General features: G+C 36.4%; 1 protein-coding gene and 1 long non-coding RNA gene across 2 annotated transcripts; both read right to left on the bottom strand.

Annotated features, from left to right (window-relative positions):
* Positions 1–1317: 1317 nt before the first annotated feature.
* Positions 1318–23707, bottom strand: LOC140138642 (asparagine synthetase [glutamine-hydrolyzing]-like). Its single transcript, XM_072160384.1, has 10 exons — positions 23260–23707; positions 13762–13908; positions 12360–12450; positions 11013–11198; positions 7833–7925; positions 7126–7253; positions 6593–6719; positions 4902–5109; positions 4021–4258; positions 1318–1927 (listed from the first exon to the last, which is right to left on the bottom strand). The coding sequence occupies exons 1-10, from the start codon at positions 23506–23508 to the stop codon at positions 1766–1768; spliced, it is 1629 nt and encodes a 542-aa protein (XP_072016485.1). The 5' UTR covers positions 23509–23707; the 3' UTR covers positions 1318–1765.
* A 4476-nt stretch (positions 23708–28183) lies between these two features.
* On the bottom strand, positions 28184–34200 carry LOC140138641 (uncharacterized). Its single transcript, XR_011857031.1, has 3 exons — positions 33887–34200; positions 33017–33134; positions 28184–29822 (listed from the first exon to the last, which is right to left on the bottom strand). It is a non-coding gene; the product is annotated as an uncharacterized lncRNA (long non-coding RNA).
* Positions 34201–60948: the final 26748 nt, after the last annotated feature.

Genomic DNA, 60948 nt, shown 5'->3' with positions numbered 1-60948 from the left:
ACTGATTAAATCGGATCTTCTCTGGCTGTGCACATGTGACTGTTTTCATGTGCGATATCGCAATAAAGTTTGTATTAAAGCTTCAGTTGGGTAACCGATTATAAAGGAAACGAAAGGAAACAATGGTATGTGTACCATTGTTCACGAAATGAGACAATGGCGTGCTTTTTGTAAACCAGCATTCTTGAAAATGAGCAACATAATGATTGTTGACTTAACACGGTTTGGAAATAATTTCTTCATATTTTTGGTGTTATCTGTCGTTTACATATCCTTCCTAAAACACAAAAGTACGACCCTCTCCAAACACCTAAATTAGCTAAAAATTTAGGACATGTTACAAAACTATATTGTCTAGAATTTTAGAAGAGTACTTTTAATATTGGCCGGTTATTTTTCACACAGCGACGTTAACTAGGCAATGTACTATTACCTATAACATTAACTAAAACACCAAAGTACGAATATTTCCAAACATCTAAATTAGCTAAAATTTAGGACATGTTAAAAACTATATTTTCTAGAACTTTAGAAGAGTACTTTTAATATTGGCCGGTTATTTTTCACACAGCGACGTTAACTAGTCATATCCCCATACTGTTAACGTAGGGCTATTTGTAGGGTCACGCGTCAATGGGAAAGAGCACTGTGTATTGTGTATAGGAAAACGGACAGTAACTGCAGTATGCAGGGGTAAGCCGATATATCGATCACTGCACCGCTTTGCCGCGGCGGCAGCACCGCTGGGAGTTGAATTCAAATCAACTCGGAGCGGTGCCGCTCTGACGTATGAGAACAAAATGGAGTTTGGAGCGATGCTGAGCGGCAAGAGTGGCTTTCAGAGTCATGCCGCTGCCGCTCGACGTTGTGCCGCTCCACTTGCAGACAAGTGCAAGCGGCATGATGAAGCGGCACACAGTGTCAACACGCTATATTATAATTTTTTTTTTTTCATAAACCTTCATACTCCGTTGGTGATCAATATTCTATTGTTGACACAGATATAGAAAGTTTACATATACATTGTGATATACACGTGTGATCGAATTTTCTATATATTATACACGCACCTGGATCTAGCCCTGGACCCAGTGCCGTGACCAGTACCCGCTGGAAGTAGTCCTCTGAAGTGGCTCGGCCGCTTCGCGGCCTCGTAGTCCGAGGAACTGAGGCAGTTCTAACCTGGATCATAAATGTGTTCCTTTATATAGTTGTAATTCCCAAATTAAATATATCACAATTTTAACTTTCGATTTAAAAATCGTTACGCCAAAAATGCGGTAAAAATGTATCCAGAGCAAACAGTGATGGCCGCTAATTAGTGTATTTAATTTCAAGTTAGTGTATTTAAAACAAAACCTTGGTTTTACCTCAAAACAAATCGAATTTCCTTGTAATAGCAACACCATATGGAATACTAGAGCATGAGCAAATTGTAATAATGTGTAGAATAGAACTTGATGGTATCTCATATGATAGTCGTACTATGCTTAGCCTGAGTCGCTCGGTCTATCTCGAACAAAATCGCCATGCGTAGCTATTGAAAAACGAGAGGATTCGCCGTACTATCACGGCAATTTTGACACGGAGATATAGGGATGATGACGGTGTTCGGCACGCCGTTCAGCGGCAAGCGGCAGAAAGTATGAAACCAACATAGGAGTCAGTTAGAGTCTATACATCGGCAGGGAACCAGCTGAAGAATATTACAGAAGCATGTGCAGGTGGTGTCTCCGCTGCTCTTCTATTTCAGTAAAAATAAGGATCATTGGTCGTTATTCCATTTTGACATCCAGAAGTGTGGGATCCACCTAGACTGCCCCGGGTAATATGTTTCGAAGATCTGGCGATAATAGTAGCCTTCCTTTGTTGTGGGTGTGTTAAATGGAAAACGATATGGAGCTTCTTGCATCATATTCTCTGTTACCTGAATTTCGACGAAAAACGAAAAAAAAAGCTGTTGATCTACATTTGAAGAGCTGAGTTGCAAAAGAGCTTACCTCCACTTTTTTGAGAAAAACAGTTTTTTTTAATTGTGCAATTATTACTTGTTCGATTTGATTCATATTGGTTTGGATAAAGTGTTGATGGATATAGAAACTAAAAGAATAGGTTCAGTACAATTTTCAAGCCTTTCTATCTGTATATTTTATTATTTATTTTATATCACGCCTATTGTGGATGCAAGCCCTTTTGCAGCACAATTAATGTAGCTGTTTTCTAGAATTCGCCTTTGCAATCTATGTTATGCAACTTGACTACTTGCTTTTAAAATCAAAAAGAAAAATTTAAATATTATGAATTTTTAATTAAATTCGGCAAAATGCCATTTTCGGCCATTTTTTGAGTATTTCCGAAGATACACTTTTTGTTAATTAAGATTAATTTTTTCAAGTGACCCAAAAACAGTTCATTTTGGTTTTAAAACTTAAAGACCATTCAAGGCTACTATATAACATCAACAAATTAAATTAAAACTATTTTCCTAAAATGTTATATTAATTTTAAGTTCAAATTTCCGGAAATTCCGAAGATTTCCCGAAGGAAAATATACCATATCTCCGGAAGGGAAGGTGGTACGAAGGTCAAACCACCACCAAAATGTGTACTTTTACCCAGACTATCATGTTATACCAATAACTCAATTTCGACCAGGGGTGGACGTAAGCCCTTTTGCATCTCAGCTCTTCATTTGAAGACCTGAGCGCAAGAAGACCGTAAGTCCACTTGGCCCCTCAACATGTATAAACTAAAGTTGCGTAGAGTTTCGTAGAGTTTGGTAATGTTTTATACATTTTCAGGGGCCAAAATTAATCTTTCACAACCTTTCATGATGTTTTCACCCTGGAACATGTATTAAACATTACTAAACCCTAAGAAACTATACGTAACTTTAGTGTATACATGTTGAGGGGCCAAGTGGACTTGCGGTCTTCTTGCGCTCAGGTCTTCATTTATTAGGATCAAGAAAGTTTGTATCAGGCATGCACGAAGAATTATTTGGAGAGCTTAATTTGCATGGTTTCATTTTGGTGTAAAAGCAAACGTTAATTAAAGTATGTAATTGAATTGAAGAGTGCGTATGGAACGTGACCATGCATAGATTCCTAGCCTGAAAGTAAGACGGAGTACCCAATTTCTGATGATGGTTTAATTAAATCTACCTCTGAAGGAAGCGGGACGGTTGGGATCCCTTAAAACCGGTTTAACCCACCAGAGGCTGGTTCTAAGTCCAGAGACCTCAGATAATTGTTTGATACCTACCCAAGACAAGGCGGAGATATGCAGCCCAAGAAATTCTTCCCGAGACACCTTCAAAGAGGCATCATAATGGGGGAGGGGGGGGGTGCTCATATCTGTATAAGGGTGAAACAAGGCTCCAAAGCTGACTGCTCTACCAATGAATTACTTCCAGCGTAAAGACTGATTATTAATGGTATTTTCTACCGATATGGACACCTATCAACGAGGGGCGTAGCCAGCTTTCTTGGGGGGGCAAAAAAATTTTCAGGGGTCAAATTGTTTGTCTAGAAAAAGATAGGTTTTCATTATCTGTGATGTATATAGTTACTTGGGTAGAAAATGATAAACTGATTTTACAGGACAATTGCCATTAGAACCTATAGAGCTAGAACTTTTTGCCACTTTTAAGATATTAAAATATCTTTTCTAACAGCCTGAAGCTAAACAGACAAGTTGGTACAAGTTTCATGAAAATCGGAGCAACTTTTAAATTACTTTTTGACCCCTGTATATCTTGAAAATTGACCTTCGACCCTTTTTGGCACATAACTCCGCAACCAAAATTTATATATTTGTAATTCTAACGACCAGGCGGATAATTTGCTATGCTAATAATGGGGTCATTTTGAGAGACTCAAAATAACGCTTTCTCACTGCCTTTTTGGATGCAGCAGGTCCAAATTAAGATACCTAGGTTATCAACTTTTACTAACAAAAAGTGCCTTACGAAAGTTGAATTATTGAAATTTTGTCTAGCATGTCTTGTCTATAACATACCTTTAATTCAATGGATTCCTTAAGTACATCATACCATGATGTCTTTGCTGAAGCTATACCATCACTGAAAATATCTTTCGGCCTCCAAAGAACCTCATCAGGAATCAAATTCTTCTCATCAAATGACTTGCGAATGAGGTACTTCTCAATTCCATTCTGTGGCGCTCTTAGTTCAGCTGGTAGCGACAAATAGTATGAGGTAAAATAGTGGTCCAGGAACGGCATACGTAATTCCAATCTATGGTAAAAAATGTGAATGCAAATCAGCGAATGCTTGCATTAAAGTCATAAGTGATTGCTCCACAGCGACGCCCTCAATTTTTTCTCAAATTTCTACTTTTTGCATGATTGTAATGCCCAATGGTGTATAAAATTTTACGTGAAAGATTAAGCCTGAAGTGCTTTAAGTAATTTTTTTTATTAAATCCGGAGATCTCCGGTTTTATTCCGAGTTCACCTATCTAGTGATGGCGAACACATTTGGTAAACGTGTTATCATTGAATCCACTTTGCATTGAATGCGTCGACAATGTGATCAGTGAAAACCAAACATTTAAATAGAAATCTATTCTTTATGCAAATCACATATTATTATTATGAATCTTTTTGTGTTTCTGACCAAATTTACATTATATTTTGCCATTTTAACCTAAAAAGTGCCAATTTTTGTTATTTACTTTCTGTATCATATTTCACCAGTTTAGCTTCAATATGGCAAAAATTTTCGCGCATTTGTAACAAACTGATTTTGTCGCCAAAAGGTGCCCCCTTAAAATTTGTCTTGCCCCCCCCCCCCTTGCCTCCCCCTCTGAACAAGTGCTGGCTACGCCACTAAAGGGGGATGTGTGGATTTCATTAACAATAGCCCAATTTCCCCTTACCCATGTGCCGATGTTGATCTATCGGCTCTCACGACATCAAAGAATGATATACTTTTCAGCAGTCTTCGGGAATCTGCGTCTCCTTCTTGAGGGCTAGGTGCTTTGTGAAAGTAGCTGTAGCCTTGAGCCAACTCATCGCTACCTTCCCCAGCGAATAATACGACAGTGTCTGTTCTCTCCTTAATGTATCGGGATAACAGATATAAAGCTAGACAAAAAAGTTGGAATTATGCATGTAAATAATGTCTATGTATCAAAATTAGAACAGGGATCTGTGACATTTTTAACAACAAAAAGTTAAAAATATAAAACCGCTAACAATAATGTTATGTTGTGCTACTATAACAGAAAGATCATGTGAATTTTATGATCTGACAATCTGAAGCCAATTCGCCTTAGAAGTAGTGATGTAGTTTTACTGGGTTTACACTATTTTTGCATGTATTGCCCAGTACTATAAGCATAATGCACCATGGACATCAATAATACCTAGATCGCCAAAGGACCAATCACGTAGATGACCTAGCTGGAGGAATGACGGCGATATGTAAATTAGGTTTATGTTCGTGGCGTCATTTTTTGTCAAAATCATTATAATTGTTATATTGTGAAAAACCATTTTTTACTCGCAAGGGTGACAGTTCTTGACGTAATTTCGCCATTTTAATTTTTACAGACGACTCGACCTTTTGAGGTCATTTAGTAGACTTTTTCAACAGTCGGGTTGTTTTCGTAACAACGGTTCGCCCTTTCAAAAATTAACTTCGACGTATACGTGGTACGATTCTTGCTACAAGCCGCCAAATGTCAAATATCTCATGCAGAGGCCAAGATTTCAAAATGCACCTTTTTAATCAATCAAATGACTCCTCTCGACAAACGAAATAGGAAAACAATGTGTTTGAGAAATGTATAACATCGGAATCGGATGCAATCATGGGTCAAAGGTTATACATGTGCATAATTCTATTGGACTTTGGCTGCGTTAACTCTGAAGGGGGCATGACAATATAAATTGCGCCACAATTATGAATCATAATTCATAATTTTAAAAGTATATAATGTTTGATATTTCTTATGTTAAGGGGAGTAATCTGACACTAGTTTCGATGAAATCGGACTATTCTTAAAGTTTGACCTCTGTGTATGGAAGTTTTGACATTTGATTCCTGAACTAACCATCTAGATATCTAAAGTTTTATACCCTGTGATAAGAGGAACAATTTGAGATACTTTATACCACATGATTGGCCTATTTTTAAGTTTAGGATCCATTGTGACCTTCGACCCCTCGTGGGAACCACAGGGGGCAAAGAAAAAAATAGAATCAATCAATTTGTTTTATCCTTTCAGGAAATTTCATTGTTTCCACTAAATGTAGCAAAAGAAAATCCCAAACCCATAGCGCCATGTACTTCAGTGCTCTCAATCAATATCTCAAAGTATGTAATATGTGAACTGAATGTGTTATCTTCATGACCTAAAATTCGTAGACAATAATTATTAAAATAAAATGAGCCTAAACTGGGACATAACGTAATGAAAAAATCTGCAAAATTGACAAATTGTCAATTTGTATTAGTATGTAAACAATAACAGCAGAGAATATTGATACATTGACGTAGTGACGAGACTCTCTTGTCAGCTCTTGTCGGATGGATGGAAGCGAATTAATTGGTATTGACACTTACCCACTGATCCATGTATGGTGGCAGTATCATATGTTTCCAAACATTTGATGACATCGTCCAAGACCGCAAGACCTTCTTCAGGAGAGAAGAGGACCTCGTGGTGTTCGGTTCCGAGATGTTCTGCAACCTGTTGATGTTTACAGATTATTTATATCATACGACTATTATATTATATTATATTATATTATATTATATTATATTATATTATATTATATTGTATTATATTATATTATATTATATTATATTATATTATATTGTATTATATTATATTATATTATAGAATGAAGGTAATTTTTATTGTCATGCATCTATTATCTCATATGTGATGCGATCAAGCAAAATCAGTCGGAACTCGAAAATATTGATTTTGAGATAATACACAAACAAAGGAAGTATTTCCTTTTGTTTCCTCTTGTTTTGGAAACAACAACAACTGGTCCTTTTGTTAATTTTATTAATGGGAGGTGTTGGGGTCGATTCCCCACTGGCTACGGGCCTGATTATGATGATTCGAAGACACAGCATAGACGTACCTTTTTCGCAGCCATAGCATCTGGACTGTCTTCCATGCCTATTGTGAATGTCTGGATTGGATATTTTATCCCTGTTTCACGAGCCAAACTTACAACAAGTGCTGCTGTAAGACTGGAATCAAGACCACCTGTAATAAGCAGTTGTATGTAAGAAGAAAGACTGGAATCAAGACCACCTGTGGTATTTGTACTATAAAGCAGTTGAAACAAAAACGGAATATATTATCTTTATTTACATTAACACTGTTTGGTTAAAAACTATAATTTAAAAAGCTTTGATGTTACTTTTGCAAACAAGGTTATTTCCTCTTGAAGATGATAGGGCTTGAAAAATGACGAACATTAATGTATACAAAATGAACACAAAATGCGTTAGACAATGGGCTTTTACAGTTGAAATCCACACTACCCCTGTGGAAGATTTTGGAAATGCCTTCCACAGGGGGAGCAAATTTTTCAAATATAATTGGTCAGGGTTAATCATTTTGAAACCCATACACCCTCTGTATTATGACTTTACCTTTATCTTCCACAACTGGAGTGAGTATTTCAAAAGGAAGATACCTAATTTATCTATTCTAATCAAAAATCATACTCCCTCTGTGGAAGACTTCAGCTAAATCTTCCACAGGGGTAATGTGGATTTTAAATGGAATAGCCCAACTGATAAAAGCTCGATATGAACGCATGTATTTTTTAAAACCTACCTGAAAGTAAGCAACCCATTCGACGGTTAGCCAACAATCTCTTTCTTACTGCTTCAGTAAACAGGAGCCGAATATTTGAATACACTTCATCATCTGAGGAAAATGAAGAGAGATTCAATAACAGCAGGAAAAACCTGTACTTGTGGCCCTTGAACATGTTTAAACACAAAATGTGGTTACATATGAGGTTTTGCTTTAAGCATGTTCAGGGGCCAATGACGATACATTCGTTGTGGTTTTTGTCATAATGCCGAATAAGATAAGAATATTATTCAATTGTCAGCCAGAGGGCAGCATAATTAAAAAGAATGTAACATACAGTTTTTAAAACGTTATAAACGTGTTATATACCGGTTTTGGTTTTATTAAAAAAAATTTATGATATTAAATGTCGGGTTATATAAAGGTCATGAAAACGTTTTTTAAAACGTTTTACATGAAAAACCACGACAACAATACTTTAATAATGTAGTCAAAATTTTATTGTAAAACATTTTTTTGCAAAATATTGTGTCAATTCTTTAATAACACTATGTTAAAAATTTTTGCATCTAGTTTTCAAAAACGTTTTTAGAACGTTATTAAAACGTTTTATACCCTTTATATAGCCCGACAATAAAATGTTTGCTGTAAAGCGTTTTGTGTTTAATTGACGAGCATTGTAGTTTTTTTTTTGTTTTGTTTCTTGTTTGTTTGTTTGTTGTTTTTAATTTTTATTATTTGCTGTTGAATTTTCTGTTTGGTAACTTTTCTGTTAAAGGGGATGGCTACCTCTGGCCTTACTGGCCTTTCGGCCATCTCCTCCATGATTCTTTGATGGTATTTTAATGCGTATTTTGTATTTCTATGTGAATTGTGGAAATAAATAAATGAATGAATGAATGAATGAATGAATGAATTTAGATACATCAAATTGTTCATCTCAATATGGGCGCTCCAAAATATATACTTTTAACTTATATTCTATCTTATATACTGGGGGCTCCAGAGGGAATACAACATAATACAACAACAAAAATAAAAATAAACAATAACAGTTGGTTGTGGAATCGATCTAGTGACCCACACCTGAAATTCCGTTATCCTTCAGAGGCTGGTCGTGTGCAGATCCGTCGGAACACGCTTTTCAATACGGATTAAATGCAAACCTCATCGTGACATCATCAAAGCAGTAAAGTTCATTTCCCATTGAAAAGGCGTTATCCGACGGATCTGCAGTCGACCATTCTGTCCTCCAGCATGACTGCCATTTTAATTGTTATTGATAGTATCTAATGTACTTAGTGGGATAAAAAATATATTCAAAAGGATTTGTAACGGCGCTCGTTTTGAAATGAAAAAAAAAAGAACTTTTATCATTCAAATTGAAGAGTCTTAAGTGGATCTAGAATGATAGTTTATTGCGTTTCGACAGCATATTTTGTGGGACATGAGAGCACCTCAGACCTATTGAATTGCATTCTGAATACGAAGCATGTCTTTCTGATATCAAATAATTTTCATTTTTTGACAATCACAATATAATACAAATTTTGTATCATCACTGTACCCAGGCTCTACTCCCAGGGCTTATGTTATATAGTTACTAGCCATGTACAGTGGTGTAGCATGAGATATCCTGGGGGTGGGGGGGGGGGGGGGGGCACAGACCACTATAATGGGGGGGGGGGAGGGAGCATCACCGGGCCCTAGGGGCACCCAATCACCTTTTCTGCAATTTTCCTCAGGGATTTTCAAAATTTTATATCGATTGACAGGGGACATGATGCCCTACCCCCCCCCCCCCCCCCCTTCAACCACCACCCCCACCCCACCCCACCGCTATGATGTTACACCACTGGCCATGTATTTTCTCCTCATTTACTTTTGCAATTTGCTTATCTTCATGTTTGCTTGCTCTTATTTAGTGAGATTAAAATGGGAAATCATGAAATTAGAATTTTTGTCATTGCTATCAGCAGTAGATAGCAAAATATTCTAAAAATAGTACCATGTCAATTAGCTGATTTGCATAGTAAAAACCCCTTCAAACTGACAGAAACCAGTCTAATTAAGTTTACCAATGTCCAAATTTATGATTTATTAAATAAACATAAAAACATAAAAATTCTTTAGAGTGCACACCAGTAAATAAAAGTCTCCTACACCCTGGGAGAAAAAAATCAGTGTTTCAAACGAGGAAACGTGCAATACGACTGAACTAAATCCATTAGAAAAGGCTTAAAACCCAAAAATATTAGGCCCTGATTCATATTTAATCCTCATTTAGGCCTGGGAAATAGATTGTCTGTGAAAAATGAGCAGGATCTGACTTTTTATTACAATTTGGCCAACTTTCAAAATGTGTTACATTTCAGAAACACCAAGCTATTCGTAAGGTGGCGTGCGCTGTATGAGCTATAGGGTGATCTAGTCGGCATTTTTCTGGAAAAAAATGCTGGACTCCGTATATAATTTCTACAATAGATGACTTCATCTGACCTTCGACTTGCAGAAAGGGTAAGTTTTGAAGACCTGAGTCGCTCTGGAGTCAAGAAAATGACGTTTTCCTAGACCCTGTTTGTACAGAAAGTCAATGGGAGCTATTTACTGGTGTGCACCCTTATGACACCACATTGAATCCAATGTGACTTCAAGAAGTAAAGTTACAAGCATATGATTAGACGAAGGTCCAGTTTCAAAAGTGACAAACTGGCCTGTTCAAAACTCCACAGACTACAAATCTGGTTTGAGAGTGGTGAATGGCTAATTTAAGCGTTTGGCTTTAATTTAAAACAAAAAGGAACAAAAGAAAACTGAGACAAAAGAACTGACAAATAAAATGAAGTTATGAAAAGTACAGAGAAGTAAAAATTGAAATAAAAACTGCTTTAAATAACGCTTCATTGAAGAAACTGTGTTGTGTCTTTTTATTGCGCTTGTTGGAATCTTTTCAGTTTTAAAACTGGACCTTCGTCTACTCAATTGCTTGTAACTTTACTTCTTGAGGTCACATTGGATTCAATGTGGTGTCATAATGTGCAGGATTAGATAGAGCATCTATTAAAAAAACAAATTTACCCCAATATTGTTCAGTTTTAAAATTGTGATTATTTTTCCAAGTGTAAGGATACTTCATTGGCGCAGTATATAAGATGTAACGGTTGATATGCTTCACAGTCATCTACACGTTAATCATACCTTTGTTAGGGTGGCAGTTCTGGACAATGTTCCGCCACATGGGTAAATTTTCGAGAGAGTGAAACTGGCGATGTAAAACCTGTGTAACCTTTCCAGTCTTGGCTATATCATATTCCTCGTAATATCCAGGGAGACATGGTTCAACATGTTCAATAGAACCGTTGTTTTGAAGCAATCCCACCAAGCCTATGTTGGAAACAATATTATTCAAAGCTGTTATATATAATACGGTACATGGTAGAAGGTGGACGCATGTAAAATGGGTTCTGTTGCATGGGCGAATTCTTAATTTGACTGGGCTACCATACTTACATCTGACTACGCCACACAAGCTGAATTTATTGCTGAGTGACGAGCGATTTTTGTATAAAAACAAATCGCTATTGCTCGGCGATGTAGTATAAATTCAGGTATAGGTACACCACCCACCATGTGCTTTATTCTGTATGTATGTATGTTCTTATTTTTTCCTTTCTCTATGTCAAGCATATTTAGGCAGCTGAAATCTAGGAGATAATGCACAAGTGACCTGGTGAAGGGGGTCGCCATAAATAACTGATCAGAGCATTTTTAGAGGAGACAAGTGTAGTCAACAATCGGGCTTATTATCCTGATCGGAACCGACTGTAACGAGATCTTTTATCATCTATGCCTGATGAGCCACGGGGAAAGCGGAATTAGATTAGAATTTAATTTTTGGGTCCTGCGGGGAATTGAACCCGGGAACATGATCTCGCACCAAAGGCAAATACCGGAACCATTGGGTCACGGTCTTTGCCTTTGGCAATGGGTCAAAGACCGTAACCAAACGGCATGTGCCCCCCCCCCCCCCTGATTGAAGGCACAAGCCATTTTTTGGCAATTTTCCTATGGGATTTTCTAAATTTTGCAATCGCTGGGGGCGGCACATGCTCCCCCTTCGTACCCCTATGACGCTGCTAAGGTTCTCAAAATAACCAGATTCCAAAATGTTACACCTAAATATCAAAATATGTTTCAGGCGCTAAAATTGATAATTAAGCTTTTCATTTATTCTTTTTGAGAGCACGGTGGCTGAGCGGAACGGGCTCCGACTCACAATCGGAAGGTTGCGTGTTCGAGCCCCGGCGACGCCATCGTGTTGTGCCCTTGAGTAAGGCACTTTATCTCGATTACTCCTCTCCACCCAGGTGTATGAATGGATCCTGGCATTCTTAAATGCTGGGAAGGTAACAGACTCGCTGTGGTGAAGTCTGGCCCAATCGCCAATGAAAGAGAGATGGGCACTCCGATCACTGTTTATACAGGATCGTTTCATTTACCTTACCTTATTCTTTTTATCGGATTTAAAGTGATAATAAGACATACCCTTTCCTTCGGAGCAAACGGCCAAGAAGCCATCTTTCTTGAGTAAACGAAACACGGGTTTAACGCCATAGGTATCCCTAGAAATGAAAACCTGAGAAAAAATAAACGAGATGGTCATTGACAGAAAACGCTATGATATCTTGCGCTTTAAATAAAATTGAAATACTGTGAAAAAATGTTGGTTACTTTTATTGCTTAGATTAATGGTGGTGCCGGCAATGATAAGCTGATATAGGTAGCTGCAAAAAAGCTGACGTAAACAAATATATTACAATGTCAGTCGTTCCAGAAGGCTTAAGTTTTATTGTCGGTTTATTGGCGAATATTATTCGGTTTTTTTTTTTTTTTCTTCACAATCGCGCCATCAACTATGGGGAGAAAATTGTGGATATTCGGGTCCTTGTCGATGACGGTGCGCGGAGACGAACGAAAACAGTTCTGCGTCTCATCTTTAGCATCAATGTAATTGATAACCGTCTATTTTGAACGGGCTTTCTGCCTAGTAATTTCGTCAGTTTCGTACGTCACGTGACGCGTGTCCTGTACCGCCTGGTAACAGCGGCTGTGGCTGCATGTCATCACGTGATGGTTGTAGAGAATGCTTTATTTGTCTCGGTCCCAGCCGGTTTGTGTTCCTCCGTCACTAAACAAACCGTCTGGCGACAACCCCAAAATGACGATCGCTGATTGGTTAATGAATTTCCAAATAAAAAAGGTTTTCAATTGGCTATGGAATCCATATGGCTGATGAATTAGGGCGTGCCTTGTGTAAGTGACACAAACATCGTACTTGGTAGATACCCGGTGTAGATACCGCAAACGCGAAATGTACGCTAGCTTGCAGCCACTTAAGCACCAATCGTCTGATATCGCCTTTCATGTCAGCGACTCGCAGCGCGTACTCACATACACTGTGTTGAGTTTACGGGGATTTATATCACCGCATGGCTATCCATCCACTTGCCTTATTTGGCAACCCAATATTTTACCGAGTCAATTCAGCCAATCAGGAAAGACGTACTATGAGGTTGTCGCAAGACGGTTTTTAGTGACGGAGGGGCACAAATCGGCTGGGACCGAGACTTATTGCTCGGCGATGTAGTATAAATTCTGCTTTCAGGCAGCAAAGTCCCTGATTTGTTGTTTAATGGTTTATGGAATGATGTGGGGCCGTAGTGGTCAGCGACAACCTTTAAAGTGTGCTGAGGCTTGTGGATCAACGTATAGGCGTTGTGCCTGTGCGTAGCGCACTATAAATCACTGCGCTTTTTTTTTTTTTTTTACACCACCCACCCTGTGCTTTACTATATACATGTATGTTCTTTATTTTTTCCTTTCTTTATGTCAAGCAAGGACCGGGGCTTTATTACATTATGAGAATTGTTCTTTACTCGCTCTTTACCTTTCCCGCTTTGAGGTCAAGAAGACAGCACGCGAAGACACCGTCCAACATGGCCGCAGCATGGGCCATTCCAAATTTGTTATACAGATGAATGATGGCTTCTCCGTCACTTTCTGTTTGATACTCAAAACCGTATTCCTCCTGCACCTGCGGATACAAAACATAATTCATGACAGTTTTATATTAGAAAAAGTTAGAGGACGTTATCCCATTTACCCGTGTGTGGTGAATTGACTACGTAATAATCACATGCACACACTCAAGGGTATAGGCCAATTGCATGTATCCACTCCTTTCGAAACCGTATCTTGCTAAACAAAATAATTAGGCAAAAATATCACAATTAATATTGATTTGAATAATTATGTTATCTTCATGATCTTAGAGCCAAAAAAGTTTTTAAAAACTTAAAAAAACCGACACAGGTATCTGATGTAATTTCAGCCAAGCATTTCACTGTTTCGTAGTGAATGTGGATGACGGCGTGCTGCCATTCATACTACAGTTTAAGTCATAGAAATAACAAACTCACTCGATAGTATCGACCATAAGGTATATTCTAGCCAAATTTGGACACCATCCGGTGTTGGTCATAATGCCCATATTTGGCATTTGAAAAATATACGAATAGTATACACAGAAATATATATAAATTCCAACACACACGGAAAACAGCTAGCGCCTCTTTTGATGTTTACTGAGGTATGGCAAGCGTGGCCTTCAGCACGTAAAATTGGGAAAGCTATTTAGCATACCAAAAGGCTAGTTCCCGATACACTGTGGAGGAAGGAAAGTGGTTATTTGCGTAGTAAATACACTGTTAAATCACGGCGAGATGTAAATTAGGTGATGATGCCAGAGCTCATTAAAGTGTGTCACTAGGTGTATTGCAACTTGTTGTAATGATCAGCACAAATGCAAAAAAAAAAAAAAAAAAAAAAAAAGCTTGAAGACTCATCCATAAGGCCCAAAATGAAATTTACCCGTTATACTCCCGATCCCGGTCAGAAATTGACCGTGATCGTCAGTCCCTCCCCTTATACACAACGTTGCCATAACGTCATATAACGTTGTCACTGCGTTTTAAAGTTGTAGGCGTTGCTACAACGTTTATGACGGGTGGGGAGAAGGGGCAGAGTGCTCTTTGACCAAAAATAAATGAGAAAATCGGAAAATCGGAAAAGCAGAGGAAAAGAAAAGGGCAAAGGAGTCCGCATCGCAACACAAAAAGCATCCCGATCATGATTGGGCTAAAATAGTGTAAAATGCCGAATTTTTGGAAACTCGAATTAAGGCTTTACACGTGCAGTTTCTCTGAAAACACCCGTATATGTGTAACATCGGTTAGTTCATGAAAAAGAAGAAGTGAAATTTAGCAAAACGCGACGAGGTTTATTTGCCCGTAAAGAGCTCTATTGTTCCGCTATTGTATCCGCTATTGTATCCACTATTGTATTATATTCATAAAAGCTACTGCAAGAATCGCGGTAATCTCTGATATCGCTGGTGTCTACCGCCGGCGTTTCGCATTTATTAACATTCAAAATGATCCGATACTCTTACATTTATAGACTTATTCGTGCTTTTTATATAATATTCAGAAATTGCAATTATGAAAACTACAAACTTTGAAAGTGAAAATATAGTTCCATCGAAAATATATCATACTTACCATTTATTTTCTAAATTTTTGTAATCGCGCCCAAATACTCCCCGCAAATATCTTATACACGATTTTATTGATTCATTTTGGGCTTACCAAAAGTTACCGGAGAAGATGTGAGGAAAAGGAGATAGATCCACCTATCCTCAAACAAAAATATGTGTGCTGCCGCTCATTTAAAAGTAATCACGCTATTCAGGGTTAACAATAAAATACAACAAAGGGATTCGAACCCATGATGGGTGTGATACACAAGTCGCTGCTTACTAGTTTTAGGGAAAGGTCGGTGTCTGTATATCATCATACTATGCATACCATGCATGCAGACCCTAAAATCCAGTTATATTTCAAATAAAATATGACCGAAGTTCCATGACAAAATAATTATAATTTCTGACGCTTGTTGACTCTTTCAACCTCTATGATTTATGATACAGACTATTTTCAATTATCAAAATATCTTTATTAGGTTTGCAGAAAATGACAGGAAAATACATAAAACAATAAAATAAACATGATCAACAATCACCCTTTTCTAACAAAATCCTAAAACACTCTCCCTAAATAATTAAAATAATGTTCCAAAATGGGCGGATTTTGTTGGAATTTTTACAAAACTACATTTCTTTCTTGTAGTATCCACGTGTGGTATCCCATCAGAGCAACAGCTACTTAACACACACGTGTCATATTTTCAAGGAATTCTCTATAGAAACATTGGAAATATTTCCAATTCTGGAGTGAAAATTAATCAACCGTGGTCGGCAGCACACATCACATCAACATGATCAAAGGCTACTTTCAAGTAGATGTGTATACTACTTGAGAATAAAGGACTATGAATAGGTGCGACAGGATTACCTACGAGATTATCTCAAGGATGTAAAGGCCGGCTTACACGATGCAATTTTCCATGCAATTGCCTGTTGCACAGACCTTGGAAAAAGATTGCTCCGTGTATTTGGGATTTGCAAGGAATTAATCCCCCATGCATCAGGCAAATTAATCCCCCGAGCAACAGGCAAAACAGTAGCGACATGCTCTACTTTCAAGGTTGTTGCATGCAATCTAACCTCATCCAGCCAATCAGCTGAGTGAACACCGACTGGTCACTGCATTCATTTGGGAATGTGTAGGGACCAGCTTGATTCACCATCCACAACATGATAATGTGCGCACATGCTACAGTATACACTTGTAGGCCTATGTTGTTGTTGGTGGTGGTGTTTAGCCCGTTTGATCTTAGTTTTCCTTAGCCTTTTCTTTATGGAAAATTGTATGGATATACAGGTGAGGATGGCAATATTTTGCTTTCAGGACAACACATTTGGATATTATTACGAAAATCATTAACCACTACTTATGTTTTGAGTATATCCCAAACATATGGCCACGCTCAAGGAATTGCAAGGCCGAACATTGCTTCGTCTATTTTGATCAATTGCACAGCTTCATGGTCAGTGAGCACATAATCTCACCCACTAAGTAATGGGCCTTGCAATGAAAATTTCATCGTGTAAGCCCACCTTAATTCTGTTCTCCCTCCTCTTCTTACATCTTCTCTGGTACTACAGACCTTTTTTAGGCCACGCACACAGAATATTATGTTACTCCCCGACGTAAGTATCACAAATGCGGGCCTGTATCAAACACCATTATGTGAATTCGAAATAATAACACCTATTCATTTATTCATTACAAACCTCTTGCAAACTGGAATGTGTATGTGGTGAATTTTAATTTTAATAACCGATATATGCTAAGGAAACAAACAGGTACTGATAATAATATTATTCAAAATCAAGAATAATATCAAACAAATCCTCCTACTCGAACAGTACACTTAATTTAGGCCCGGATTTAGGCCTGCATTATGATTATAGACCTAAGGTAAAAATACTTGAAGAGATAACAAGAAACCTTTCGTGCTTTGCTGATCCTTGCTGGATGAAGGTCATATTGATCTATTACGTGAGTGAAATCAAATAGAGGCCCTGCATGAAATTATCGATTGGCTCCAAACAAAGGATTTGAGCCGGTGTCCTTCACCGTAGTTATGGCGGAGTGCAGTCCATTCAATCAAATGTTGTCATCAACCTATTTGATCGCAGGGTTATGTGTGTGAGACGAACTGTCACGGTAGATTGCAATCATGCTTTTGTTGAATGCATTTGAGTAGTCCGCCATATTTACGGGATGATACGTCACATGCAAGGGCTCTATATGTCGTTTCCAGTCCCTGGCCGAACTATTCGCTGTCGTAGTGCACGTTAGTAACCATTGGTTACTGCTCCAAGCCTGGGCTCATACACCTGTTCCGAATTTTGATATGCCATAGGCTTTGTGTTGTGATCATTTCGATCAGTGGTTCGTAACAAAGAAAGCGTGATCCAGTTGGCCTAGCAACGGTTATATTGTAACGTGCACTACGACAGGGAATTGGGTTCAGCTATTAATTTTTTAAATAATTCTTTTACCCCATGCAGCTGATTGGGGTGGTTACGGGTCGTTAAAACCACTAACCGCGAAATGAGGATGTCGAACTAGTTAAAAACTGCTAACCGCGAAATATGGATATCGAACTAGTTTGCCCTCGCAGCTTTAAAAACCACTCATCGCGAAATATGGATATTCAACTATTTTGCCCCGCAGGGCTACAAAGAACCACACACCGCGAAATATGGATATCCAACTAGTTTGCCCCGAATGATCTACAAAGAACCATTAACCGCAAAATATGGATATCCAACTAGTTCGCCTCGTATGGTTTCAAAGAACCACTTACCGCGCAATATTTATAAAAAAAAAAAAAGAATTAATATCTACCAAAAAAGTTTCAAAACGTAAAAGGTGCCAAGTTTAAAAATCTTTCCTGTGTGGCTTTTCACCCTTTTTAAAACTTGGTCCCATTTATGAAAGTTTCTAAAGACCCATACGAAGTCATCTTTAGGCTCCTTGTTTGTTTTCTTAGTTGTCAGTGTTCATTTTGTAGAGTAAATTAATTAATGTTTGTGCTTGATTGAAGTTTTTCCGTAAAAACGTTATAATGTATTTTGATTTAAGCAAAAGTAGCAAATACTCACTTTGTTAAATTCTTCATCGTCTTGTGCGATTCTGCGCCTTATGTACAGATGTAGGACCTATAATGTAGCAGGTTGACAGACAGTCAATTTGCTAAGTATATATAATACTCTACTACTCTTTATGAACACGATTATATTGAAACATAGGCCTAAACCTTCAAATGTTTTTGATAATACATAGCCTACGTCATATTGCACCGCTTTCGAACAGTCTTAAACCTAATTGTTGCATGTAGAAATTATGACTCATTCTTCATGTTATTACGGTACTACTTTACTGAATGGGACCAAGTTTTAAAAACGGTGAAAAGCCACACAGGAAAGATTTTTTAAACTTGGCCCCTTTTAACGTTTTGAAACGTTTTTTGGTAGATTATATCTAACCGATAATACCCGATCAAAATGATGCAACCGGGGAAGTTCTTTTTCGTCTTTGCCCCGATATGTTTGTAAGTAGGCTTAGCTCCTCCCCAACCACGAGAGAGCTGGTTACGCTCCTTCCCGTGTCTGTAATGTGTCACGGCGGCCCTGCGAATAAGTAGATATTTCGGAAAGTGTTTCTTCATTTGCGATGTCAAGTTGCCAACCGGGATATTTAATCACTAAGTTTAAGCCCATCAGGGCGAAGTTTAACATTTATCCCTTAGATGACCTTTGACTTCGGATGACCTTGATTTAGTTTTGCCATGTTCCCCTCATGTAGGATTCCACCCAAAAGTTTTGAGCCCCCAAAAACCAAAGTTAAAAATTTAGCAACGGATGACCTTTGACCTCGGATGATCTCGATTTTACTTTTTTCATATGAAGGATTCCACCCACAAAGTTTGAAATTTAGCCCCAATGTGACCTTTGATCTCAGTTGATCTTAATTTCATTTGGCACATATGGTTCCCTCGTATCAAGGATTCAGTCCACCCACCGAGTTTGAGCCCGATTGAACCTCAAATTTGGTGACCTATATGACCTTTGAAACTCCCCCTTCAACAGCGCACGCCCGGTACCTATAGACCTTTTTCCCTCTTTCCCATCATGCACTATTCCAGGGGGGTATGAGTGTCGCAAAATACATCATCTCCCTGGGGGAGTACATAGTCATGTTCATTACATTCTGGAATACGGACATTTCGGCTGGTGCCTTCATCACAAAAAAGGAATCTCCGATAATGATGATAATGGCGCCACATTCACTAATACCTTTCGGGGGCAAAAAACAACATTTCTATGCCTTATGGACATGGTGTCGTCGCCAAAAAAAGTTTCCTGTTATTGATACCTAACTTTGTATACATTTTATAGACCTAATGGTGAAAAACTTATGACGGGACACGCAGTGATATTTTACCGGCGTCCGTTTCACTTTTTTTTCGGGGTTGAAAATAAAACGAAAACAAAATCTCTTATACAGATGTTCTGCATCGCTCCGTAACTGCATCACTCGTGTATTCAATAATTGCATACTTAATAACATCGATGGCCTTTACGATAATCCGCATATATATGTACACGATCTATGAGGTTGATGAACTACGTCATACCCCCTGGAATAGTGCATTGTGGGATAGATGGAAAAAGGTCAATCCATGTCCGAAATATCGGATCGATGCGTAGAATCGCGGCGAAACGCATAGCCGGATAGACACACCGCGCTCATTATTTTTAGTATAGGCCTATAAGAAATATATTCGATCCTATACCATCATGACCTGGACTTTTTTTACTACCCAAAGTGTTCAAAAAATCCAAAAATCTCTTCTTCAGTGGTTGGTTTAAAGAAACGTATGTAAAACTGTTTGTATTTTTTAAATATAATAAAAAAATCGCTACCAGTGTGACTTATACTTTGTGCTAGTTTGGTTCAATAAAATTCTCATTGAACTTATCAGCAATTATCTTAGGATTTGGTATTGTATCCCACTTACTTACACATTTTTGAGACATGTTACGCCTTTTACTTCTCAATATATTGTTGAGAATCGTCCAAGTATTTCTCATAATGTACCTTTTCGCCAGCCGATAGGCTGGCTATGTGTTTCGTAGTTCGGCGTTGTAGACACAAATTATTATAGCCTATTAGTATTGGTATGAATTATTTTATTTTTTATGGTGAAAATGTTTTAAAGTGTTGATATTCGATTTGTTAGGAAAAGAATGTATGTTTTGCCGTTTCAACGAACGAAAACGAATGAGTATTGCCGAAGTTACGACTTTACAAGTTATAGGTTAGGCCTACATGTAACAATAATTATAGTTCTATATCAACGTGATTAACGAAAGAAAATTATATCACCTATGACGTCATATCAGTGGCATTTGACCACTGAGACCACTGAGCACAGCATGATATGTTTGGTTGCGTGTGAGTGCATTGGTCATGTTGATAACAGATCTAATGTTGTTAATGTTTATCATCAAAGTAATTATCTATCCTATCCTGTATCAGTGTTATGAATAAAAATGACAGAAAATATTATTGATAATTGCTATCTTAAACATCAGTTTGGTCTTTTCAACGGGAAAAAATCTGATGCAAAATAAAGTTGTTAGGGCCTAGTTATAATATGCCCCCATAATTTATCCATGTAGGCCTATAGTATTGAACAATGCACCCCGTTTTACATGCACTTATAGATAAATATATAATTGTCTTACTTTATTAATTTAATAACCTACATATTGATTATAAATAAAATGACACACAACTAAAATTAATCTTTTTTGATTCATAAAATTACAATCATGCAACAAAATTATTGAAGAGAAAACACACAATGCAGATTATAGAATGGAGTAGGTAAGATGCCACGTCCACAGCTTCGCAGGAGTTTCGGACTAACAATCAACACATTCAGAAAAATACAGTTTAAAAGTGAAGATTGCAGTAAATAATCAGTCCTTTTGATTAAATACATTTATAATGTGCTTGTCATTATCTATATACTATAGTAAACGATTGCGAATTAATATATAATTATAGCCAATTAACTAAAAACTGTAGTGTATTTCCTAATATTAATAATAAGCATGTGTAAAAGGCAGACAACACAAAAAGACAGAACAATTTGGAGTAATGAATTAAAGAGTTGACAGGAGTTATACGGTCGTAGGAATTGATATTTTTGCTCTTTCAGTGTGCATGTTCTCATCATTGATGGTTTGGTGGACTGTCATAAAACATGATGGATATAATCGTGATCCTAAAAAAATGCCTTTCATGGTGACCCAAACTTACTTCGATACGATTTATATTTAGAAGTGTTTTCCTCAGTTGGTTTTGATTATAATTTAGGGTTTTGATTATGATTTCTTGTACAATGTACTCTCTTAAATGTGAAGATTGGGATGAGGAAAAGTCCCAATTTAGATTGAGAAATCAGTCTTTTGAGAAATTCGATTTTCAATCTAATTTTAGACTTTCCCCTCAACACAGTCTTTAAGATTGATTTTTCAATCTTTCGTTTTAAGGGGGGTCGATCTTTTGTGCGTAATTATAGCGGGCCAGGGGATTCACTCTATCATTAAAAAAAATATTTGAAGAAGTCAAAGAGCCCTGGGAATAAAAACTGTAGTGTAATTCACGCCAGATACAATTTCTTTATATATACGACAAAATTAATTTTTGTAATCGATCAAAAACAAACGTTTTATATCAATTTTAAATTTAGCCTGAATCCGTAAATATGGTACCTCTCGCCCTTTTTTAGGTCAAGGCTATTTTTACCCAGGGCTGTCAACTCTCACGCATTGGCCGTGAGTCTCACGCATTGGGTCACTTTCTCACGGTCTCCCGCCAAGGTAGTATAATATCACGCCTAGGTAATAAATCTCACGCCAAAGCTTGAAAATGAGTAAAATCTCACGCATCGTCATGAATAATGTGTTGCTTTGTTGTTTTTTGACAGGAAAACAAAAATGGGATCTTTGGGTAAAAGGAAGTTTAGTAAAACAAACAAGGGGGTTGTGGGTGAGAAGGAGTTGAAAAATGGGTGCCAATGTGGCCGCACATCCCCGTCACCCATCCCCCGGTGACAAACTGTCGGAGTATTCGTTAGTAACATCTCTTAATTTAGTATCAGTATAGCATGTATAGTCACCGTCAATATCAAAATATTTATACAAATTTTCATCAATGTACTCTCTAAATTCCAAAGAGTGAAAAAATCAATCCTCCTCGGAGTGACTCTTCGGGTCAATCGAAAAGATTGACATTTCAATCTACCAAGAGTGAAAATCACATATTTGTCTCCATACGAGTAAAATTTTCACTCTGCAAAGAGTGAAATTTCAATCTTTTATAGTGAAATTTTAATTATTTTCACAGAGTGTTCCCTCAACACAATCTCTCTCGATTGAAGTTTTTTTATGTTTATTAAATTTAAACACACTAGATTGAAATGTCAATCTTTTCGAGTGACCGAAGAGTCACTCCGAGGAGGATTGACTTTTTCACTCTTTGGAATTTAGAGAGTAGTGGTTAAATGGTAAATTCATTGTATCATTGCAGTTACACAAAAACCAATAATGATTGTTATTTTTCTACTCAGAATCAAATTGGTACATGATTTATGCACAAAACATTTACAAGTATTACATAATGAGTGTTCTGTGAATTTTCTTAACACGTTGTTGGCATACAGAATAAGGGCTACATTCATAATATCAAAACAATATAAAATGTACAGAAAACAAAAGCTCAATTTCAAAACAATTAAAAAACAAAAACAAATTATTTGCACTCAAATAATGTCTACGTACTTTTTTATAATTGTAAATTTCTCCGTTGTAAAGCATCCTTATATGAGGAAGAGACGCGATCTTCATCGGTTGCATGCCAGAGACCTCGTCCATAATGGCCAGATGGTGGAAGGCAATGCAACAATTCCGAAAATGATGAATGTTTTCCACGCGAAATGCATCGGGGCCTCGATGAGCGATAGTGAAAGCACAGCGAACCTGCTTGGTGACATCTTCGTCACTACCAAAGATTGCCCAAATTCCACACATGATGATTTGATTTTGATCAGTTTTATAGTAACCTACTCGGGAACCTACTAGTTCCGGACTGTAGCAAGTTTGACAAGTTTTACAAAATGATACACGCAACTCCGAACTCGGCACCCACTTTTTTGGATAAATGTATTGGTAATGTCACTGGCTTTAAACTTTGGTAGACAATAGAATAACCATTGATTGACAAAGTTACCCCTGCGTCCCTGCGTATTGACAGGCACATACCGTCACTTCCGATGTTGAGTGCCCCCCGGGCAGAAAACACTTGATAAGAGTATGGGCGGCCATGAGGGCCAAAAGGGTCTCAAAACCACACAAGGGTCTCAAAAGTACAATAAGGTCTCAAAAACACACAAAGGTCTCAGAAATAAATACGCAACAAGGTCTCAAAAGTATAATAAGGTCTCAAAAACACAGAAAGCTCTCAGAAACAAACACACAGTAATGTCTCAATAGCACAATACGGTCTCAAAAACAGAGAAAGGTCTTAGAAACAAACACACAACAATGTCTCAATAGTATATAAAGGTCTATAAAAAAAACAAAAACAGAGAAAGGTCTCAAATACAGAGAAAGGTCTCAAAAACAGAGAAAGGTCTCAAAAACAGAGAAAGCTCTCAAAAACAGAGAAAGCTCTCAAAAACAGAGAAAGGTCTCAAAAACAGAGAAAGGTCTCAAAAACAGAGAAAGGTCTCAAACACAGAGAAAGGTCTCAAAAACAGAGAAAGGTCTCAAAAAACAGGTAAAGTCAAAAACAGAGAAAGGTCTCAAAAACAGAGAAAGGTCTCAAATACAGAGAAAGGTCTCAAAACAGAGAAAGGTCTCAAAAACAGAGGAAGGTCTCAAATACAGAGAAAGGTCTCAAATACAGAGAAAGGTCTCAAAACAGAGAAAGGTCTCAAAAACAGAGAAAGGTCTCAAACACAGAGAAAGGTCTCAGAAACACGTTATGGTCTCAAAAACACGTTATGGTCTCAAAAACATGTTATGGTCTCAAAAACACGTTATGGTCTCAAAAACACGTTATGGTCTCAAAAACACATTATGGTCTCAAAAACATGTTATGGTCTCAAAAACACGTTATGGTCTCAAAAACATGTTATGGTCTCAAAAACACGTTATGGTCTCAAAAACACGTTATGGTCTCAAAAACACGTTATGGTCTCAAAAACATGTTATGGTCTCAAAAACACGTTATGGTCTCAAAAACACGTTATGGTCTCAAAAACACGTTATGGTCTCAAAAACATGTTATGGTCTCAAAAACACGTTATGGTCTCAAAAACATGTTATGGTCTCAAAAACACGGTATGGTCTCAAAAACATGTTATGGTCTCAAAAACACGTTATGGTCTCAAAAACACGTTATGGTCTCAAAAACACGTTATGGTCTCAAAAACATGTTATGGTCTCAAAAACATGTTATGGTCTCAAAAACACGTTATGGTCTCAAAAACACGTTATGGTCTCAAAAACACGTTATGGTCTCAAAAACACGTTATGGTCTCAAAAACACGTCAAGGTCTCAAACCAGGTATTACAACCGACCGTTATATGTGCAGCACCGCATGCAGTATTGCACACATCCGCTTGCAGTTCCGCATGAGAAACTGCACATTCCGTCACGCACATCCGCATGCGGAACTACACATCCCAAATTGCATTTCCACATGCGGTGATGCACACCGGGATCCCCCCTTTCAAAGAAACGAATGCCCCTAAAGTAGGCACTCGGATTGTAAAATAGGCCTATGGATGGGTCATTGTTTTCAAAATTTTCTTAATTCCTTTTGGAAAATAGATCAACTTTGCATTACTGTAGCCAAAATGTTTGAAATTTCTCAAAAATGCTTGGTTGTAAGTTGTAAAAACTAAGACAATTAATTTGTGTTAGATTTGGCCAAAACTTTTGGTATATCAATGGGTCCAAATTTCTTACAAAATTACGAGTTGGACTTAAAAAGTTCAAATTCTAACATTTAACTGTGTAGTACCGAAGACAAAGCCCAAATGTCACGCCCCGTGGCGCCACCACTGCATGATGTGTCCGTTCCTGAGGGTGGTGCAATAATTATGTACCCCAGGATGGTGAATTCTCAAAATGGTCTGCCAAAATGGCTTGCCCCTCCCCCACCTTTGGCCTTACCAAAAATCTTTGCCCCCCTTTTTTTTTTGACGTACCAAAAGATTTTTGGGAACCTGAATGTAAAACCTTGTCTTATCATATAGTGCGATCGCAGCGAGCAAGAAATTTTGCATATTTGAACGTGTTCCTAACGTTTTCCTACACCTTTTTAGGGTGTAATATAGAAATGGTGCCCAAAATATCTGTGCCAAAATTGCATGCCCCCCACCCCACCGACCTGCCGAAAATTGCTTGACCCGCCCTTTCGACCTGCCAAAAAAATGCTTCCCCCCTTTGGCCTGCCAAAAAATCTTTGCCCCCCCCCCCTATAATTCACCACCCCGCCGGGGGTACACATAATTATTGCACCACCCCTGATAAGTTCAGGCGTCTGGAGGTGTAATGAATTGAATAGAAATGTAGTATGAAATGGGTCTATTGAGAAGATGTACATCAGTGCCTTTATCAATTTTGTCCAGGTATTTGGAACATGGGATCACTCAGGGTCCACCCCATATCCATGTTGGTATATCACTGTGGAGGATGAATCTTATTCAAAAATTGAGTTTTATTGGAATTCGATCAGCAGGCATTGCATTCACGGATTTGGACATTTCAAAACAACTTGCACCTCCCTCATCAAAACAAAACTTTTGGCAAAATTGCAGTTTTACACCAATGCCTTTTTAAAAAAAAAAAAAAAAATCTCCTTTGTGCAAGGGGTGAATGTGAAAGATAAAAAGCATCACAAAGAGAATATTTTGAGGCAATTTATTAATTCAATTGTTTTCAGCTCAAAAACATTAACATATTGTGCTTAAAATTGTTTTCCTGATAAATTTTGGCGGTTTTTTTTCTTTCTTGTTTCACCCATTGCCATTAAGGGGGTACTACACCCCTGCCCAATTTTGTGCCTATTTTTGCATTTTTCTCAAAAATTATAGCGCATTGGGGACAAGTAAGATATTTATATTATAGGGGCAAAGGACTACAATTTCTCCCCTTTATATTTTATTTTATCACAGACAACAGTTGTTGAGTTACAGTCAAAAATGAGGAAAACCAATATTTGATCAATAAATCAATAACTACTTGCTTTGAGTTGCTGAATTTTCAGTACAGTAGTTCTTGCCCCTATACTATACATATCTTACTTGTCACCAATGTGCTATAATTTTTGAGAAAAATGTAAAAATAGGCAAAAAATTGGCCAGGGGTGTAGTACCCCCTTAAATAAGCTCAACAATTAACTTGTCTAATATTGATCAGCCCTTACACAAGTCACCATGAAAACAAACACATAAATACATGTTAAATTGTATTCTTATTTATTGTCATTTTATTTTTCTAAACACACACAAAGTATTCCAACATGTGGTCAGTATACATGTATTATGCAAACAAAAATACACAAAGTTGTAAAACCTAAAACAAGTGTTACATTTTTATAATATTAATACAATTGTTATTTAAAATTATCAAATTTTACTGGCAGTGTCTGTATTATTTTGAATATGCATACTTAACATTAGATCCACTGTCAACATGCCCTCTTTTAAGAGCCAGCTCTCTGAGTGGTACAAGAACAAACTAGAGGAGAGTTATGATCCTTACAACACATGCTCTTGGGTTACATGTTGCCAGTGTTCTGGTTGTAGGCTTGTGTAGGTTTTTTTTCAAATTTTTGGGAGGGGGAGGGGTGTCCTCAATGTTTTGATCCATGGTGGGACTGTCCTAGAGGTGCTGTTAGTCCTTGCCTTTCACTGGTGTAAAATGTTATCTATACTTCCTTTTTTTTTTTGTATGTACTTTTGAATATTCATGTGCAATATATTTTGATGTTATATTATAATTATTGTATATACATGTACCAGTGATAAAGTGTAATAAATAAATAAATAAACAAATAAATAAAAGATGGGTTGTTTGTCTGTCAATTTTTAATTGATTTAAGGAGTATCAATAGCGAATTACAAGAATCATAACAAAGCAGCCAGCATTGTGGAAATGGCAAAATTCAAAGACTTTCAAATGTACATTTCACATTCTTACAATTCAGCAGAAGTAGTAGAATAACATATTCATAACAATTTTAGGAAATGTAAATTCCAAACAAAATATATAATCTTTAAGCCCTAATATTTCACAGGGTCAATGAGAAAAAATATGGACTTTCCACTGATACCAAAATCACCATTTTGATGGAGAAAAGTGGAGCTGGAGATGAGATGGTTGATAATACCATCCTCCTTTAATTCCCAGGGCTAGAAGAAGAAATGAGGATTTTTAAAACAATTGAAACCATTTAAATTTTTTTGACCACTATACAAAGGTGATAAGCAGGGCCTACTTTTACCCCTTCCTATTATTTAGTTAAAACCCTATATTTATATTGAAAAGTGTGTTCTTAATTTCTAATTAATATAAATTTTGATTTCATATATTCACAATCTACAATTCTGAACACATTTTCAGGAAATTGCTCAACACTGTGCTGATTTACCAATATTTAACACTGTCCAGTCCACAGGTACACATGACCAACCAACAGCACTTCCATCTTTGCTAGAGCTATAATAAAGTTATAATTAGAGTATGTAATATGTGCATACTTCTAGGTTAATAAATGCATATCACCAAGTCTTGTTGGGAGTGAAATTGTACAAAACAATGCACACATACTAAGGTGTTGATGCGTCTAAATGCACAAGCCCCGCAGGGGAACTGCATTAGCTCAGTACAAGTGCATTATTTTGTACAATTTCTCAAGCAACAAGTGATACACATTTATTAACCTATTTCATACAAAAGAAAAAAATCCAATGATTTCCGCGATGTTATAAGGCCCGCCGATTACGAGCTGATCAAACTGCATCACAAAAGCATTTCAATAGAAGATATTTTATTGTTATGTTAACTCACTTTTCACATTCAAACAACACGAGTGATCCTTGACCTCTGGGTCCTATTTTATGAAACTTTGGAAATTCTTAGTTCTTTGGTGACTGACTTCATATTTTGTCTTAACTTCTTGTCCACCATGCACATTATTTTCTAAACTTAAGGTGTGTGGTACGATCGATAATGGGACCCTGTCCCCACACTGACCTCAAAGATGTCAAAAAGTTTTGATACTTTTATAGATAGCCCCTACTTGTCTCTTGCTCCTCCTAGTCCTATAAAGATTTTACACCCAAAATCCTTGTACTTTTAAAAAGTGTGAGAAAAGCTGTCAAAGATATATGCATTTTCTTTAATGGTTTTCTCACAATTTTTTCAAATTAATGTACAATGACTTTTGAGCATAAAAATTAGGAGCTCGAGAAAAATAGGGGCTCTATGATTAGTGCCAAAAGTTTTTAATGTGTGTCTCTTGTGTGAATAGACCTGGAAGTGTATCAGAATTCAGAATGGGGAAGGGCACTTTTTACAGGTGAAATGATCTGGAATCACAGACATCTGCTTGTGAATTGAAATGCTGAATCGAAATCAAAGCTGAATTTCATTTCGATTCCACTTCATTCTTCATCACTCAACATGATTTCAATTCCAATCCAATTTAATTTTTCGTTGCGAACAATGATTTCAATTCCAATCCAATTCAATTCATGCCCAAGCCCACTCATTTTTATTCGAATTCAATTCCAATGCATTGAAATGAAAATCGCCCAAAATTCATTTCAATTCGATTTCAATGTAATTGAATTAACATTAGGACTCACTTCCACAACTTCCACTGTTGTAAAATCCAGGGGGGGTTCTTCCTGCATACATTTTCAGTGAGTTTGGTATATCGGCGGTGGTTTTCAATGGAGACAAATGTGCCCAATCGAGGTATATTTGAGTGATTTTTGTGAAAAATTGGGTTGCAAAACAAAAATTAGGTATAGAGAAAGTCAGCATTCATAAGTCTGTATGGCAGTGGCACATCCCTGTACAAAATATTTTGAAGAATCCCCACCAGGGTAAAGATATGAAATGAACATCAGGTTATGTCTACTAGTGATCCAAGCCTAAATGATAGGTAGGCCTACATGTAGACCCTATCTGTCATGGTGTTGACAAGTTGTCTTTTTATGTCAATTGTTTTTTTCCCATCATCATCACTATCACTATCTCGATCTATATCTTGCTTTAGCTTGTTGCTACAGGTGGTTCCTTCCAGTTCCAGTTCAAATTTCATCTGTAAAATAAACCAAAAGTAACAATTAAAAATATTTAAATTTAATACATTTTTCTTATCAAGATTAAGGGAAGGGGTATGAACGTTTGGACAGTATTTATTGTGGGACATTAGAGCACATCAGACATATCGAATTGCATTCTGAATACGAAGAATGTCTTTCTGATATCAAATAATTTTGATTTTTTGAAATTCGCAATGTAATACACATTTTATGGCAAATCATTAAAAATTGATATTTTGATATTTAACAGTACTTGAAGTAAATTTTATAAATCTGATGATTTATACTTAAAGTGTATGTAGGTGGGATGAAAAGCCGACGATCAATTGAAAATTTTGACCTTTCGTATTGAAGATATGGATTTTTTCCCCAAAACACCAACAAAAAATAGGTCTTTTTGGGAAAAAAATCCATATCTTCAATATAAAAGTAAAAGGTCAAAATTTTCAATTGATCGTCAGCTTTTCCTCCCAGCTACATACACTTTAAGAATATATCATTAGATTTATACGTCTGAGGTGCTCTCATTGTCCCACAAAAATACTGTCGAAACGCCATAAACGCTCATTCTAGATCCCTTAAATTGAAGAAAGTGGCATGGAAAGAAAAAAAATATCTTGGGGCCCAATTTAGTAGCTTGGGCCCCGTTGGGGTCCTGAGATAATAAGTTACTATCTCGGGGTCCCAAGTTACTAGGAATAAATACCAGACTCATCTCAAGTGGAGAGGTCACTGATGGTTTAGGAATAGGCCTACTGCGAACATTCCTAAACCATGTATGGTAACTTGGGAATGATTTGAAGTGACCTACACTTGAGATAAGTCTGGCATTTATTCCTTGCTACTGTGTAAAAGAAGACACATATGGCTCAAAATAAGCTAAGGTGTCATAAAAGTGTAACACACAATTATTTTTCCAGCTCTTTTCTTTTGGTCTCCAACCAGGTTTAAATTATAGTATGCACATATATCGTTCATAATACTCTAAAAGAAAGATAAGTTATAGACCATTTACTTCACAAATTTAATTTTCTAGCCCTTGCGTACGTTATATTTGACAGACACAATTTTGATGATTTTCTGCAATCAAATAAAAATTTATAAAGTATTACATAAGGTATTTTGTGGTTATTTAGGTGTAGGACCTACAGCAACTGATTGTGGAAAAAAATGTGTCCAAATATTACAATAAGGAGGATAAATTGTTATAAATAAAATATGTGTGTCTGTCAAGCCATAACATACGCAAGATGTCTGTCAAATGTAACATACAGAATAATAATTTGGCAAAAACAGTAGTTCAAGATGGGAAATTGAATAAAGATCACATGCAGTTTATAAATCACATGTTTTAAAACACTTTTATAAACTCTAAACTATCATCATAATGTGAACATCAAGTGATTTTTAATTTTTGTAAACGTATTGCGTATGTTACTTTTGACAGACACATACAAATCTTGCGTATGTTACTTGCGTACAAATGTTTGACAGACAACACTTAACAATGGATTGTGTCATCAAAACAGCTTCTCCTCACAAAGTGATAGTGCCACAAAGCTAGGTGGAGCTAAATGCTATGTCATGTAGCATAATTAGCTGTATCACCCTAGTTTAGCAGGAATTACAGCACCGTCTTGCATATGTTTACTATTTGACAGACATTTCAAGAAAAAATTTAAAATTGTTATATGTTCAAAAAAGATGGCAGCCACTTACAAATTGATTATAATATGGAGAAATGAAGTTATTTACAATAGATTTACCCTTTAGTTTATGCTTCAAGTCTTTGTTTATAAAAAACTGAGGGACTTCAAAATCAATCAAAAGTTTGACAGACAATAGTAACATCATAAGGCAAACTTTTAAATCCTTTTTTGATCTGTTAACTTATAATTCATAATGCCTCTTTCTGTTTTTTTGATTGGTTTACTGCACCATTTTGGGAAACAGTTCACGTGAATTTCTATAAGGATCAATAAAAAAAATTAAAAGCTGTTGAAAAATGGCGTCTCTTGGCATGTTACAAATAAAAGTGTAAAAATAGGCATTTTACAGCTATTTTTATTTTTTTATTATTTAGAGTGAAAGGATTTTACTTAAATTGTGTATGCTATGTCTTTACTACCTAAACTTGCCACTAAACTAGCAAATATTCCATTTCTATAATTATTATTTTTAAAAAAAGATGTCAAAATATATGGCTATAATATGACACCTTAGCATATTTTGAGCCATATAGCAAGTGCCTCATTTTGATATGGATGTACACATATCAGGGCCCTTTGTTTCTATCTCCAGGCCCCAAAATTACTAAGTCAGGGCCCCGTGGTGTTACTATGTCAGGACCTGAAGCTACTAAGTCAGGGCCCTGAGTCTCCTGAGATTATTTTTTTTCTTTCCAACATTCTGGGGCTCCGTATTGAACCCGAGATATTGCAGTGGTAAAAAGAATAATTACATGAAATTTGAATACTCTCATTTGATTTTGATTTATGCAAACCACTACATGTTGAAATTGACACATTTTATGCATATAATTATACAGAGAGTAAGTACAAATCAGCTGCTAGTAGGTACTTGCTGCAAGTGCAAGTTGTAAAACCTAGACTGGGATCCATGACTAAGTATTCTGGGCCTTCAATCATTCTGGACCATTTTGAGGTACCCCGGCACACATTCATTTGCATTGGACCTTATTGCCTTTTATAGAATCCTTTAAATTAACCAATAAAAAAGTTACTAAACTCATTTACGGCAGGCATTTTCGGGTAATTTTGTACCCGGGTACCTGATGTTTTGTGCGGGTAATCGCATGATTTCGCATCAGGTACGGTACCATACCCGAAATTGCAACAAATTTTTTAAAAAAACTTTTTTCTCAGTTTTGGAGTGTCCCTGGCTTTAATGATTTCAAAATGCATTGAATTTGTATCAATTTTGCAATCATTGGTAGAGTATGACATATGAACACAAATTATCACTTTGCATATTAAAATAAAAATTGGTCAACCATGAATGATCCTATCATTGAGCTCTAGGTCCATGGACACTCCAAATCAAAACAAAAACAAAAAACGGTAACCCGATGCTGGCTCTCTTTCCCGGGTAGCGAAATCTCGGTCGGGTACCCAAAAAGTTAAACCCAACCGAAAATGCCTGCCTTAAACTCATTGTACATTGTACATACCAGATTTTTGATGGTTCACGGTTGAGTTCGCTATACACCATGATTTGAAGTCACAATGAACATCTGAAAGTAGTTTGTAACCGTACAGTTCACTTCAAGTTGACATCACTGATATAACCTAGTTGTGAAAATTCAAAAATAAGGTCTTAAAATGGAGCTTTTACAAGAGTCAAGAACAGCAAGAAAATAACAAGCAAACTGCATTACGCACCGAATCCTATCCGGTTGACTCCTTTTAAATAAAAGGGGTGTTGGACATTATCCAGAAGAAGAAGTTTTCCTCCAGGTTTCTGAAATTGGGCTTCTCCATGGTGCACTTACATATGTAAGCTAGCACCAAAGTTACATGTGAGGCCTGTAGTCTGATCAGTACCAAATTCAAAATGCATTCAAGTCATTGTTTGGCTATTTATTTGCATGCAAAAGTAAACTGCGCACCCTTTGGACCCTAAGTGCCGCAAATTACTTGATCAAATATTCATAGGAGGGGCAAAAACTTCTGTTTAATTTACAGTGTGCTATATTTATGCGAAGTAAAATATTATGACCCCCCCCCCCCAATCTGGCCATCAAAGGGTACAATTACCGAATAGGGTGCAACTTGCTAGACTTGAGTGCAGTCCTCGTTTACGGAGTTTAGGGTTAGGGTTTAGGGTTGGGGTAGGGCAGTCTTGTAATAAGACTAGTAGAGTTGCACCCTATTCGCAATCGCTCCCATCAAAGTCGAAAGTGCTTATATTATAATATTCTTGTGGCCCCTCTTAAAAATTCCTTCACAACATTTTGACCCCCCCTCTTCCAGAAAATGACAGCCCCTAAATTTTGGAGAAATGGAATAGAACATATTAAGCTTATTAATAGTGTACTTACGTTCACATGTATTTTGAATCGTGTTCCAGATTCATGCACTAGCCATGCTACTATTACTAACTAGTGCACTTGCTGTGCATCACAACGACAATCGAGTGAATCTAATCTAACAATGTCCACTACTTTGGCGGGTAGTTTTCCCCAGGGTTTTCCCGAATCACAATGGCTCTTTATAGGTTTCTGTCCTGCATCTTGAAATCTTCTACCTCCAATCCTGTGTCTATACCTCTGGTTAAATGGCACTGAACCTCTCAATTTGAGAAAACCCTTCACAAAATTAACCAACTGTCGAGGCCGAACGCCCGAACTGTCATGATTCGTCTTGCTTATTCACAGCCCGTGGTAATACAGGAACAATTATTTGTGACCTTGATGTGTCGTTAAGTCATATCATGCGATGACACTGTCGCAATGTACACCAGCACCAACCCTCTTAATGAATGGAACTACATGTCTTTGGCCAGTTTCTCTTGAACATCCATGTTTTTTTCTGTGAAAATAGAGCAAATAAACGAAAATTAAAATTAAAAGATTAACTTGATACTTAAGCTGAAATTACAGCTAGGTTTAGGTGACAAAAACCCCTGTTCTACAGGCCCATCTGACCTAGATTTTGTGTCTTGGGTGTTTTTTTAGAAAAAAACTATGAATGGAGCAAGTTAAAAAAATGGCAAAAATTTTATCTATCTTAGTAATTTTACAGGTATTTTAAGGTCATTTGCACAAGAAAAATGCTCAACTGACCACACCTACACAGGTTTATTTCCATCGTATTTGAGTGTACAAATTGAAGAATCGTGGAGGAAAAGTGAACAAAATGACAGACCGTACTGGCAAAAGCAGCCTGCCTATTCCCAATTTCAACAACACAATATTGATGTCCATCATTTCTATTAAAAAGCAACGAGCATCATCTGTGTTTTTGTGTGCACCAACCAACTGTTTTTTGAGTGAGTTTCGAGTACTTTCCTAACCACCTTTCCCGCGGAATGTGGGAAAATGACAGCACTTGTAATTTTTGGTTAAATGTTAAAGTCAATTTAGTTAATTAAGTGCAATTTTAGCAACAGTTTTGATGCGATCACCCCGTCGTAATCGGCTATGTTTATTTCCGAACTTCCCTTGCTATTACGGTGTCATGCTTCATCAATTTCTGCTAGATTTTGATAGCTCAGGTCTCTAGCCTCAAAAGCTATTGGTGAGCAAATTCGAAGCTAGACTACCAGAGTACCAGGGTGCATTCTTAGTACCATTGCCAATCCCTGGGTTGTACAAAATGTATAGGGTTGGAAATGTTCCAACATGCTACACATTCCACCCCTAGAGCACACCAACAGTTTAATTCCTATGTAAACCCAGCTTACAGCCCCACATTTTCTGGGATTTTGGGGCGAAGTAGGCCTACTTGAAATGAATTGCATAATTATCATGATTACGCATGTCGCACACATAACACATTTGATCGAGAAGTCGATCCTTAATCCATTCCAGGCCACTGATATTATACATGTAGAAACCGACGATTGATTATTATGGACTGAGCTTTGGAGTTACATGTATCTCAAATCATGTCAGAATCAGTCAAGCATAACACCACGTTTAAAGCAATGGAAATTTGGTAGTATTAAACAACAACGCAGATCACGATGGGTATACAGCACCCCGAAAAAGTTGCTCAAATGACACATATCATCAGCGAATTGTTAGCATGGTTAATCTCATAAAATAAAAATGAGCAAACTCTGAAGATACAGATAAGTCATCAAAATAAATTTCGGTACCCTGGTAATATATATAAACTTTTAAAATAAAGAATTTTTTAAGGGGTACTACACCCCTGGCCAATTTTGAGCCAATTTTGCATTTTTCTCAAAATTATAGCGCATTGGTGACAAGTAAGATATGTATATTATAGGGCAAGGACTACAATGGTTACAACTACTGCACTGAAAATTCAGCAACTCAAGGCTAGTAGTTACTGATTTATTGATCAAATATTGGTTTTCCCTCATTTTTGACTGTAACTCCACAACTGTTGCCTGTGCTGAAATAAAATTTCCAGTGCAGTAGTTGTAGTCCTTGCCCTATAATATATCTTACTTGTCACCAATGCGCTATAATTTTGAGAAAAATGCAAAAATAGGCACAAAATTAGGCAGGGGTGTAGTACCAGGGCTGTCAACTTTTTGGAATTGCTTGGCGTGAGACAGAGACGTACTGGGATTTGCCGACTCCAATGTTCATTTTGTACCATGATTATTTGAGCCACGGCGCTCGAGAATGTGAAAAGCGGGGGGGGGGGGGGGTAGGAGCAACAAATTATTCATGACGATGCGTGAGATTTTACTCATTTTCCAGCTTTTTGCGTGAGCTTTACTACCTTGGCGTGAGATTATACTACTACCTTGGCGTGAGACCGTGAGAAAGTGACCCAATGCGTGAGAGTTGACAGCCCTGTGTAGTACCCCCTTAATGTGTTTGAAAATTGGCGATGATTAAGCGACTGAAGTAGTTTATAGTTCCATGCTCTATCTCTGTCCAGTGTTCACACTGTGTCATCGTGGATAGTAGACGATTTCTAGATCAAATGACAAACAGACAGTAAGCTTACTTCAACCCAACAGAAGCCAGCTGCTCGGTCTAATATTTATTCATAACCTCATTTTATACGTGAAGCCTGTAATCCAATCAAAAGAAATTGATTGCCTGACCGCGCACTAATTGCATTAATAATAACTCACAATGACTCCGGACGCGCAACAATGACTTCTGCGCGCGCGTGAGTGTATAAGCTACATGTTATGGCAACGCACACACCTACGCGATGCCGTCGCGCTTCTGTGATTGGTGGCTCTTGTTGTCGGCGCGAATGTTATATTCGCCTGGTTGATTTTTTTGTAGGGTAGGTTACAACAATGATTAAAACTGGTTATATTTAACAGTGTTTTATGGTATAAAATAACATAAAATGCCATTTTGATTTGTTCAAAATATTAGATACGACGGTAATGAATGACAATAATAACTGCACCATCTATTTTGAGGTCATTGTGTGAAATTGTTGCGTTTTGTTTTGGGCCTCGGTATTTTTCCTCGGTTGGAAAAATACCTCAGCCCAAAACAATTTCACCTAATTCACCTTTTCAGTAAATCCATAAGCCTTTGCGAGTACACCTGAGAATTTGTCATTTGATGTCACGCTGACTAGCAATGCGCAGTAACCATGTTCGATAAACAATGTGCGCATCGGCGCAGATTGGCGTGACGTCAAATGACGAGGTCTCAGGTGTAGGCCTACTCGCAAAGGGTTATGGGATTTACCGAAAAGGTGAATGACCTCAAAATAGATGGTGTGCAGTTATTATTGTCTAAATATTGCACATCTCTGACTGTGCAATGGTATTTCCAGCATGCCAGGTAGTAGGTACATCCACGGCCTTGGCCCTTGCTAACGTACCGGTACATGTTTATATACCCATTTACATAGTTCCAGTAACTGAGTGTAACCATAGTCATTATGTTTATGATAAAGACTGAAGTCTTGCTGGCAAGACTACCTATTTACATGGCATGTACATGTAGCACTCAGACATACATGCATGCTGGATGCTGTACATGTATATAATCATGTATACCGCCTTTAATACCGGTAGCGGCCATGCATGATATTGAAATCGTTTACTTTATATTATTAAAAAAAACAAGTACATTTTTTAACCTTGGGCCATTCATTAATTGACAGCGTTTTTATTCACTTGCATACAAGATCAGATATAAAATTAGAAGGTGTACCAAGTGCCCAAAATCATAGGAAAAGTTCAAAAAGATTTGAAAATCCTACCGCTGCTACTGCCTTGTTGCAGCACGGCACGGTGAATCACTTATGCAGTGCCAGAGCTCCGGAAACAAGTACAGAATTTGGGTCCCCGGGATTTGGGTGCAAAGTAATGTACAATTTCAGGAAATATTTATCGCTGATGATGAAACCGAATTCATTTTAAGAATATTTTAGATCAAATAATTACCTTCGATTCGAAAGTGTAGTTACTCTTGCAATATGAACACCTTTTTCAGCATTTTTATTCCATCACGGCTATGCATGTATGGCTTACGTGCACACCGCCAGCATCCATCTTTAATGTGTCGAGCAGGGTGTCGAGGTCAATTAGTCGCAAAATAAACAGCGGTCTTGTGCAGTACCGCATGCGGTCCGCTTGCCCTTTCGCATGTTATTGTAGTCTCGCTGCGGAAACTAATTAAATTAATGTCGCACTGACCGGGATGTCGCATGTAGGCCTAATTTATATTAATGATTAAGGGGCTGTACAATAATGAGCCCCCCGGGGGAGGAGGGGGGTAAAATTTCCAAACGGCTCGCCAAAAATCGCTTGTCCCCTCTCGGCCCGCCAAAAATCGCTTGCCCTCCCCCTCCCAGCCCGCCAAAAAAATCTTTGCCCCCACATGCGAAATTTTTGAGATCCCAATTTGCAAACTTTAAATGGTCTATATACCTGTTAGTGTTACGAGCGCAGCGAGCAGGAAAATGTGCATATTTAAGCGTTTCTGTACGGTTTTCCTAAGCCTTGTTTAGAGCGTTTTATTTAAAAGGCGCCCCACCCCCCTCCCCAATTTTTCCCTCCCCCAGGGCTCATAATTATTGCACAGCCCCTAATGTGGCATGTCCGAATGTATTCAATTCAATATCAGGCCTACTATCGTTTTACTTTTTGTTTCAATTGTAGCTCTTGATCAGAGCCCTCGCAGTAGGCGCTAGGCCTACCTTTAAGATCAAGATCCAGCAATCCCCTAGACTATGCCATAGTCGATTTTTGATAAATAAAAATGTTATTAAACATGATGAACGCATTCAGTTGAACTCGAAATTATACTGATATTTAGTACATCAAAATACTAGGCCTAGTATAAAATGGTTATGAAAAAGTTTAGGCTATATAATTATATTTGTGACAGTAAAAATAAAGTATAGGCCCTACGTAGGCTTATATTATTGAATGCAACATATCATAATGGCATAATTATAATGACACTTCAATACTGAACAATTCTAATTTTAGAATCTGCCATCCGAAGCTAACAAACAGAGGGCGTACGGTGACTGAAAAGATCAGTTGTGAAAATCTATCAATTGTGCACTCATTAATTAAATCAGAGTTTTAAGCTTAAATGTAATAGCCAGAGTAGTGCACAATTGGCAAGTGGACTACGGAGAAGTCTATGCCCCTTCAGATCCTTAATTCGAGGGCTGGAACTGCACTCACCCCCCCTCACTGAAGACGAGATGTACGGTACGCGGGAAGAGTAATCTCGCTGCGGAGAATAATTAAATTAATGTTGCATTGCAGATTATGAATTTATTCAATTCAATATTAGGCCTACTAGCGTTTTACATTTTGTTTCATTTTGTTGCAATTAAAAGAAAGTCTTGGGAAATTCTTGTCTGAAAGGACGGCATAGTATAGAGTAGAGGCCTACAATAATTATAGTATTGAATGATATAAATGTTATTACAAATTTCACACGCCTCTTTAATAATGATGACTATATAATATTAAATATACCGGGGTAATCAACTTGACATTGTGACCATATTCTATTATAGTTCCTAGCGCTTGCTAGGAAACCAAACATATTGCAGTTCCCCATGCGAAATGCACCAAAAATATTGCAGTTCCCCATGCGGAAATACACCAAAAATATTGCAGTTCCCCATACGGAAATACACCAAAATATTGCAGTTCCCCATACGGAAATACACCAAAAATATTGCAGTTTCCCATGGGGAAGTGCGTGACGGAATGTGCAGTTTTGCATGCGGAACTGCAAGCGGATATTGCAGTACTGTATGCGGTACTGCACATTTAACGGTCGGTTGTAATACCTGATTTGAGACCTAGACGTGTTTTTGAGACATGAACGTGTTTTTGACACCCTTTTTGGCACACACGGCCGCCCAGACGTGTATTCCTCGGCGTAGACCCTTTTGGCACTCACGGCGCGGCCGCCGGGGTCAAAAGGGTCAACGCCAAGGAATACTATGGGCGGCCGTGAGTGCCAAAAAGGGTCTCAAAGCACATCTTGGTCTCAAAAACACATCTTGGTCTCAAAAACACGTCTAGGTCTCAAATCAGGTATTACAAAGTCAACCGACCGTTATATGTACAGTCTATGTCTCTGAGGTATATGTCTTTGAGACCTTTCTCTTATTTTTGAGACCTTTCTCTGTTTTTGAGACCTTTCTCTGTGTTTGAGACCTTTCTCTGTATTTGAGACCTTTCCCTGTATTTGAGACCTTTCCCTGTTTTTGAGACCTTTCTCTGTTTTTGAGACCTTTCTCTGTATTTGAGACCTTTATCTGTTTTTGAGATCTTTCTCTGTATTTGAGACCTTTCTCTGTTTTTGAGACCTTTCTCTGTTTTTGAGACCTTTCTCTGTTTTTGAGACCTTCCTCTGTTTTTGAGACCATAACGTGTTTTTGAGACCATAATGTGTTTTTGAGGCCATAACGTGTTTTTGAGACCATAACGTGTTTTTGAGACCATAACGTGTTTTTGAGACCATAACATGTTTTTGAGACCATAACGTGTTTTTGAGACCATAACATGTTTTTGAGACCATAATGTGTTTTTGAGACCATAACGTGTTTTTGAGACCATAACGTGTTTTTGAGACCATAACATGTTTTTGAGACCATAACTTGTTTTTGAGACCATAACGTGTTTCTGAGACCATAACGTGTTTTTGAGACATTTCTGTTTTTGAGACCTTTCTCTGTTTTTGAGACCTTTCTCTGTTTTGAGACCTTTCTCTGTATTTGAGACCTTTCTCTGTATTTGAGACCTTCCTCTGTTTTTGAGACCTTTCTCTGTTTTGAGACCTTTCTCTGTATTTGAGACCTTTCTCTTTTTGAGACCTTTCTCTCTTTTTGAGACCTTTCTCTCTTTTTTGAGACCTTATCTTACTATTGAGACCTTGTTGTGTGTTTGTTTCTGAGACCTTTCTGTGTTTTTGAGACCTTATTATACTTTTGAGACCTTATTGTGTGTTTATTTCTGAGACCTTTATGTGTTTTTGAGACCTTATTATACTTTTGAGACCTTATTGTGTGTTTATTTCTGAGACCTTTATGTGTTTTTGAGACCTTATTGTACTTTTGAGACCCTTGTGTGGTTTTGAGACCCTTTTGGCCCTCATGGCCGCCCATATAAGAGGAAGCTATAATCGATCTTTTCTCAGAATGTCACGCCCCACTGGCAATGCTGTACCACATCTGATAAGATTATAATAAGGGTCGGTTCATAGTGAATATTCGAAGGCGAATATTCGGCTTCGAATACGTTTTGGGGGTCAAAATATATGCGGCTTCGAATATAAAACTATGAACCGGAGAAAGATATATTTCTACAATTCACAGCGTTGCCCTACTGTTAACAAGTATTGCCCGTTGACCAAGGTAAGCAAAATTTAGAGAATTTCCTTAACGAAGTAAATAAAATCATAATAGGTAAACTCCATTGAACTATTGTCATGATTTAATGTCTATATAAATGGGTCTAAATAGGAGCAGTGGCGTAACCAGTGGGGGCCGGGGATGCAAGCTGCCCCCGGAAAAAAAAAACCCTGGAAGAGTCAAAAATTGGGAAGGGAAAAGGGGAAAGAGAGAAAAGAGGAAGGGAAGAGAAAGGGAAAGAAGAGAAAAAAGGGAAGGGAGAAGAGAAAATGGGAAAGAAAGAGGGAAGAGAAAGGGAAAGAAGAAAAGAAAAAGAGGGAAGAAAGGGGAAGGGAGAAGAGAAAGGGAAGGGACTCAAGGGAGAAGAGAAAAGGGAAAGAAAGAGAGAAGAAGATCTATAGGCCTACTACTTTCATTGTGAAATTTGTACTCTGAAACACTGATATTTTCTAATAAATTATGCCAAAAACCAGGAGCTTCATGGCGCTCAGCCCCCTTGACCCCCGCCTGGGCTTTGCTGGACCCCCGTAGTAGACCCCACCGACTCCACCCGTTTAACGCTTTTCGGGGCATTTACGACCTGCCTGTAACAGGCGCGGAGGTTGACCCATACCTTCTTGTATGTTTCAACTGCAAAGCAAATCAAGAAATTAATGAGTCAATAGATATAAATAAATAAAAAATAAATAAATAAGTCAATAAATACATAAATAATTAAATAAATAAATAAATAAATAAATAAATAAATAAATAAATAAATAAATAAATAAATAAATAAATAAATAAATATAAATAAATAAATAAATATATCAATATCATAAGATATGATTGAAGCGACGACAAATATGACAGCCCTTACAAGTGTTATATATGAGACCACCCACGGTGACCAACCAAATATATATCTGTCGAGTTCAACAAAATTCAACTCCTACAAATATATTTCACGTGAATACTTTTTTCATTGGCTGATATCCACTTGAGATCGGTATCATCAAAGTAGTATTGCTCTCATTTCATGATTCATTGAGCAATCAATTTTGGCATTTGACCGAAATACGCGTCAAAAGATAAAAGGTCTCGTTCCGAACTTGTGTAGGCCTACATTGCTAGGGCCTAAATGTGTTTTAATGCCTGATTCACAAATTATAGAAATAAACAAGAATTTATTTTAAAAGAACACGCAATGATATGGTACCAACGCTCGTGGTTTTGGTTGTTCTGCATAGTTTATGAAGATATTCATTGCAAAGCGCTATCCCAGCAAACACAAAACGTTTCCAAAACGTTTTGAATTGGTTTTTATTTGGTTTTGGTTTTTTAAAACGTTAAATACACGTTTCCAAAACGTTTTGATAAACATCGAGTTATCTGATGGCAGAATAGTTCGACCAAAACGTTATAAAAACGTTCTAATAACGTAGACCCATTGTAGACAAAATACTCACGAAAAAAGCAAATAAAATCACAATGTTCATAGATCGTTCCATTCGACTGGGGTTCCACTATAGGGCCTATAACCAATTAGCTGGATATTAAATAATTATTTAATATTTATTATAATAAGTAGGCTATCGAATCAACAAGAGACTTGCATTTTATTTTTCTGTAATTTATTTAGGCCTACTGTACGTTATTTGCATGAATGATGACAGATATGAATAAAAAACATAAGCAAATTAAAGTAAAAAGTACCGGTAAATTTACATTGCTTTATTTTATAAATCAACTTTCAAAAGATGTAACCATGGTAACGCACGGTCTCGATTTCGTAAAATAATGAACCGGCGGTTAGTCTCAGTCCCAGACGGCTTGTGCTCCTCGTTACTCAAGGAGCACAAGCCGGCTGGGACTAAGACTACCCACCGGTTAGTGCGGTTTGTGTGTTTCGAAATACTAGTAACAAATTGTAACCGTTTTGACCATGCATCAACGGATATATCTGTGAATCTCAATTGCTGACTGTTTACGGTGGAATTTAATAGGCCTAGTTAACCTTTAATCATGTTTATAGATCACAAGATAAACGTGTATAGGCCTTTGATTTTGTAGCGAAACATTTGCGTTTTAATGGAATTACTGACATATGATTTTAGTCTGCACTGATGGCGAGCAATGGTGACTACTACACAGTACTATAGTACTAGTATCCTTGATCTCAGTGACCTTATACTTGACTAGCCTATACGTGGTTACTGCTCAACTACTATATATTAGCTGTTCAAATTTGATTCTGGTGTGGAGAAAGCGATACAATTCTACATGTATTTTTGTTGTATTTAATGATAAGTGTTCCAGCTCCAAGAGTAAAGTATAACAGCATTAGGTATACTCATTTAGGTAAGTTTTCATTTTCAGTTTTAATTGAGGCCCTTTTATTTCTTAATTCTGTAAATTTTAATAGCATGACATGGTATAAATGTGCCATTTGTTTCTGATTATAATCATATATAATATTCACGCTAGTTGCCCATTGCAAGTCTCTTGTTGGTTTATATACTGCGCCAAAAAGTATCCTTACACTTGGAAGAAAAATAGATAGCGCATCTATTAAATAAATAAATTTACCCAAATATGGTTTAGTTTTAATTCACATGTTCAGTTCAGTTCAGTGAGTTGTAGAATTGATTTTTTCCAAGTGTAAGGATACTTTTATAATTTTAGCGCAGAATACATTTACATTAATGTATTTTAATATCACATTTAATATCCTAGCTAAGGTTGGCTTTCATATTTTGGTTATCCGAATCATGCTGCCAGCTGCCGGCAAGAATAATCGATGCAACAGGACTGGACTGGGACGCTGAACATGTCTTGATGTCGAAGACATTGGGGACATGGAGTTATACATTATCTCATGGTGTACATCTTTTACTTTCATGGTTAATGTATTTCTTCATGGTTGCATGTCTTATATACTACACAAGAGATCGAAGTGTTAACGTCATAACCATGATAACTTGGACTACCAAAGTGATGCGGTTTATTAGCAGTTGGAAAACGGTCTGATAACGTTTTCAAAACGTGTCATGCAAACGTTATTGAAACGTATTTAGAACTACGTTTTAAAAACGCAATATTGAAACGGTTTTTAAACAAAAGTGAAACGTAATATTAACGTGAAAAAACGTAATCAAAACGTTTCATGCAAACGTTATTGAAACGTATTCAAAACTCCACACATTTACGTTTTTAAAACGCAATATTGAAACGTTTCTTAAACCAAAGTGAAACGATTTTTTAACGTTTTAAAAACGTATTTTGGCTAGCTGGGATATATCCATTCCTACATATTACTTATTTTGCATTACATCTTTATTCCGCCCAAAATAACATCGTTTATAGGTGCCAAAAACGTCAAGAATTCCGCTAGTACGGAAAAGATGACAAAAATGGGTGAACCTCCATATGGCAAATGCATTTTATATCAATAACCAATGATTTACCACCCCCCAGACCCTAACACATCCTCTGCCAGGGACAGATGCATATGGGGACCTAGAACTGGGGCCAAACATTATTTATGTAAAACCGAGGTGGAGGCATAAATCTGAATTTGGAGTTGGACTTTTTTTCTGCATCAGTCGATTTAAATGGAGCTACGTTAGTATGGAAACATTGTACATTTAGGTTATGTTTGTAAGCCTAAATATCATATTATTTGCATAAAACATTACTTACCATCACTACAGCATTGGAATGCTATTGCCTGCCAGGCATTTTCCTTTATTTTCATATCATATAAAAATGGGTATGCTTGTACTGCACTAATAAGGGCACACCACTAAATCAATGCGCCATTTGTGTAACCCTAATGAGTTCCGGTAAAATACAGAAACTATTTGAGGCTTTAGACTTATTAATCAGAAAGAGTGGAGAATTATAGCTTAAATAAAAGTGGAAAGCCTATACATAAATTTGAGTCACCAAAAAAGTCGCATTTTTATCATTAGTGAGAAAATAGGTCCGCGAATTAAAAATGGCAGAATCGGGTTTGCAGTCTTGAGAGCATGTCAAAACACCAAAAAAAAAATACGTCTTTTGGGAAAAAAATCCATATCTTCAATATGAAAGGGCAAAATGTTCAATTGATCGTCGGCTTTTCCTCCCAGCTACATACACTTTAAGAAAATATCATTAGATTTATAATATTTACTTCGAGGACTGTTATATATCAATATGTGAAAAATATCAAATTTTAATAATTTGTCATGAAATTTGTATTATATCGTGAATTTCAAAAAATGAAAATTATTTGATATCAGAAAGACATTCTTCGTATTCATAATGTAATTCGATATGTCTGATGTGCTCTCATGTCCCACAAAAATACTGTCGAAACGCTCAAAACGCTCATTCCAGATGCCTTCATTTTCATTGGGGATTTTTGAAATCATCGTTCGTTGAACGATATTCAGGTGACCTCGAGCCTTTCATATAAATCAATAGTATCTCACTATCAGTTGCGCGATATTTAATCCGGTTCAACTCGGCGTGTCATCATATTTTATTCGTTGCCGTATATATTTTGACGTCACAAAAAGTATTCGAAGCCGAATATTCGCCTTCGAATATTCACTTTGAACCAGCCTTAAGTTCATTTTACCTTGAGGGGGAAGACAAGCGGCTAGGGTACGCAGGGATAACCTTGCCAATCAATGCTTATTCTATTGTCCACCGAAGTTAAGCCCATGACATCACCGATACAATTATCCATGATCAATCATATCGATAGGCGATTATCCCCAATCTCTGACCTGCATGTGCAAAATTAAAAAGTTAAATTAAATATCAAATTATAGGCCTACAGTTTGATTTGACAACGAAAATAATCACAATGTTAAAAACATGGTAACAATATAAATTATGTTAAATAACTTTAATTATAGATATAGTCTAAGATAAAATCTATCTACATTTTAATTATGAAAGAGCAACACCTGTAATAATAATAATAATAATAATAATAATAATAATAATAATAATAATAATAATAATAATAATAATAATAATAATAATTATAAAACTAATAATAATAATAATAATTATTATTATAATTATAATAATATCAGTTTTATAGTAACTATTTTACCAGTTCTGAGCTATGGATTTTATGTGAGTAAAATAACTTTCACATGCTACTTAAGGCAGCTGTGTACTCGAGACATTGTTTCTTTCGCAAAATTGAGTTTTTTTTATATGTTTGTACTTTATTATGTTTTTTATAAATACAAGGAATGAAAATCCAGATTTGTAAACTCCAACTGCAATATTTTAAGGATTTTATTTCACTATTCCACTCGTGTTTGAAATTGAAAAGGAAAGAAAATCTTTGTTGTACCAGCAGGGTACACGCGCGCAACAACGCATCGCGTTGCGTATCGCGCAATTTGTTAACGCACAAATACGCTACGCATACGCGACGCTTATCTGCATGCGCGGTGCATCTTATGGAAACACCACTGAATTAAAACATGTAAAAAACCCAAAATCAATGTCCGGATCTTTTAAGGTGGGCATCATTTCATATAAATTAATATTTTACTATGCACTATGTTTAGATTCCCTCTTTCAAACTTTATATTTATGTATCTTTGTATTTCATCGCTATGACTTGGCTGACACTTTGGTCAAAATTTACATTAAAATGATCAGAAAAAAAAGCTATTATTGTTAAAGTTTCTATTTTTTGTGTCATGTTATTTATTATTTTAAAAATATTATAGGCGACAAAAAAAATCCCACCCTGTTCTACGGGCGGATGGACCTTTCAAATAGGATCTGGTGTTTTCTAGAGGGAGGCTAAATTTACCCAAAATATCACCAAAATCTGAAGAATTTTTACAAACATTTTCTACAAATTTAAGCCAAAATTGTTGATTTTTCATGATTTAAGCAAAATATTTTTTTTAAATGCTCAGAAACTAATTCTGGGTCGGTCGGGCCCATAAAGTTTTTTTTGGTCGCCTTTAATAATATTATTGAGTTTATTGAATTTTTTTATTTTGTAATATTTTATTAAAACAACAAAAAATTATGCTAAACTAAGAACATTTGTATCCATCATTGAAAATCATCAATCCCGGAAATCAAGCCTGTTATTAAAACTCCCAAGCCACGATGGGTAGATTTGTTTTTTTTACACATGATTAAAAAATATTTCTCAGCTACCCATATCCTAAAATATTCTATAAAAGCAAACCAGTCAATTTTAAAACAGATGATATAGGCAACATAGTACATGTACAAAGACATGCATGGAAGTTTATGACCAAGAAATACAATATTGATTTTCACTCTTGTGTGCCATGTACCATGGACAATATTGATTTATTATGTAATAGTGTTGAACTTGTTGAATGGGTTAAAGGTCAGTGGACCCTGGTGATAATAGGTCTGGCAACTCATCTTCACTCCTACTTAATTACTCAACCAGAAAGTTGGTTGTCATGGTCACTTGGGCAGTCAATCATGATGACTAACTACCCATCACCAATTGGAGGCGCCAAGTATTCTGAACCTCTCTTAAACTTGTGTGAATGAAGCACAAAAACGTTTTAGCTGATAAAATGTGGGTTTTTTCAAGTTCTTTCCCCCGATTTAAATATCAAGTTATGAATGGATTTCACTCAAACTTCTCAAGGGGCCGTGGATTTACCCGATGTTTATGTAATGTAAGGTAGAAAAATAAAAACTGCCGCATTCTCCTGCGAGATTCGATGAAAGTGCAAAATGTGACCACTTTAAACTTCAACGGTCATCATTTCTCGGTAAAATGACGATTTAGGTACACGATAACTCAATAAATACAGCATCTATAGGTAAGCAAATATGATCATCGTAAAAAGCATGATCGACTCAAGAAACGGTTTTCGATTTTTTTTTATATTTTGGTATATTTACGATTTTAGGCATCATTTTGTGCAAATAGGCGTTTGTGAATTTTAAAAGTTCAATTTGATGCCTTATATGGTCAATATCTCAAAAAATAAGGCCAATATCAAAAAATAAAAAAACAGTTTTTGGAATGGAGCCTCAAGATTGAGCTAAAAACAAAATAAAATATTCATAGGGCCTGCACTTTGGCTCGTTTTTTGCAGGTTTACATGGTCCAATAATCACAAGATGACTGACATGTGGTAACAAAGGAAGCAGTCACTGCAATTTGATTATGTCCCATATGATTGGCCATTCAAGACACCCCTGTGAATATACTATAGCGGCCTTTTCAAAATATAATACCTGTTTGCTTGACTGCATTGACAATACCCGGGAACAATACACACAGTATATGCATTGGACAAACTTTTTACAATTCAGCATCGAAGTGGTTACGTAATTCTCTTGGTTACCGGATCACGCTACTTTGGTATGCCTTCGAGTGCCATATACTTTATGTGGTGATCATTTCGATCGTGGTTCATTACTCTAGCGCGTGATCCCGTTGACATAGTAACATTACGTAACTTATACTGAATAAGCATGATAAGTGATGATGTGACCTCCAGATTTATACATCGTTCGTCTCGCACACTGACGACATTTGATTGAATGGACTGCGCCGTGATTACGGTGAAGGACACCGGTTCAAATACTTTGTTTGGAGCCAATCGATAAAAGCATACAGGGCCTCTATACCCTATACCCATGTACAGTTTATCCCTTACATAACCTATGTCTTGAATACGATGTAATAATCGGATTAATACTATATAGCAGTAGGTAAAAACAAGTTTTGAATAATCCGCGCTACAAAGTCCCATTCAGTGATCCCAGCGAAAGTGAAAAAAAAAATCAAATTGTTACGTGTATAAATTTTTTAATGAAAAAGAAATGGCAAAAAAACAAAACAGGAAAACGACAGTATTGACGAAGTTGAAGCCCCATTCAAATACATGTAGCTAATTTATATACTGTCAGTACCGGTATATAAATTACAGACTCACGTAAATGCATTATTTTTTTGGTCTTAGACACACGGCTTTCGGCTGAACCTCTACACTAGCAAGCTATCATTGAATAAGTTCATCAGGTTTGTAGAATAAATAAACAAGACATTTTTGAGTGACAAAACCAAGTGAAAATTAACTCACTACAATATTTCGTCCTTCACGTCGGAGGACTTCATCAGGTATGACTGATATGGTCATCTGATCCACTTTCCCGGGAGATGGGTTTCCGGTTAGGCTTAGACTCTTTCGCAGTCTTCAAAAGCGGATCATATACAAACGCGAGAAAGAAAAAACAGGCAATTGTATCTATGAAATTGGATGCCAAAACTGCGATCAGTCCTATGTCGGTGAAACATCTCGCATGTTTGGAACCAGGATGTCAGAACACAAAGCTGAAGTCAATAAGGCCACTAACAAAAAGTACACTCGATCTGAACGCAAGTTATCAGAAAAGAACAGACCAAATCAGCAATTTCTGATCATGTTGCCCGGGCCAACCACGTTATCAATTGGGATGATTCAAAGATCCTTGGGCGGGAGCACAACAAGAAGTCTAGAGAAGTTCGAGAAGCCATGGAGATTAGAAGAAGCGGGAGCAAGACCTTAAACAGAGAGGAGGGCACATATTTCCTTAGCCACGTATATGATCCGCTTTTGAAGACTGCGAAAGAGTCTAAGCCTAACCGGAAACCCATCTCCCGGGAAAGTGGATCAGATGACCATATCAGTCATACCTGATGAAGTCCTCCGACGTGAAGGACGAAATATTGTAGTGAGTTAATTTTCACTTGGTTTTGTCACTCAAAAATGTCTTGTTTGTTTTTTTACTAGCAAGCTATGTTAGCACATCTATATGACAATGACGAAAGGTACAAAATCAGCCATAGGCCTTTTACGACCTTTGACATTCTTTTGTGGCGAGTGACGTGGTCTTTCAATTCACGCCGAGTGTCCTTGACAGGTTCGACTATGCTTCAGTGGTCATGAAAGAATTCAAAAGATAACCTCTGCCCCAATAATCCCAGGCAATTATCTGAAACTGCTCCTCGGATCATAAGAACTCAGTCCTCAAATGATAGTCATAATAATGTCCAAAATATAAAAATTACTGACTATCATTGAAGACTGAGTTCCGCATCTAGTATCCAAAATCTGAATTTTGATGATTTTTACGATCGTCGGGATGAAAAAAAAAATCAAAAAATCACTGAATGGGCCTTTAGTTCCCTACTCTCCTTACCCTGGCAATATAAATCAAAGAAAAATAAAGAAAAAAAAAATAAAATAAGAAAAGAAAAAAAAAAAAGACAAAGAAAATTAACCAAATTAAGGGATCTGGAATGAGCGTTTTGAGCGTTTCGATAGTATTTTTGTGGGACATCAGAGCACATCAGACATATCGAATTGCATTCTGAATACGAAGAATCTCTTTCTGATATCAAATAAATTTCATTGTTTGGAATTCACGATATAATACAAATTTTATGACAAATTATTAAAATTTGATATTTTTCACATTTTGATATATAACAGTCCTCGAAGTAAATATCATAAATCTAATGATATATTCTTAAACAGTCCCTGGCATACCATACATGTATAGGCCTATATATAGTACATTAGTCTGCTTTATCTGTTTTGTGCCGTTTAAGCAAATTTAAACATAATTTCCATAAAATGTAAGCTTTTACTGTCAGATATGTCCCCTTTTAATTTTGAGCAGAACAAGTGAGGTAAAGCAAAGAAAATTGGAATTTACTACTACTGGCGCCAATGACTGTTATACGATTGTAAAGCGGTACGATCCTCTGGGTGTGTGTGTGTAGGGGGGGGGGGTGTGCGTATGTGTGTCCTGCACGCGTATTTTTCTGCAACTATAACGGGACGCAATACGATACCGGTATGTTATAAGAATCAAACTTACAAGAAAGATGGCTCTTGTCAAATCCTACAATTCTGTCAGAGAAAATATGCATATGTGACCCCTCGGCAAAACTGACCCCGGATGTCGCCAGTGCCACTATTGAGATATGCTCCATCGAACTTAGCAATAAACAATAGGAAACAAAGGATTTATTGACTGGTTTATTGACTTTTCACTACTTAAATGTCAAGTACTATAGACGTGATATACATCATTTTAAAGCCAATTTCAAGCAGAATATTTTGGTTGAATATCTTAAAAATGATGATTGGCGACTTCAGGGCTCAGTTGTGCCGAGGGGTCACATATTTGCATTAAATTTTTTATTAATTGACATAATTGATTAATTAATAAATATTTTATTTAATGATTTACCATAATTCCAAACATGTCAAACAATATGTCAAATTAAAGCTAATGAAATGCTTTATAAATTGGTAAGAGCACATTTTGCAGAATGCATTTAGTATTTTAGTTACATGATTCCAAACATTCTATTCCATTTTTTTGCTACACACGCATAGGAGCTGTACTTTTAGAATCCGCGCCTAATCAATAATAATAGTCTTTCACTCCATTGTCAAAGTACTGTGCTCCCTGTAGCATTATAGTGACCAGGTCGCGATATTTTTTTTTCCTAGTCAACATTTGCATCACATAATACATTTACATGATATAGGCCTATTTGAGGCTGGATTGAGCTGTGTTCAGTTTTATACGGCGGATTTATTGCCATAATTATTACCTCTTACTTAAGGGCTGGGGTATGAACGTTTGGACAGTATTTATTTGGGACATTAGAGCACATCAGACATATCGAATTGCATTCTGAATACGAAGAATGTCATTCTGATATCAAATAATTTTGATTTTTGAAATTCGCAATTTAATACACATTTTATGGCAAATCATTAAAAATTGATATTTTTGATATTTAACAGTACTTGAAGTAAACTTTATAAATCTGATGATTTATACTTAAAGTGTATGCAGGTGGGATGAAAAGCCGACGATCAATTGAAAATTTTGACCTTTCGTATTGAAGATATGGATTTTTTTCCCAAAACACCAAAAAAATTAGGTCTTTTGGGAAAAAAATCCATATCTTCAATATGAAAGGTCAAAATTTTCAATTGACCGTCGGCTTTTTTTCTATGCTACATACACTTTAAGAATATGTCAGTAGATTTATATAATTTACTTCGAGGACTGTTATATATCAAAAATTGAAAAATATCAAATTTTATAATTTGTCATAAAATTTGTATTATATTGTGATTGTCAAAAATGAAAATTATTTGATATCAGAAAGACATGCTTCGTATTCAGAATGCAATTCGATAGGTCTGAGGTGCTCTCATGTCCCACAAAAAATACTGTCGAAACGCAATAAACGCTCATTTTAGATCCCTTAACAAAAGAAAAATAAATTTATTCCAATTAAAATTCTACCAGGGTTCGAACCCACAACCTTCTATTTAACAGTCGAGATCGAATACCACTACGCTGTGAGTGTTTCTGCCAGAAATGCGTTTGTTCATCATACTTATTGATTACGGAATAAATCGCAAACACACGATATATATATACTTCAATCAATAATGAACCTTGCCTCCGACTATGCGGTTCCTATGCAAATGTTGACTAGTAAATTAATATAGGCGACCAGGTCCTAGAGTGCGATGGTTTTGTAGCAGATGACAGTGCTCATTCAAGCCTGTCAAGGTCAGTTAGTAGCCACTTGCTGAATGGATGGCCATTATCAGCTATCAAAGAGATGCCTTGTGCAGCTGCCAATCACAGTAGAGGTTTGATAACATTTTGTTAAAACCCAAATGTGATATAAGGACAAAGCTGTGCATGTTGGTACTTAATTGTTTGGATTCTTATGTTGAAATTCCCTTGTATTAGTATTTTTATGTGTAGTGTATATTGTTCATAAATTATATAGCTTTTAAATTGTGGGCATTTTTGCTCTGTTGCACTGTACCATTATGGAATTTGAGCAAATCAATTACCGACACAAGCAGGTATACAGTGTATTATTTTATTTTTATTTCGTATCTCAGGAGCACAGCTCACTTGGTAAGGCGTCAGAATTTGGTACACGGGCGCTTCGAACTTTAAATCGGAAGGTGGTGAGTTCGAGCCTCATCACGGTCACATTAATTTTATAAACCAAATATTGTTCGAACTTTTCATATTTGTTTTTCTTTTATTGTTTCTTGTTCTTTTTTTTTGTTCTTTTTTTTTTTTTTTTTTCTTCTTTATTTTCTTTGATTCATATTGCCAGGGTAAGGAGTGGAGGAACTAACGGCCCATTCAGTGATTTTTTCATCTGGACGATCGTAAAAATCATCAAAATTCAGATTTTGTACTAGACTGCGGAACTCAGTCTTCAATGATATAGTCAGTAATAATCTTTTGATCATTATATGACTATCATCATCCGAAGAGCAGTTTCAGACAATTGCTTGGGATTGTTGGGGCAGAGGTTATCTTTTGAATTCTTTCATGACCGCTGAAGCAGAGTCAAACCTGTCAAGGACACTCGGCGTGAATTGAACTGATTCAATTTATATACTGACCGTATATATAAATTAGCTACATGTAGGCCTATTTGAATGGGGCTTCAACTTCGTCGATACTGCCGTTTTCTTGGGGTTTTGCCATTTTTTTCATTAAAAAATTTTATAAAAGTAACAATTTGATTTTTTTTTCACTTTTTCTGGGATCACTGAATGGGGCTTTGCAACGCGATATATTCAAAACTTGTATTCACCTACTGTTATAGCATTAATCCGATTGTTACACAACTTCGCCAGCGTATTCAAGACATCCAATGCAAATAATCACCTAGATTATGACGTTCATACCGTAAATATGGCGGAGTACTCAAATTCATTCAACAAAAGCATGATTACAAGCTATTGCAATCTACCGTGACAGCTCGTCTCACACACATAACAAATGCACTATAGGATCAAATAGGTTGACGACAACGTTTGATTGAATGCAATGCATTGCGCCCTTGATTACGGTGAAGGACACCGGTTCAAATCCTTTGTAGGCCTATGGAGCTAATCAATAATTTCACGCACATCCTCTATTATTGCCCAATTATTGCCCGGGATGATTGCACACTGTAAAAGAGCTATTGTTATAATGTTTGATGAAATCGTGTTTAACTATTTGCTTAAGAAAGGCACAATACCGATAAACCAGACAGATTTACTACATGTGGTACATGTATATACATATAGGGAATGTGTTCGAGTATTACCTAATTATAATAGGGGCGTATCCAAAAATGAATTCACACCCCTTTCAAATGTCGAGCCAAAGTGCAGGCCCTATGTTGGAAAGAGTGTTTTTTTGTTATGATGTACCTAACAAATATTGCCAAAAACTCCCTTTTTTGTGATTTTCTACATAATTGTTGTTTTTACCCCAAATCTGTATTTATATTAAGATTTATTGATGTCTTGCCTTCATAAAAATGAATAATTACAAAGTTATTGCACTTTTACTACATGCATGTCTGAGAGTACACAGCCTCCTTAATGTGACCATGGTAGGTATGTGACCCATACGAAATGTACCTAACAAGTTAAAAGAGAGTGTTTTACATCTGATACTATCATTATCTGGCGTCCGACCATGTACTTCTTTTAAGTTCTTAGGCTGCGATCACATATAAGTATACGGTATACGGTATTCGCTATACGAAATACGCTCATTCGATCAGGCTGTGTTCATATTGGAGTATACTATGTGAACTCAGCCTGATCGAATGAACGTATTTCGTATACATGGTATAGCGAATAGCGAGTATAGGTCAGTTTACCAATTTTCTTCGTCTATTCAAATGCTTGTAAATTTACTTCAATGAGGTGTCATAATATGCAGAATTAGATAGTGCAACTATTCACAAAAAAATGAATTTACCCACATATGGTTTAGTTTTAAAATTAGTTTTTTTTTTAATTTAAAATACGCTGCACTAAAATCGAACACGCACGATTCCCACTATACTATACTATACGCAGGTATACGGACCTTTTCGAATAGTGCCCTCCTAGTCCTATGTGACCCGGTACTATGAAATTACCTTACTCGATTTAAGCTATACGCGTGCACCTGCAAAACGTGCACCGTATACCCGAATAGTATACTTCTATGTGATCGCAGCCTTAAGGAAGTGTATTTGAGCGAATCGTTAATTTGAGACAAGCACCATGAAAATCAATTTCATGTAACTGGTAAGTTTCCATACATGGGATGTATTTGATTGTCAACTAATCGAAGAAAGAGGATTGAGGTTTTAACCTTTAATTCATTGCCAAATATGTTATAGATTGTACTTTAAATTTGGTTTAACCCATTATAGATTAATACTCAATCAATCAAATTTTATAGGAATAACACTTACATTACAGTGGCACTCATCTCATATCTCATTTATCCAATCATGGAAATAGGAACGGAAGTACAAGAAATTATTATGAAATGAAAAGTGGAAATTCATGTGCAATTAATCCATTAAAGGGGGGGTAACCCTATCAGTTTAGGATATGGATTGTCTTCACACTTACATACAATTTCAAATATTGTCCCCTTTATGCATCTATGTGAGAAATTTTCAGCGTAAAAGTGCATAATTAGCACACTTAGTAAGCCAATACGTTGGTACGCATGAATTGCATTGTGGTCCGGCATCCAGAAACAACACTCCCGTCGAGTGCTTCGCCATACCACTACGCTCATCATTCTTGTGACAAAATATCTCATTCTTTTATTTTTATTTGACCCTGATACATTTCCTTTTAATTTTGTATATTATCATCACGTACATTTTACACTTATCTTTTATTTCAGGATTTGTTTTAATGAAAAAATGTTTTTTTAAATAATATTTTCAATTAATTAATTAATTAATTTTATAGTGGGGACATTTTTCTCATATTTTTTTTTCATATTCCTCGTATCATACTTAACAAGATAAGGTCTTTTTTTGTATTTATTTCATCCCTTATGTATTTCTTTATTTTTGTTTTAAGCGTTTATCATTATATCACCCTCATTATTTCGGACCTATTTCCGTTTGTGCGAATTGGCTCTTATTCACGGAATCATTTTTTTCTACCCAGAATGTCGAAGGTGGCTACCAGTGTAACCTGTTTGTTTCTTGATTTCTCCGAAAATACATCAAATTGGATCGTCAAATCATGAAATGTCAGGATGGTAATGAGAAAAATATAATCTATTAAATGATACCAAAAACTCATCAACAATGAGAAAAATCGGGGTGATGATGCTGTCGATCGGGTCAAGGACCTTTAACAAGATATATACATGGTTGGGTATCTGTAAAAGATGTAATGCAATAACCAAACAGATAAAAAACAACCGACGTTTCGAGCAGATAAACTGCTCTTCTTCAGGGACACACAACAAAGTTAAATATGAAACAGCGAAAACTACATACTGTAGTTTAAAAACAAAATCAAGTCAAAAACTGAAGGAAAGTTCAAATAGAACTCAGTAGCAAACAAGACAAGAAACTCAGAGCTAAGTATTAAAGCTGTGTCTTTACTCAATGAAAACTCGTCCGTTGGATTCATCATTACTCATTTTTCCTGAAATATATACATATTGAGCAATATTTTATGCTGAGCTCTGTCCATCCATAAAAATCTAAACCATTCTAATATCCTTGTATGTATTAACCCAAGTTGAATTTCTCACAGGATCATCATTGAATAGAGGCAACATTTAATGTGCTTTAACCATTTCGACTGAGTATTGTGCTTTTTGAAAACATGACGCCATTCCCCTTGCGCGATCGATGACGTCATTTTTGGGTAATTTTTTAAATAGATGCGCTATTTAAGCTTGCACATTATGACACCCTATTGAACCCACTGTAGCTCTTACGGATTTTCTGTGGCAGCCATTTAAAGTTGGAGTAGGGGGGTCTAAATTTGGACCCAAAAGTTGCCCTTTAAATAAATTTTATCTTTGGGAGTCTGTACCTTCTTTATAAAAAGAAACAGAGGTCTGAAACTTTGTATACACACTAACTGCATGCCCAGTTTGTCACAAAATAAAAATAAAAAAAATTCTGTAATTGCCCGTTGTGTCACGGGGTCATTAAATATGCAAGAAAAAATTTAATGTTTTGTAAACTGGCAAGTTTAGGCCCCCTAAATTCACATTTTTTGTCAGATTAATTATTTTTTGTTATCATTGATGCAATATATAGGATAAATACAATGCATATCCAAAATTGAGGTCACAACTCATTTACATTTCGAACAGCGGCCTCACGAAGATGAAATTTATTGCAAATTTAACATTTTTAGGGGGCCCAAAGTCGATGTGGTCCACCTTCAAAATTTATACACAGATAAGGGCCAAGAGTCATATAAGGGTTTATTAGAGGCGATTTTGTAAAAATCTCTAAAAATGTTAATCCTCCTTTAAAGTGCATGCTATGACCACTAAACCACCAAACTTGACCACCAAACTCGAATCAAATTCCCATTGAAGCTTAAAACTTACTCTTACTGCCCCCTTACATAATGGGAAATAGAAGCCTAATGAACATTTCCAAGCTTTCCCATAATGCATTGAGAATGAGACTACCAAGTCCCACGGCGGGAAGTGTAGGAATTTTTGAGGTGGGTGCATATTTTCTTCTATTTCGGAAAAGTAATATATAGGAAATAGTCAGTCCGCAAACATGAATTTGTTAACGAGAAAGGACTATTCAATACAAATATATAAATTACGGTATGGCATGATTTTAACACCACTTTTGGTGATTAGTGTATAATGATGCATTTTTACCTCTTTTACCGTTACGGCGGGCATTTTCAAAACGGTATTGTTGCCTGGAGATGGAGCATACTTGACTTTGACCATACCTATATGTCGAATTAATGAAAAACTCATTGTTAGGCTAAACAAAAAACAAGTTTGTTTCCTGTAGACCACGCACATTATTTGGTATAATGGTCAAGCAAAAAAAATGCATTTTTTTATCGTACATTTGACCAGCAAGTTTTGAAAAATAAACGACTGATAAAGAAGACTTGCATCGCCGCTAGATTAGAGTCACGCGGTAGCCGTGACCAGCAAGTTTTATAAAAAAAGACTGTTAAAGAAGACTAATAAGATGCTCCCGCGAGACTATATTTGTGTGACCCTTAAGGGTATCCGTAGGGAGAACGTTGTGTGACCCTTAAGGGTATCCGTAGGGAGAACACTTTGTTTTACGGCCAGGTCTGGCCAGGTGCATGTTTGTTCGCAGTCTACAGGTGTAACTAGGTTGTTGTATATTCTATAATTTTCCTGGTGTGTTAACTGTGATTACATCTAGACACCAGTTTATTTTTTATTTGAACGGGACCCTAATTTAATGAGAAAAACGCCGAAAAGAGAGGCCCGGCAAAAGCCGATTTGCAGACAATTTTGTAGCTACAGACAGCTCGTATTCCATATAACAACTACGGAAACCAATCAGTGCCAGAAGTGTTGATTTATATTTCATCCACTTAGGTTTGGCTTAACCCACTAAAAGGTAAAACTTTAAGGCTGATCATTTTAATTATAAATGTAGTGTGTGTGTAAAAGTATATTTCTCAAAATGGAGGAGAGCGCCTATGACTATTGTCCGTTCTGTCTACATGGTCTATGATAATTATTTTCTTACCGAAATATATTCACTTAACACAGACCACGGTTGCCAAACAAATGAGGGCAAACCGCGGGTCAAATCATTGAAAAGTCGCCCAATATTTTTTTATCAACCGTTGGTTTCTATGAGATAAAAAACTACCAGAAGTCGCGTAAGCCAATGTTGAGAAGTCATGCAATATTTTTCTTAACCATCAATTGGTGTATATATAGGACAGGAAATTGTCGCGAGGAAAATCTTCAAAACTCATCCTATTGACCTAGGCCTATTACATCGCGGGTTTGGCAACCCTGCAATATATACAGTTATATAACATCGCACCGCATTGTGAGGTGAACGAACTGAATGTTGACATTGTATTCAGGATTTAAAACAAGAACTGTCTTTAACCAGACAATGCGGTTGGTATAAAACATAGCGTGTGATATCATGATATCAACTTCAAAATCTAAAAACAAAAGTAAAGAAATAATTTAGGGCGAAATAAATAAACAGCGTACAGCAGGTGCTATCTTGTCAATAATGATAAGAGGAACATGAAAAAAAACAGCAGAGAGCATGCACCCCAGTAAAGAGTTAAATAAAGCAAGGAAAAATCATAATGTGCAGAAGGCCTACTTTTCGGATGATATTCACAGAAACAAAAATAAAGGACTAAAGATCTAAAAACAAAAGTAAAGAAAATGAGGGCGAAATAAATAAACAGCGTACAGCATGTGATGACTTGTCAATAACGATAAGAGGAGCATGTACCTCAATAAAGAGTTTAAATAAAACAAGGAAAATCATAATGTGTAGAGGCCTACTTTTCGGATGATATTAAAAGAAACAAAAAAAAAGAAATAAGTTTAAAGAATTATATATTTTAAGATTAGATAATGAACAATCATACATAAAAATGTGACAGGTGTCTGATGATATTTATACACTTCGAGCAAAAAATAAAGAACTACTTAACACGCGACATAAATAAATAGCCATATTTTATGAACGAACTGAATGTTGACATTGCGGACCAGGATTTGAAACAAGAACTGTTTTCAAAAAGAAAACGCGGTTGGTATAAAAACATAGCGTGTGCTATCATGATATAAACATCAAAATCTAAAAACACAAGTAAAGAAATAATTTAGGGCGAAATAAATAAACAGCGTACAGCAGGTGCTATCTTGTCAATAATGATAAGAGGAACATGAAAAAAAACCAGCAGAGAGCATGCACCCCAGTAAAGAGTTAAATAAAGCAAGGCAAAATCATAATGTGCAGGAGGCCTACTTTTCGGATGATATTCACAGAAACAAAAATAAAGAACTACGTTAGTACGTTTAAAAATTATATAATTTGAAATTAAATAATGCAAAATCATACATAAAAATGTCACATGTGTCTGATGATAATTATACACTTCGACCAAAAATTAAAAAAATACTTAACACGCGACATAAATAAACAGCCATCTATCAAGAATGACAAGAGGAACATGAAAAAAACAACAACCTAATATATGAGAGCATGCACCCCAATAAAGAATTGCTTTAAAATAAAACAATGAAAAATCATGACATGTGAAATGTATGTTGATACACTTATAAATAATACTCAAGGGTGAAATAAAAACACCTTATCTACCGATATTTCCACAGTTAAACATACTCAGTGATCACTTGTACTAAAACAAAAATAAAGAAATACTTCACAAATGATAAGAGGAACACATAAAAATAAATAAGCGAGCATTTCCCAAAAAAATTAGTAAAAGATAAAATAATGATAAAACGTACAAGAAGGGCAAAATATTTGTCGCAAAAACTTATTAAATGCTCATTTGCTCTAAGATATTTAATGTTTGCAATTTACTCCTAGTTTATCATTTATTTATTATTTATCTAGGCTTATATATCTTTTATTTATTTATCTATTAATTTATCTATTTATCAATTTATTTCAATATCATTATTATTAAGTGCCTATTTATAATGATATTTAAATCTATCAACATTATGCTTACGTCATCCA

Source organism: Amphiura filiformis, chromosome 18, assembly GCF_039555335.1.
Source record: "Amphiura filiformis chromosome 18, Afil_fr2py, whole genome shotgun sequence".
In the NCBI taxonomy this organism is placed as follows: domain Eukaryota; kingdom Metazoa; phylum Echinodermata; class Ophiuroidea; order Amphilepidida; family Amphiuridae; genus Amphiura; species Amphiura filiformis.
Note: the sequence above shows the minus strand (reverse complement) of the source record. Positions and strands in the feature narration are given on the sequence as shown.

What these genes read in the sequence shown, in the direction of transcription:
- LOC140138642 (XM_072160384.1), bottom strand. Translation starts at nt 23,508, where the DNA reads ATGTGTGGAATTTGGGCAATCTTTGGTAGTGACGAAGATGTCACCAAG. An exon ending in GAACTGCCACCCTAACAAAG is followed by an intron (nt 7,926 to 11,012) that starts GTATGATTAACG and finishes CATTTTCCTCAG; the next exon opens with ATGATGAAGTGTATTCAAAT. An exon ending in AGATCAACATCGGCACATGG is followed by an intron (nt 4,259 to 4,901) that starts GTAAGGGGAAAT and finishes TTTTTACCATAG; the next exon opens with ATTGGAATTACGTATGCCGT.